The 72,089-nt window shown below is 45.3% G+C and overlaps 1 protein-coding gene across 1 annotated transcript; it reads left to right on the top strand.

Moving 5' to 3' along the window:
• Positions 1-31,259: 31,259 nt before the first annotated feature.
• Positions 31,260-67,378, top strand: LOC129017663 (zinc finger protein 850-like). The gene is made up of 4 exons (XM_054458269.2): positions 31,260-31,494; positions 64,657-64,783; positions 65,400-65,495; positions 66,479-67,378. The coding sequence occupies exons 1-4, from the start codon at positions 31,417-31,419 to the stop codon at positions 66,592-66,594; spliced, it is 417 nt and encodes a 138-aa protein (XP_054314244.2). The 5' UTR covers positions 31,260-31,416; the 3' UTR covers positions 66,595-67,378.
• The last annotated feature ends 4,711 nt before the right edge of the window (positions 67,379-72,089 follow it).

Genomic DNA, 72,089 nt, shown 5'->3' with positions numbered 1-72,089 from the left:
GGTCCCTGTCTGGAGCCCCAGCCAGTCGGCCAGGCAGCATCTCTGGGATGGGTGGCTGGATGCCAGTGCTCTTGTCCTGGCACCCCTCTGTTTCCTGCACTGGCTCGTGGTGGCAGACTTCCAGGCCTCTCCACATTCTCTGTCCTGGTGATGGTGGGATTGTCTGCCCCTCTGAAAGGTGTCCCTGGAGGTTGGGAAATGGCCATGCCCTTTGAACCTCATTTCTGGCCCAGGGTCTGGCTCAGACAGAGTGCACGGGGTATGTGTTGAGGAGGGTGGAGGAGTGGCAGCCCTTTACCTGTGAGCCAGTGCTCTGCAGGTCTGCCCAAGGGCCAACATCCCAGGGCCCAGGCCCTAAGATGAACGCGGCATCCCAGGTCCCAGCATCTTCTGAGAAGACATCATCCCAGTACCAGGGTGCCTGTTGGATAGTGCCTCTGCCCATCTTTCCTGTGTCTCCCAGCAGGTTCATGGTTGCAGTGGCCTGTGCGGGAGGGGTGCAGGTGATGGGGCCAGGGACTTTCGCAGGAAGGAACTAGGACATTGGCCAAAGAGGCTGCTCCCTAACCCCAATTGTGTCCCTAATTTACTGTGTGACCTCCACAAGTCATTCAGCATCTCTGGTCCTGTTTCCCCCACCCCCACCCCCACTATGTGATGGGTACAATAATACCACAGTCCCTGTGACTGTGTTTTATTCAGGAGTCAGCTGTGGGCCTCCCTGACACTCCATCCCCAACAAAGTCCAGCGTCGGGAGTTAGTTGGACCTCCACCCTGATCTTATATTTTCCAGCAGCATTTTGGGAAGGAATATCCTGAAAGGTGAGCCTGCCTGTTATCTCCTCAGAGGATTCAGGAAAAGCCAGCCCTCTCTATCCCCTTTCCCCACCATGATCCTCCAGGTCCGTTCACCTAATCATTAGGCATGAACTAATTGAACACCTGCCAAGACCTAGGTGCGCTTTTACATCTAGAGAGAACTAAGACACAGCCATGGTCCTGGGGGTCTCACCCTCTTAGATGGGAGGCCAGCAGGAGAGGACATGTGGGTCGGGTTCAAGAGTGGAGTAGGCAGTTGCAAGTGGCTAGTGCCCACCTGGGCATGGTCTCATGGGCCCTTGCCAGGAATGTGCATGCCATCCTGTGGCCATTGTAAGGCTTTTAGCAGAGAAGGGAGTGGGATTGAGAAAAAAAAATCCCCATGGCCAGGGCTGCAAGAATGGCTAAAGTCCTTGGTGGTACCATGGGCACGTGGCAATGACTGGAGGTTTTGAGAAGTAGAGTAGGCAGGGTCTGGTGGTCAAGGGGCATCTAAGGGAAATCAGATCAAGTTCTAGCTTCCCAGTTTGCACTCATGGGCAGACAGTGGTGCTATTTACTGAGGGGAGATGACTTGAGGAAGAGTAGGATGGAGGAAACACCGGGCCTGCCTGAAGGTAGATGCCAGACAAAGGGAGGAAAAGAGAAGCCTGAGAGGAAGCAGCAGGCACAGATCAAGGAGGAGAAGCACAAGAGTGCTGGCCCAAAGGTCAAGAAGTGTCCAGAAGGAAGGGGGCTACAGAAAGGTCAAGTTAGATTAAGGCCATAGTACACCTATCCAATGTGGCCACCAGAAGGCCAGCTGGTCAAGGGTGTTGCTGAAGGCAGAGGACAGTGGGTCAGGAGTGAAGGTGAGGATGCGGATCGAGAGTGTAGACAACAGGCAGAAGGGAGAGAGATGGTGTGGATAGACGGGATGTAGGGTCATAGATGGAAATATCCCCAAGTTTAGGTGGATGGGCAGGAGATCATTGCTGAGAAGGGATCTCATAAGAAAGGAGAGGTGGAGCAGAACAGAGGGGGCAACGATGTGAGGGTGGCAGTGACACAGGGTCATTGGGGAGTGTGTGGGGACACCTGTCTGTTGGGCATTGGCTCATGGCTTAGGGCAGGCTACTGGGCAAGCCCACAGACCCCTAGAAGAGAGGAGCTCCTGCCATGTATGGCGCAGTCTTGTCATTCACCATGCACTCTAATTTCACATATTGAGTACTTGGTATGTATCGGTCACTGTGTTGGACACAGGGGACATAAAATATGATAAGACACAGTCCCAAAGGAGCCAAGAGTACTGTGGCCTCTTACTGAAAGGCTTGAACCCAGGGTTAAGCTTCTAACAAGTTGGAAGGCAGACACAGGCACCTCCATTTGCCTTGAGTACAAACAGATGTTCAGAGAGGTTTAGTGACTGGCCGAAGGTCACGCTGCCAGGAAATGGCTGTGTCCAGGACAGTTCCAGGTCTCCTGCCCAAAAAACCCACCCAGGCCACCAGGTTCAGTTTCAGCCAGGTGGCCTTCAGGGTTGACCACGCTGTTCGACTCGGCAAGAAGAATGCAAGCCAAAGGCAAGCACGTGCTCATTCTTCTGAGCATCCTCTGTGTGCCCAGCCCTGTTGTGGGCATGGGAAGCAGGGCAGGAGACAGGAATTCCAAATTGTGACCTTGCCATCTGCAGCTGAGGGTGTAGTTGGAGAATTTGATGTCCCAGGAGAGGGATGTCTCCTGTTCCCTGGCTGCCTAGGAGAGGGCAGAAAGCAAGCCCTCTTGAAGGACAGAGAGGGTGGCAAGGGGAAGTTAAGCAGGGACAACTCTTCCCCTCCCTCAAAGGAGGCCACTCAGGAATCCCAGGGAAGCCAGGCAAAAGCCTGTGGAATAAAGGGGCCTCTGAGCCTCCTCCCCACTGCTGTGGTTCTGACTCGGGGATTTCAGGGTGCAGTCATCATTCCCACCTCAAAAGGAGAAAGCCCATGCCGGTGGAGCCTGGCTGCTGCAACTTCTTGTACAAGCAGCTCCGGAGGCCCCACATCTGAGCTGGCAGCCCGGACGGGAAGGAGCTGGGAGCCATTGTTCCTCCTCCTCTTGTGGGAACTGTGAGTGAGCCCTCACCCATGAAGGACCAGGAGAGGGCCGCAGCAGTTTCCTCACTCTCTCCCCTCCCTCCTGAACTTCCACCTGGACCTCCCCTTCCCCCATCCTATAACCCATCCGGTGACCCCTCCTCTCTGGATCCAGGCCCTGCACCCACTTCCTAGGTCAAACTCCAAGGGCAGCCCAAAGTCGCTGTGATTGAGAGAAAGAAACTGGCTTCAGGACAGACCCATCTGTTCTACTCCAGGGCCAGCTGGGGGCCTTTGGAAAGGGAAGCTGGTATCAGCAGGAAGCTGAAGCCAAGTTGAGGGGACTCCAGCGAGTCCCCTTGCCTGTACTTCCTCCTACAGCAACTCCCCCACCCCCAAGCTGGAGAAGCCACCCTGGGGTTGTTCAGCTGGATTACGCCTGGCCCAACCTTTCCCTCCCCAGACTCACCTGCTGACCCAGAAGCCCCGCTGCCTGTCTAGTGTCTGATCTCTGAGAGAGCAGGTTCTTGGGTCTCCCTCCATCTTCACTTCACATTCCTGTCCACCAAGAGCTCTCCCCATCCACCCCTCCCTTCCCTTCAGGTCCCATGGTCCTCTGGGGACCTCCCTGAAGGCTACACCTGTTACTCACCTCTTAGTCCCTGGCTCCCTGCAGCCTGCAGGGGCCTGAGATGGACCAGGACAAGCTCATCTGCCCTGTCGCATCTTTCCCCAGCCACAGCAGTTGCCGTCATTCTAGATGGATTTTCTCTCCCCTTCCTAGAGCTGACTGTGTCCAGTAGAGGGAGGGTGGGCATTAGTATGGAATGCCAGCCTAGATGGATGGTCAGTGCCAGGCTCTGGGACATAGGAAAGTCCTTGGTCATGACCAGGAGTAGCTGATCATCAGGAATGCAGTTGGGGCTCCATGCCCGAATGCTAGGGAGACTCATAGCTGGATCTGGGCCACGGAGTGAGGGGACAGTGGCTGTTGGTTTATATTGAGGGGAAGATGGGGCTGACAGGACTAAGGCCCTGGGGCTGAAGGGCATAGGAGCTCTTGCTAAAATTTAGGAGGCTCTGTTTGAAGGAATCTAGTGTTGATAGAATTTCCAGAGCTGCTGCCTGGGCCAGGTAAGACCCACGGGACCCTTCTCTCCAGCTTAGGCTCCCAATGGGTGCCCAACCTGTTTCCTCACCTTCTCCTAGCTAGAGGTCCCCTATGAGGCATGAAGGTGGTGGGGCAGAGGCCCCTGTCAAGGCCTTCATGTCTGCCTGGGGGCTGGACCACCTGGCTGGAGAAAGGAAGCCGAGGTAGCAGAAGGGCCTGCCTGAAGATCCTCTGAGCCTTCCTCCTCCTTTTCTACTCCTTGGCCCAGGTGGTTGTATAAATTACTATTCACCCCTATAAAAATTGTTTAACTCCATCACAAATATTTGGATAATGGGGGAAATCTCAATCTAATTACTGTTAGCATTTTGGTTTCTTTTCATTTATTCTCCTTCCTATGTGTGTGTCTTGGGGAGTTCCCACAGGGGCGTTACAGAGTACTGATGATTGTGCATTCTGCTTTTTCACTTACCGTATTCACCTAGTCAGCCAGTGTCAGCTGCTGTACCAGGCACTAGGAACCAATAAAAAAGTGTGATTCCTACACTCAAGTAGCTTATTGTCCAGGACAGAATGGCCATCAAATCCAGTTAGGATGTGGTATGCAGATATGATATCATATGATTATGATATGATATGGTACATCTTCAAGGAGCTGTGTCAGGGACATGATGGAGAAGCCACTCTCCCAGGATCTTGTCAGCAAGAGGGAAATCCAGGAGTGCTTCCCAGAGGAGGAAGATGTTGACAGGTGAATTCTAAAGGTTTCTACGGTTCCTTCTCATGAAACCCTCTGGACCTGGTGCTTTTTTCAGTGGCAGGTTTTTTTCTCATCAGTGGTAATTAAGTTTCTACTCATTGTCTAGTTCATTAGGGGCACTTTATATTTTACTAGGAAAGCATTCATTTTCTCCAAATGTGTAAAGTCTCCACTTTTAAAATTTATTATGAATTTCTTTATGGCCAAACAAATGATTTTTCTCAGATTTTCATAGATATAGAAAAAATGTATATTTTCTATTTAAGGGATATAAGGTCCCATATATACCAAATCAAGTTTTTGGTTATTCAAACTTTCACTTCTTTTGTATCCTTTGAGGGAGGAGGCTTTTACTCTAGTTCTAACAGAGATTTAGCCTTCCACTCAAATTTTCTCTATAAATCTCTTCTTTTACTAGCTTTTGCTTTTTATATTTACTATGATGCTGTGGGGAGCATGCAGATTTTGAGTGTTCTCTGTAATTTTCTCTATAAATCTCATCTTTTACTAGATTTTGCTTTTTGTATTTACCGTGATGCTGTTGGGAGCATGCAGATTTCGAGTGTTCTCTCATTACAAATTGTGCCTATCATTACACGGTGTCCCTCTTTATCCCATTTCAGTGCTTAACCTTAAATTCCACCCCTCTATTATTATTATGGCCACTCTTTATTTTACTTTAGCTTTTGCGCTTTCCTGGTGTATCTTGGCATTCTTTTATTTTCCACCATTATCATTGTTTAAGTGTTTTTCTTGTATATATACATCACTGGGTTTTTTTGTTGGTGATGGTGTTGACTGAGACAATGTCTTGTTCTGTTGCCCTGGCTGGAGTGCAGTGGCACCATCACAGCTTACTTCAGCATTGGCCTTCTAGTTTGAGGTGATCCCCCCACCTCAGCCTCTACAGTAGCTGGGACTACAGGCATGCACCGTTACACCCAGCTAATTTTTTGTATTTTTTTTTTCTTTTGGAGAGATGGGGATCTCACCATATCGCCCAGTTATCACTGTATTTTTAAACCCAAGCTGACCTTTGTCTTTCAATGGGAATTCATCTGTTCACATTTCATTAAACAATTGATCTACTGTAGTTGATTTTATTTCTTTTGGCTTATTTTACATTTATTGGTTTACCTTGTGGGTTTTTTCCTCTGGTTATTGATCACTCTAGTTATTAATTTCCTTTTTCTTCCCTTGTTACTCTTTCCATTTCATTATTGGCATCTACCCCTTCTCTGGAGTTCCTAATCAAACACATATTCTTTAGCATGTGATTCCATGGGGATTTTTTTTTCTCAGCACTGTCATCTGGAGCTCCAACCTGTTGGTCTATAGACTCAGGTCTTTCTTTCTGCTTCAGTAAATCTATGTGTTGTTTGATTTGATTGTCATTTTTGTTGTTGTTATTGTTGTTTATTTTCTCTCTTCCCCTTTCTCCTTTCTTCTCTCTCCCTTTTTCCTTTTTCTTTCCCTTCTCTTCTCTCTCTTCTCCTCGTTCTCTTCCCTTCTTCTCTCTTCTCTCCCTCCCCTCTCCTCCCCTTTTCTTCCTTCTCTCATCTTCTTTTCTTTTCTTTCACAGGATCTCAGTCTGTCACCCACGCTGGAGTGCAGTAGTGCAATCATAGCTCATTGCAGCCTCAACCTCCCAGACTCAAGCATTTCTCCCAACTCAGCCTCCTCAGTAGCTGGGACTACAGGTGCATGCAAGAACACTTGGCTAATTTTTGTATTTTTTGTAGAGACAGGGTCTCACTATGTTACTCAGGTTGGTCTCAAACTCCTGGGGTCAAGCGATCCACCCATCTCAGCCTCCCAAAATGTTGGGATTACAGGCATGGGTTACCATGCCCAGCTCATTTAATCTTAGTTTTTGTGTTAATCATTTAACCTTCATCATTCCTCAAATCTCTCTTTAAAAATACCTTATAAAGATGTAAATCACTATAACTCTTATGTCTCTTCAACTTTTTTATATAAAGTGACAACTCCAAATACATTTTTCCATTTAATGTTATTTAATAAAAACCATTCTATTTTTTATGCTAGTATCTCCATTTGGCCATAAAACAATATATCTAGAAACAAAGTGTGAGCTTCAAAGAAACAATGATCTACTGTTTCTATCAACTTTTTACTATCCATAATCCCTTTGCTTCCTATCTACCTCAAACAAATTGAAGTTAATTATCAACTTGAAATTTCTAGAGCTTATGCAACTTCAATTCATTTGTCTTTCCCTTGATATATTCAACTCTACTGCCAAAATTACAACCTTCATTAAATGCAACTGTCTGTGTGTCTAATCCTTGCCAGCACCCATGCAGCTGAACATGCCCAAAAGAAAAATATAGCAATGATTTTCAACATTTTATATCCAGGCTAGAACTCTCCTCTGAGTTTCAGATTTATATATTTAAATGCTTACTTAACATCTCCAATTAACTACTTAATGGAAATCCCAAAATTAATATATCCATAACTGTCAAATTCTTCACCTACATCATCTCTCATTTTACAAAAATTCCATTTTTTCCTAATGAATATTTACCGTATTCATCATTTTGCTCAAATGTTTCCTCAAAGTGGTGCCTACCTTAATCGTATTACTAAAAGTTTTTCTAAGCACTTCATTTTTCTGCCCTGCTTTGTTTTCCTCCTTAGAACCATCTGATGCACTGTATGTTTTACTAATACACAGTTTGTTTCTCTTACATGCTAGAATATAAATTATATAAAACCAGCAATTTTTTCCATCATGTTTACTTTCCAACGCCGTACCAAGATCAGTACCTGACACTGAAACAAAGGTAGATTATTCAATTTTTTTAAATGTGTTCTGTGGATTACTAGAACTGCAAAACTCACTTCAATAAGTCTATGACAGTTAAAAAATACATTCATGACACCTTATCTTCTTGGGGAATTACAGTGATTACTAGTCTTTAAAAGTAAGAAGACATAAACTTCAGTTTGAAACCAGGACTCATCATACCACAGTTAGAGTTGGACGACTTTGTGTGTTCAGGGACTACAGAGAGGTCAGGGGTGTTGGCCTCAGCCTCTTGGACAAGGGAAGCGGGCACCTTATGAGCTCAGGACCCCTGTCCCTAGCCTGGATGATGGCAGAGTCTGGCTCAGCCAGGTCCCTGGCCTGCACAAAGCCAGTGGCACCAGGTGAACATGCCCAGCTCAGTGATTGCCTGGAGCAGGTGTGGGGCAGCCAGACCCAGTGGGTGTGGGCTTGGGAGCCTAGCCACAGAGGATGAGCAGGACGGGCACAGTCAGACAGCCCTTAGAAGGCCTCCACCCCTGAGCTGCAGGAAGAGATCCCCTCATCCAGCTGCTCCCCAGGGGCCCACTCTGGATCAACAGGAAAATGTAGCCCCTGATGTGGTTGTGCATAACTGGACAGATGGGAGACACACAGCTGAAGGCCATGTTGATAACCGCCTGCTGGTATCCCAGTTTGACATCCCAGTACCACATATCGCTGAAATGCCAGGTCACCACATCACCAATGGTCAAGTCGATATGAACTGTTGATTGTTGACGAGTCCCAGGATCTTTTCTGCTCTTGAGCCTGACCATGAGGTAGTAGATGCCAAAGTCAGGCAAGGATTGCCAGGCCTGATGGAGGCACAACTGGGCCTGGTCGGCAAGAGTCAGGCCACATTCTGGGGGCTTCCAGGATCCATGGGATGAGCTGCTTGGCCTTGAACTTTTGTGGAAGTGCAGGGTTGGGGTGTGGAGGGAGTACCAAGACCACAGAGGCTGAGGCCCCTGACAACTGCGCGACTGCCCTGGGAGTGGTTGCCGAACCCGGTGCCTGTCTGCTGGAAGGCCTGCATCTCGCTGGCGGCTGTTCTCTGCAAGGTGCAGCCCCTCCTGGGAAGCCAGTGGCAGCCGCTGCAGCATGCACCCGGCTGCTCCTGCCCCGCAGGTGGGGGTCGCTTGCCTAGGGTGAGTTGGATGCAGAACTTGCAGCCAGAGATGCTAACACCAGAAATGCCCTCACAGCCCTTGAGGTTGAGCTGCCGAGGGTGTGGGGTGGGTGTCCACTGGGGCGTGGCCTGGCTCTCATGGCAGGATTGCATGTCTTGCTTGAACAGCTCCCAGTGCTGGCCTCAGCCCTTCAGGGTCAGCTTCTGGGGCTGGGAGATTTGGGGACACTCCTTGACTTCTGTGACAGTGGCCAGGCTTCCAGCCCGTCTGTGGGTACCTAGCCCTCCAGCTTCTCCTCCAGGCTGCTGAGGGCTGCGTCCAGGCCATCCAGCCGGGTATCCACAGCTGGCTTGCCCATCTCCCCTCTCTGAGACAGCCTGTTTCCATAGGACTGCAGGGATGAGACACCATCAACCCCTCCTAGATGCAGCCCACCCCTCCAGCAGCAGATCTCACTGAGCAGCTCGCACAGCGGGATCCAAGCCGCAGAAATCTTGGGGCTGAAAGCACAGCCAGAGGCGCCTGGCCCTGGCGTCCCGTTAAATGAGGCACGGCAGGTACCAGAGCCCGCTGTGCAGCAGGGATTCGTCCAACGGGTGTTGGGCCCTGGAGGGCGAGGGAGGGTCGGGCGGCGTCGGTCACTGGCTCGGCAGGTGGTCGCAGGCCTTGGTTGGCCACTGTCCCAGAAGTGAGCCAGCCTCCCCGGAAGAGCACTGGAGCGAAGCTCCCCGCTGTTACCACCTTGGTCAGGTTGCACACCTCCTCGTCCGGTTCCTTCTAGTCTCAGGAGCTGGAGTGGGGCTGGAGGCAAGTGAGCCCCACCTGCGGGGCAGGAGCAGCTGAGTGCATGCTGCAGGGGCTGCCACTGGCTTCCCAGGAGGGGCTGAACAGTGCAGGGAACAGCCATCAGCGAGGTGCAGGCCACCCTTGGCCTTTCAGGAGACAGGCGCGGGACTCGGGCAACCACCCCCAGGGCCTTGGCGCCTCCGTCAGGGGCCTCAGCTTCTGTGGCCTTGGTGCTCAGGAACTGGAGTGGGGCCAGCTCAGGGACACCGGACACTGTGGAGGCTGTAGGTGGCGGCTGCGGCCCAGAAGCACTGACGAAAGCGCCTTGACAGATCAAGTCAAAATGTTACTGAGGGCCGGGCGCGGTGGCTCATGCCTGTAATCCCAGCACTTTGGGAGGCCGAGGCGGGCGGATCACGAGGTCAGGAGATCGAGACCATCCTGGCTAACACGGTGAAACCCAGTCTTCACTAAAAATACCAAAAAAATTAGCTGGGCGCCATGGCGGGCGCCTGTAGTCCCAGCTACTCGGGAGGCTGAGGCAGGAGAATGGCGTGAACCCGGGAGGCAGAGCTTGCAGTGAGCCGAGATTATGCCACTGCAGTCCGGCCTGGGCGAAAGAGCAAGACTCCGTCTCAAAAAAAAAAAAAGGTGTTATTGAGAAGGCCAGTTCATTCTCTAGGATGCCAGTGGCAAACAAACATGAGGACGACCAGGGAGACGAGGATTTTGAGTGCTTACTTTATAAAGTGTCTATAATATCTGCAGCAGAAGAACTTAATGGCAAGTTGGTCAGAAGATAAGCCTGGAAATCTTAAATGTCCTATACTCATTTTTAATTATATTGTATGTTACATACTCTTTGGGGCAAGAATGATGGAGATTATGTGAAGTGGAATAAGGGCTTTCCCTCTCTGTTTGCTTCAGACCACTTCTTTGTTACCATTATCACAATTGGTACAGTTAGCTGGGTGTTGTGCTAAACACATTAAAGACATGTTATTGAATACCCATTTTAACCATATGGGATAGATTTTATTAACAGGGTGTGAATATGGTTCAAACAATTTACCCAGAGTATGTAATGGATTAGCCAATACTAGTCTGTTTTCCTCCCAAGCCCTCTTGACTATTATTATATATTCTTCCCATGAGAGACCAGAAGATGCCTAAAGAAAGGAATCGAGGGAGCAGAAGACGTTTTGTGAGGAGGAGATATTTGAATGGTACTTGAGTATAAGTTGATACACGGTTGTGTGCTATGACATCTATCCACAAATAACCCAGTTTACCCCATAAAACCTTCAACCAACTTTCATATCTCAATTTTCCTTTGAAGTATTCCTCTGAGTGTTAAAGAGAAGTACGAAAATTTGCTCCACAGTAAACTGCAGAGATAAACAGAGATGGCTATGAAAATACTACAACTATTATTAAGGAAGATGGCTATTTGCCTTTTAGTATAAATTGAGTCAATGAGATGCATGAATATTATTTCCAATATCAGTGAATATTTGCCTAAGACATAATTTATTATTATTTTCATTTTTAATTTGTAGATACCATTGTACATATCGTGTACAATATATTTTAAAGTATATATATTGTGGAATGATTAAATCTAGCTAATGAACATATGCATTGCCTTACATACCATTTTTGTGGTGAGAATACAACAATTTTAAATATTTGTCCAATTCACATTTGGAAAATACAGTTAAAATAAGTTTAAAATGCCTATAATTCACAGTGCAGTCATAAAAATTAAACCGATGAAACACACTAAAGTCATTTAAATGTATCCTTACTTATTGTTCTTGATCATATAGTAAAACATCATCAAAATATAGTCTCTATTGTTTTAGAATTTGATTTTTTAGATCTGGTCATAATTATGCTGTATAGATAAAACTGTGTGGTCTAAACGGATTTGAAGTCAGAAACTTGCACTGCCAAAACAACACTGTGTGTTATCAGCTCTGCCTCAATTTGCAAATCACATAAGCTTTCTGAACTCCATTTTATTCATTTGGGAAATGAGATCAATACACTAAATATTTCAGTTAATGCAAAGTAGAATACAAAAAGAACCATACTCTAGTTCCATTCCACGTGAGCACTTCATCTATTTCCCTCCAGAAATCACCTGTACACCATAGGAAAGTAAATTCATACCCACCTAGTTAACAGTGTGAGAATGTAAGTTTAAAGCATGTTTGACTAAGGAAACTTAATCATAATAAAATGGTTTAATTTCCCTGAGCATGAAATATTCTCCACAAGAAATGGCATGCTATGTTTAATTGGTTCTGGGAATGATTATCCGATATTAGTCACTTTCATATTGGTGTCCCCTAGAGTGGAAAATAAATAAGTCAGTGATTGCACTTCTGCATGTCCATCTTCTGCCAAGACATTTTGCTGATGTGCAGTGTCTGCAGCTTCCCATTTCTTGGCTAAGTTCAAGCTTTGTTAGTTTAGTGCTTAGGAAAGCCTCATGTTCTTACAGAAATTCTTTTGCTCTCATTACTTTTTGCGATGTTATGGACAATAATTTGCTTTGGGAGCATGACAATTGATTCCAACAGTTGCCAATGTGGGGGAGGGGAGTGTCAAAAGGTGGGCTTTTTCAATGTCAATTTTAACCCAGCAGCAATTTCTGCAGTTGCAAATCTATTTTCTTTCTGGTCACTTAAGTTCTGTCAAATTAAATTGGTGTTCAAAACTCATAGCACAGTTTTGCTTTTCTATTACTACATCTGCAATTTGATTAGTGTGATAAATTTTCATATATGAATGAATATCACTTAAAGGTGATGAACATTTATAGGTAACTTTTTCAGCCATAGAGGTTAGTAATTTTAACGTGTAAACCATCTGAATTCATACTGCAACCATATTTTTGTAACATAAGAAAATGTAGATTAAATAAGTTTTATTAGTGTTTTAAATGTAATAAAATTATTTTCGGCTGGCTGCAGTGGCTCACGCCTGTAATCCCAACACTTTGAGATGCCAAGGTGGGTGGATCACCTGAGGTCACTAATTCAAAACCAGCCTGGCCAACATGGCAAAATGCCGTCTCTACTAAAAATACAAAATTAGCCATGCATGGTGGTGCATGCCTGTAATCCCAGCTACCCGGGAGGCTGAGGCAGGAGAATAGCTTGAACCCGGGAGGCAGAGGTTGCAGTCAGCCAAGATCGTGCCATTGCACTCCAGCCTCTTCAACAAGAATGAAACTCCTTTATGAAAGTATTTTCTTAAAATATTAAAATATAATTTAATGTATCATTAACACCATATGCCCATTAAAATGTTGTGTTAAATAACTATAATATTACTGAGAATAATTTATGTTTCAGACATTTCACTTACATCATTTAAATCAGACTTCCTAATAACCCACGTATAAACCTTGGTATGAAGTAACTGATCCTGAGAGATGTAAATTATCTTCCCAAATTCATGCATTTATTAAGTTTATCATCTGAGTTTTCTGACACTATACGTAACATTTTTTTCTCCATACCACGTTGGTTCCTTGCATTCCAAAGCTCTTGAAGAACACTGAAAGAAGTCAATGGCCTTCATCTGCATTTCAACCAACAATGCTACAATCACCCTTGTTCACAGTCCTGTCTTCATACAAAAAGAAATGTTTCCATTAGTTTCCAGCATCATCTCACATAGTTATCATTTTGGTTTAGAACACTAATCCACTCTCAGAATTTCTCAAAAATACATTAAGTTGCTAACAATAGTCAGCACATTGCACAATAGATCTCTTGAATTTTACTCCTTCTCTCTGACTATAGTTGTGTATCCTTTGACCAACATCTACAAAACTCCATTCCCAACCACGTTAGCTGCTGGCAAAAAAACATTTTGCTCTCTACTTCTTAACTTTTTTAGATTCCGCATACGAATTAGATTATGTGATAATTGTCTTTCTGGCCTAGCTCATAATATTCTGCAGGTTCATCCACGTTTTCACAAATGACAGAATTTCCTTCTTTTCTGTGGCTGAATGTATTTCATTGTATGTATATGCCGCATTTTCTCTATCCATTCCCCCATCGATGGACACAAGTTGATTCCATATCATGACTGCTGTGAATAATACTGCAATAAACATGGGAGTGCAGATATCTGTTCCATATACTGATTTTATATCCTTTGGATAGGTAGATACCCAGCAGTGGGATCACTGGATCATATAGTAGTTCAATTTTAAAATTTCTGGAGAACCATAATACTTAGCGGCCTAAAACTTAATATTTAATACATAGCGGCTGTACTAATTTATTAGGTTAGTGCAAAAGTAATTGAAGTTTTTGCCATTGAATGTAATGGCAAAACTGCAATTACTTTTACACGAAGTGAATATATTCCCACCAATAGTGTACAAGGGTTCCCTGGTCTCCACACCGTGATCAACACGTTTAATTCTTGTATTTTTGATAATAACCATTATAATAGGTGTGAGATGACAGCAGAGTGGAGCTGTAGTTTGCATTTCCATAATAATTGTGATGTTGAACATTTTTTGCATATGCCTACTTGGCCATTTGTATGTCTTCTTTTGAGAAATGTCTGCTCAGATCTTTTGCTTATATTTTAATCAGTTCATTTGCCTTCTTGCTATTGAGTTGTTTGAATTTCTTATATATTTTGGATGTTAATTACCACAAAATTCATAACCATATAAGGTAATACATATGCTAATTAGCTAGATTTAGTCACCTCACAACGTAAATATACCTCAAAATATCATGTTGTACAAAATAAATACATAAAATTTTATCCTTCAATTAAGAAATTAAAATAAAATGAAATTTTCAGCATGATAGACATTCAAATATATGAATCATGTCACCCCAACCTCTCTTTATCATTTTCAGTAGTTACGGGTGAAATCTGAGTCAGGGCTGATGTTCCTAGTTCCCTACTATTATATTCTTAATACACTGCAGTTTCTCAATCACCCTTATTAAAGCAGTTACCAAAATTTAAAAATTAATTTTGAATGTACTATGATCATCTCTGAAAATTATAATTTGAAGAAGTGCTTCTATGAATGGGATAAAATATTTCATTATTTTTTTCAGCATTCCACATTTTTGACTCATTGACTCAGCTAAACCACATAAATCTTCACTTTTTTCTATTTTATATATCATAATGCCTATCTTTCAGCTGTGAAAAATTATCAACTATGTTTGTTTATTAACTTTGGGAATATGAAACTTAGACTGTGATCTTCTAGAAATAAAATTTAGAAGCTTTTTTTCTAACCAAAGCATTCAGACTTGAGCAAATGACAAATGCAGAATATTTTATGTGTTGACAAATATATACATATAATATCAATGTTTTTGTGTTTCAAGTTTTTAAGCAATATTTGCTAGCTGATAAACTTATTTTTTATTTACTAAAAAGGAATAATTTGGAGTGCAGAAATCAAGATACTGTCCTTGCATGACATTAAGATTAATAGATAAATGTTATCACACATACAGGGACATACAACACCACCAGAACTTTACCTAAATGATTGTTTTCCAACTTATGCAATTGTGGCTATTCATAAACATCTTGTTTATTATTGATCTTGTCTATAAACTATCTTTACTAATTAGGAAACATTTTTTTCTCTTTTCTTTTTTTTTTTTTTTTCAGAGAAAAGGTCTGGCTCTGCCACCCAAGCTGGAGGACAGTGGCACCAGCTCCACTCACTGTAACCTTTGCCTCCCAAGTTCAAGTGATTCTTGTCCCTCAGCCTCCCAAGTAGCTGGGACTACAGGCGTGCACCAGCACACGTGTCTAATTTTTGTATTTTTAGTAGAGATAGGGTTTTGTTATATTACCCAGGCTGGTCTTGAACTCCTGGGCTCAAGTGATCAACTATTCCTGGTCTCCCAAAGTGCTGGGATTACAGGCATGAGCCACTGTGCCTGGCCTCTGTTTTCTTTATTGCTTTATTTATCTGGTTTTGAGTTGGGAGATGATATTAAACAAGAGTTATAATTTTCCAAAAATTGAAATAAAAATAATTTTAGGCTAGAGGAAAATGCAAACAATGGCAACATTAGGATCTATTAGCTTATTTGAATTTTGTAATAAATAAAGATTTGATATAACGGGAAATTTCGTATGCTCAATATGTAAGTACATTCTCAATTCTTGAAGGAAATAATAAAACAGTATCAACTTAGAAAGATATTAAAAAAATGCTAAGTTGTCACACAAAAAAAAGAAATTCAGAAAAAAGGAAATTCCAAAGCAGAAGTCCTGGTAGGTTACTATTCCAGACAAATCTCATATGAGAAAGCACTCAAGATAATTGAAACGTTAATTTAATAATTAATTAATAAAAATAATACAGTCCTGGATGTCTTTCCTTTTTTGTGCTTTCTTTAATTTCTTTCCAGCTATATATAAATGTGTCTTGGTAGAAATTTAAGTGCCTGGGAATGAATAGTACTGTCCCCCAGGATAATAAGTTATTAGCAAATTAATACCTTGCTTCTGTTAGTTGTCAACATGTTGCAAGTAAACATTGTTGATAGGCACTGTGGATCTACAAAGGGTAAGATATCATCCTTTCATAAAAGGATAGCTATTAAACCTGACTGTAGGTAAAGTTAAATTGCAACTAAACATATGTAGACATATACCAAGATTTTTAAAATTACACAATATTTCTGACCAATAAAATATAAACTAGAGTCTAAACTGTTTGGCTGAGAATTTCATTGCTAGAGTACACTTACAAGTACTAAATGAATTTCCAAAAATCTAACATTTTGTTCTCAATAAAATAAAATGTGTTTAATAAATATGAAGCAAAAAATGAAATCCTAAACAAAAGCAAACACTGTTGATCAGTCAATTTAACATGGACTATTATTGCTATTATTTTTATTGACCAATAATTTATTTCCTGACTTTTCTTCCCAGATATGGACACTATTGATGGGAGCGGCTGGCCATCTGGAGTGGCAGTTGCCATCATGTCAGTAGCACTTGGGCCGCACGGGCAGTGTTGTCAGGAGCAGCAGCAGGAGCAGCAGCAGGAGCAGCAGTGGCGGTGGTAGGTCCCCATTCCCTGTGTCCCAAGGCATCTGACTGAGCCGCCCCCTAATGGCTGGGCAGGACCCACTCCCAGGTGCAGACCCTCCATGGTGGCCTCAACTTCGCTTCCCACCACATCTGGGAACCCATCAGCGCTGGCAGCCGGGTCTTGCAGGATTGGCCCCAGGAGCATCAGGTTCATTTGTGCGGCATTAGCCAGGGCCCCCATGCCACCTGCACCTCGCCCGTGCACTACTGCAGGGAAAACGCAGAGAGGAGTCACGGCCAGGGCTGCACACTCTATGGAGCCAGTGGGAGCTGGGGACAAGTGGGAGCCCAGCCCCTTCCAAATTGCCAGGGCAGTAACTCCCCAGGCGCAACTGCAGCTGCCCAAGGAGGGTCTGCGACCCAGGCAGTCCTGTGCTCTTGGGAGCCAGGAGAAGGCAGGAGCCCCACCCTCCCAGGTACAGCTGGAGCCTTTCAAGCCATGGCTGCAGACCCAGGCACTCTGCACTCTTGGTGCCTGGGAGGGCCCCCGTGACCCCACAGGCTCAGAAGTGCCTGCGCCCACTGTCTGGGTTCTCCTCGCTGTCAGCACCTGCTCCAATCTTTGAGCAAATTTGAGGTCGAGCACACTATATTGTGCCCAATATAAAATAGATATAAAAATACCTCTTACACTTAAATCCAGGCATTGTCATTTGAATGACTTAAGAATATGCAGCTAAGGTGCTTTTGAAAATACAAGCTAGTGATTATACTGAATTTGTAAATCACGTAGGATAGTGAGTCATTTTAGAATATTAATTATTTCAGTCCGTAAACCTGGATGTCTTTCCTTTTCTGTGTTTTCTTTAATTTCTTTCATTGATGTTTGTAATTTTTGTTGTAGAAATCTTTTACTTCCTCGGTTAAGTTTATTTCTACAATAGCTACATTTTTGTAGCTATTGTAAAAGAAATAGCTTCCTGAATTTTTTTTCAGCTAGTTTACTAGCAACATATAGAAATGCTACTGTTTTTTGTATGTTGATTTTATATCCTTCAACTTTATTAAATTTATTAAATTCATTTATCACTGTAAGAAGTTTTTGGTAGAGTCTTTAGTTTTTTCTGTGTATGAAATCACATTGTCTGCAAACAGGGACAATTTGACTGTCTCCTTTCCAATTCAGACACCCTTTATTTCTTTCTCTAACTGAATTGCCCTGGCTAAGACTTTCAGTATGTGAAATATGAGTGGTGAAAGTGGGCCTCCTTTTCTTGCTCCAGTTTTCATTTTTCACCTTTTCCATATTCAGTATGATCTTAGCTGTGGGTTTGTCTTTATGCCCTTTTGTGTTGAAGCATATGTTTTCTATACTAAATTGTTGAGAGGCTTTTGTCATGTAAGAATGTTTAATTTTGCCAAATGCTTTCATTGTGTTTATTGATTTAATCGTATGGTTTTCAATATATATCCAAAGGAAAGAAAATCAATATATCAAAGGGTTACCTGCACCCCCATGTTTATTACAGCACTATTCACAATAGCCAAGATATAGAATCAACATAAGTGTCCATCAACAGATGAATGAATAAAGAAAATGTAACATACCTATATAATGGAATACTATTGAGTTATAATAAAGAACAAAATCCTGTCATTTGTGGCAACATGAATGCAACTGGAGGGCATTAGCTTAGGTGAAATAAGCCTGGCATAGAAAAATAAACACCACAGGCCAGGAGCAGGGACTCATGCCTGTAAACCCAGCACTTTGGGAGGCCAAGACAGGCGGATCACGAGGTCAGGAGATCGAGACCATCCTGGCTAACACAGTGAAACCCCGTCTCTACAACAAATACAAAAAAAAATTAGCCGGGCGAGGTGGCAGGCACCTGTAGTCCCAGCTACTCGGGAGGCTCAGGCAGGAGAATGGCTTGAACCCGGGAGGCGGAGCTTGCAGTGAGCCAAGATAGCGCCACTGCAGTCTGGCCTGGGAGAAAGAGCAAGACTCCGTCTCAAAAAAAAAAAAAAAAAAAAAGAGAGAAATAAACAGCACATAACTACATGTTCTCACGTATGGAAGCTTAGATAGTAGAGTATTGGTTACCATATACAGGAAAGAGAAAGGGGAGTATAAGAAAAATTTGGTTAACACATACAAAATTACAGCTGGAGAGAAGGAACAAGTTATAGTTCTCTACCGCACTGCAGGGTGACTGTAGTTAAAGGGAATTTATTGTGTGTTTTCAAATAACCAGAAGAAAAGATTTTTAATATTCTCCTGCAAAGAAATAATAAATGATTTAGGTAATGGATATTCTAATGACTCTGACTTGATCATTACACATTGCATAAATATATCAAAATATCACTCTGTAACCCATAAACCTGTACAATTATTACATGCCAATTAAAAATAATTTTAAAAGAGAAAAAATGAAATAAAATTAAAAGTACAGAATTTAACTACTTTTTCTTGTATGAAACCCAAGTGTCAGTACCAAGAAGAGTGAATTTATTAGTTTTCTAAAATAAAAAAAATCAAAATGACCAAAAAAGAGCAATATCCAAGAAAAACAACTGTTAGTAAGAATACTTAGAAAACTTGGGCACTGTATCACCCTGTTCCTAGATACCAATTTATAGATGACCACTTAAATAGAAGTTTATTCCAGTTAATTCATTTATAATCCCAGAGTTCAAAATTACATTTTGCCTACAATAAATGAGATAACACATTTAAATTGTATGGTACTCTGCCTAACACACGTTAATAACTCAACACATGTTAGCAATAAGCTTTTAGTATAGTAGTCATAGTACTAATTTCTCACATTGCAATTTCCTTCATTCAGAGACATGAATACAACTTTCCTCATGACTCCTTTTTCGTCAGGATAGCTCTTCAAATTATTCTATTTCTTTCATTCAGTATATTAGCTGTGTATACCGATACTACATTCTTTTTTTTTTTCTGAGATGGAATCTCATTCTGTCACCCAGGCTGGAGTGCAGTGGCATGATCTTGGTTCACTGCAACCTCCAACTCCCAGGTTCAAGCAATTCTCCTGCCTCAGCTCCCCAGGCAGCTAGGACTACAGGTGCACACCACCACGCCTCACTAATTTTTGTATTTTTAGTAGGGTCGGGGTTTCACCATGTTGTCCAGGCTGGTCTCAAACTCCTGATCTCAGGTGATCGACCCACCTTGGCCTCCCAAAGTACTGGGATTACAGGCATAAGCCACTGCGCCCAGCCTGATATTGCATTCTTGGATTTTGAACACTGAATATCTTTTTGAAAGATTACACCTCTTTACCAATTTGTGCTTTGGAAATTATTTTCCCTCAAGTGTTCTAAGAGTGTAATGAAGAATGAGGATCACGTTTTATCACTTTTTTCCTTAAAGATTTCAGACATGCTGAGGCCGAGCTTGGTGACTCACGCCTGTAATTCCAGCACTTTGGGAGGCCGAGGTGGGTAGATCACGAGATCAGGGGATCGAGACCATCCTAGCTAACACGGTGAAACCCCATCTCTACCAAAAACACAAAAAAAGTAGCCAGGTGTGGTGGCGGGCACCTGTAATCCAGCTATGTGGGAGGCTGAGGCAGGAGAATGTCTGAACCCAGGAGGCAGAACTTGCAGTGAGCTGAGATCGCGCCACTGCACTCCAGCCTGGGTGACAGAGCATGACTCCGTCTCAAAAAAAAAAAAAAAAAAAAAAAGATTTCAGACATGCTGAAACTGAATGAAGTATTATTTGCTACCAGATAGATTAGTTCTTTCTAGTTGTAGGAGTGAATACATCTTTAATGGTATATTTTGGGTTATTGCCTTATTTTTGATGCAGTATTCTGTAAATAATTTTTTAAACCTGGCAAAATTCAGTGAGCATAGATTCATCAACTTTGGTGTTATATTGTGTTTGCTTTTAAAAACTGCTTTTGAGGCCTGGCATGGTGGCTCTTGCCTGTAATCCCAGCACTTTGGGAGGCCAAGGTGGGTGGATTACCTGAGGTCAGGAGTTCGAGACTAGCCTGGCCAACATGGCAAAACCCCATTTCTACTAAAAACAAAATTAGCCAGGCATGTTGGTGCATGCTTGTAGTCCTAGCTACTCAGGAGGCTGAGGCAAGAGAATCGCCTGAATCAGGGAGGCAAAGGTTGCTGTGAGCCAAGATCACACCATTGCACTCCATCCTAGGTGATAAGAGCGAAACTCTGTCTCAAAAAAAAAAAACCAAAAAAAAAAACTGCTTTTGAATAGAGTTGTAAATACATTTTTTTAAGAAAAAAGAAATTATCAAGTGCATAAGTTTATAACACAAAATCAAATAAAATTCAAGGCACAAGTTAGTACTAAAAAAATTATGTTGAATATTCCCTAATACAACATGCTTTTTCCCTTCATGAACAGTTTGTGTTTTACTGAGAAGACACCTTATTTATGGCAGAAGTTAGACTACAGATGAATATGTACTTTAAACACTCTCAGTAGCTTTCTTAATTTTACATATGCTGCTTTATGCTTCTGTTTACTTTCATTTTTCCAGTGTCCATATTCTAGTAAATTTGAATATTTTAATTCAAGTTCATTGAATTTAATATTTAATATTGCTTGTATAATTTAGTGTTTGTAAGACTCAAAAAGGTTTATGAAAAAAGAAAAAGATCAACATGTTGCTAATCATTTAAAGATTATTTTAAAATCTTTGACCTTTATGTGTTAATGAATAAAATGTTAGTAGTTATTAGTATAAAATAATTTATGTCTTTTGGACTTAGCATCCAGCATTTCTTTTTAAATAAATAAATAATTATTCTCCTGCAATATATTATGTTTATCTGGGTTTTGAAAAATGATGTTTCCTAATATGAGAAAGCCATTTACATATTTAAATCTACAAAGGCAAATGAAATGGTACTAAATTATTTACATAATAACATTTAGATGGTGGCCCTTATAACATTCTGTGTATACTTCATACAGAGTTGGGGATATGCAATCCTAGAATATTTCTGAGAGCAAACCCTTCAGCTTGATGAACAAAACAAGACTTTTAAATCAAATTAAACTTTTAAATTACCCAGGTTATGGGGCCTTTTAATTCAATGGAGATGGAGCATAATGAATTATTCCCTTTTCATTGGGTAATAAGATCTCATTCTTAACTTTTAATACTCAAAATATCCTTTAATTTTTAATTTGTGATTAACCATATCATTATCCCTAGATATTTTAGCTTCTATCTTGAAGTCTATAATAATTTTGAAACAGGAGAAAGTATTTTTTATTACCATATGTGTTAAACATCATGGTTTTCAAATTTAACTGCAAATGTATCTTTTTCATTGCTTCCTGATGATGCCCTTTACCCTATCCATATTGTCACTACCAAGTGGTAATTACTTTTCAGGTTCGCATATTTGTTTTTTTGGAAAATCTTCTCTGTACCTTATAAAGAATATGATTGTAGGCATTCAAATACCAGTGAAATACACATAATTAGCCTGTGGCCTAACTCATTTCTTTAAGAAACTACACCAATTTTACCCACATACTGATATTTTTATTGCCGCATTATTTCTGGAGAAAATAAATACTGCTAACATCATGTTGGTAAGAGAGTAAAAAAGTCTTTTCTCGAAAAGTGCTCATTGCAGTATTAACATATAGTGTCAATTTTTTTATAAATTCCTCATACACATTTTATTCTTAGAGAAATAAAAATGCTAAAAGTGAAATGACTTTGTTTACTCTCCATATTATAAGCCACCCATCTTGGTAATTTAGGGTCTTTATAGTTAGGGTAAGTTGTGTCATACCGAGGTAACAAAACAAAAAGTATTTTGTCTCTTTTGGGCCTTTTCTTATTCAGTTATACTGTCAGTTTGGCTTTTTTTGTAGATCAACTTATTGATCTCAGTATTCTGAAATAACATGTTTACTATCTTTTGATCAGCATTTAAAATATTAGATTTATTGTTACTCTTCTGCCTTTATTGGGCTGGAAGAATAATTGTTTCTCTCACTCCACAAAAGCCAAGTTGCAGAGAAAAACACATAGACATTCAATTGCAAAGCAAAGAAACTTGACTATTTTCTGCAATTTTAAAGTGTACATTGAATGAATTAAACCATCTTTTTATTTTCTTTTTTGCTCACTTGCAAATATTAACATCAAGCGTATTATTGTAATGTTATCTAGGTAAAAATCTCAACAAGTTTTCATAATTACCATTTTTAAATATATAAATAGGGGACCTAACTTTAATTTTTAATGTTCGAGGCCATGTCTGTTATTTCACTCTTTAAACACAGTTCGTAATGCAGACACTTAGTAAATACTCAAAAATTATGTGCTGAATAAAAAAGGTTAAATATGTAATATGTACAAAATCTACTGGAAAAAATGCACCAACAATTTTATTTGGTATACCAGTTTATTGTAGAATCTTTATTGCCTTTAAATAATAATATACTTTTCCAGTGTCTACAATGACTTGTAATATTTGTACACATATAAAATAATATTTCCAAAAATGTAATCCAGCAAGGAAATATACTTTCTAAATTCTAGATTTATAATTTAGGGGTTAAATTATAAAATCATTAAATAAAATACAAATGACATATAGTCAAAGATCCCCTTGGAAAAAAATTAAGGGTCCTCTAAAGTGATGTATTCATATATATAATTTTACAATCACCCTCAGTTTGCTGTTCCTCTGGCATTAGAACAGATTGTTGTTGTTTATTTGCTTTAACATCAAAGGTAAATGTTTTTGTTCCTTTAAGGACATATGTAAAAATAAATGCATATGGTTTACAATAGAATCATATTTAGTGATAAGCACATAGGACATGAGACCATCCAAAATAAATGCAGAACCAAATCTCTCATGCATATGCACTCAACCACATATGTTTATTGATAAAATGCTAAGTGGAAAAACCTGAATTATGTAAATTTATCTCTCTCCTTTGCCTTTTTAAATATACACACAATCAATCAAACTCTTTGTGATTTAGTAATGAATAAGTAATACTCCATTGCATATGTAATGAAATGTGTGGCATAAAATCAATATTAGGTATAAAAAATCTATGGCAATAAGGTTAGAAGGAATGTGCCATAGCACCGATTATCTCATAGCCAAAAATATAGGTATTTTTAGTCTCTGATTTTTTTCATTGTCTACATTTTCTATGAATAACACAGATAACTTTTGTAACATTTTATTCTAAATCTTTTAACATGAAAGATACATTTAAAAATACTCATTCCATATACACGCTGATTTATAAAATATTTATTATGATTTCTCATGGAGTTTAGGAATATTCAAAATCTACTAAAAGTTATCATGTTTTATGATAGCTCTCACTTGCTTTAAAAAAAAAAACAGTCTTGACAATTTACAAGTATGCAGTGGGCATCCACCTGGGGCCTAGATATCCTCTTGGGGACTGATGTCAACCTGGAGCCTGATGTCCACCTGGGACTGGCTATCCACCTGCGGCCAGATATCCACCTATGGCTGAATTTCCATTTGGGACCTGAAGTCTACCTCTGGCCAGGGTGTCCATCTGGGGCGTGATGTCCACCGGACACCTAGGTATCAACTTGGGGCTTGATGTCTACCTGTCCTCAGACTGTGGCCCCTGGGGATAGGGACCACGTGGACATTTTCAGTACCGTATGCTGGGCCCACCAGGGCACCTGGCACACAGGACTAATGCTAAGGGCAGAGTTGCTGTGTGAATAAATGGGAGGATGTCAAATGCCTCTTCCTGTTTCTGGCCACCTCATAATGTGGAGATCATTCATAAGAACAGGAACTGCGTGACCTCAGCATGACTCTCCCCTGGCTCCAGATGCATGAGAACAGCTCAGTGGGCACCAGGAACACAGAACACTGTCCTCCCACCCACCCCGTAGCGAGCGTCAGCACTGCAGCCTCAGGCAGGAGCATCACAGAACAAAACAGGGACCTGCATTTAGGATTCCTCAAGTCAGTGGCTCTCTAGGGTCCCAGGAGGCAAAGGAGCAGGATCTGCAGGCTCCAATGGCAGTAAGAAGGACCTCAGCAGTCTCTTTTGTCCCTTCTTTGCCTCCAGTTCCTGGGATGTGCAGTTCACTCTCGAGGCGTCCTCACCACAGCCAGGGCAGCAATTTCCCCCAACTTCCAAATGAGGTTTGATCGTGTTCCGGGACTTTTGACACAGGGTCCAGTGCCTGGGCACATTCTGTCCTATCCCAAATCCTCATCCACCCGAACCACCAAGCCTCTCTCTGCTCTGAAGGACCCCCAGAGTGAATAGCTTTTTTCAAGTGTCTCAGCAAACACGGGGTCATTTGTAAAAAAGCCAAGGTCAACAAGCACTATCAGAGCATGTGGAGCCCTATGGTTTCATGCTCTAAGCACCTCACATTATATACAGGAGAAAACGGAGGCTTCATCTCCTGCAGCCCCTGTCTACACTAGGGCAGGTGGGATGGTCGTAATTCCAGGTGCCCACAGAGGTGGACTGCAGGACCCCAGTTCTGTCCTTTCAAGGCTGTGCTGGGCATGGCCCTGGCCCAGGCAGAACCCTGGGAAGCTTGCGGATTCTCCTGCCCATGCTCTAGGCCCTTGTCTGAGCCTTTCTCTAAACTCAGCACATTGAATAGGGCTTGCTGGCTTCTCCTGCCCATGCTCTAGGCCCTTGTCTGAGCCTTTCTCTAAACTCAGCACATTGAATAGGGCTTGCTGGCTTCTCCTGCCCATGCTCTAGGCCCTTGTCTGAGCCTTTCTCTAAACTCAGCACATTGAATAGGGCTTGCTGGCTACACGTAGGTCAAGAGTGTAACCCCCATATCTCTAATTCCTCACAGAGTTCTCGCTATATTCTCCCACCCACCCTGTTCTCAGACCTCCAGACTCAGAGAATAGATAGGCTACTGCCTGGTAACTCTATCTGGATGTCTAAGAGCAAACCCTACATAGCAAATTGTGCCAACACTATATATCCACCACCCACAAACCCATGCCGATCATAATGCCCATATGGAAACTAAATACTTGGACTGGTCCCATATGCAGAAAAAGGCAAATTATAAACAAAAGATTGTTATTAGGTTGGCGTGAAAATTATTGCTGTTTTTGACATTACTTTTAATGGCAAAAACTGCAATAACTTTTACACCAACCTAATAGGAGTGTGTGAAATGAACAGGTCTAGTTTGTCGTGCTTTTCTGTTTTCCATTTGTTCATATTTGTTGCTTTCTGTGTATCTTTGAGAGTTTGGAGGAATTTGTGAAAGGAACCAGGATAAACATTTTTTCTTGCTATTTGAAGGCCACATTTTTTATGTATGTTACATCTCTAGTAATAGCTTTTTCAAAATTCTGTTTCATCTGCATACCTTATGTTCTTAATTAGTATTGCTACTAATATCAAAAGTTATTTTCTTATTTTAATATTTTGTCTTCTGTTATTTCTTAGTTTATGTTACTTAAATTTGTTATGATTTTTGTTTACTTGTATGCTTTTTCTAGGTTTTCAGATGGATGATTTAGTTGTTTTATTAGATTTTCAGTTTTTTCTAAAAAATGTACTTAAAGTTAGAAATATACCTCCAATTTCTGTTTTAAATGCATTCTCAAAAACTTACATATCTAAAGGTATTTATCATTATACTACATTGTTTTCATAATTCACCTATTGTTTTCTCTCTAACTTCAAGATTGCTTAATAATGGTCTTAGTGATTTCCAAATATCTGAAAATTTTAATTATTGCTGGCTTTGAGGAATACAATATGATATTGATGATTTAGAATACATTGATTACTCATTTGTTGTCTAATTCATGACCTACATTTGAAAACATGATGAAATACAAATGTACATTTGTATACTTTTAAATAAAGTTATTGACCATGTTATTTACATCCTTTTCAGCTTTTTTACTTTTGATTTTCAATATTATTGTGCTGGCTTACCAAAGAACTAGTTAAAATTAATTTTCTACCTATTTCCCTATCCCACTTGTTTAAATTAAAATTTCAAAATTATACTTTTAATTATACTTACGTTACAGATTTTCATATTTTTTAATCAATGTTTCTTTACCACTGTTCCTTATAAAGTCGTTTTTGGTGCCCTTTAAGTGGTGATGAATAGAAATAATAAAGCAACTGAAGCAAGGTGATAAGAAAAAATGAGAAGACAGAAACAAATCAATGTGTCCATTTATGTAAATTTAACTGTGTAAGAGCAATAACAAAAAAAAACCCAGAAAGTTATTTTTCAAAACTATTCATAGAAAGTGAGATTACACACACAGAGAGAGAGACAGGCCCGAGGTGAAGACCAGGCTCCTCATAGAACTCTGGCCCCAGGTGGACACTGAACTCCAGGTGTACATTAGGCCCCCAGTTAATGCTCAGGCCCCAGGAAGGTAATCAGGCTTATGAAGGGTATATGGCTCCAGGTGGATACCCAGGATCCAGGTAGAAATCAGGGACAAGTGGGCACCAGGCCTCAGAGGGATACCTACGACCTTAGTGACCTCAGGCCCCAGTTGGACAGTAGGGCCACAGGTGAACTCCAGTCTTCAGGTGGACATCAGGCCCCAGGGGAAATACAGGTCTTAGGTCTACTCCTAAGACACAGGTGGACACAGGTCTTAGGTTTACCCCTAGGACCCAGGTGGACAACAGGCCCTGGGTGGCCACGGGCCCCAAGTATCCAGTTTCCTAAGAGCTAGGGTGGGCAGCCCCACTGGGCACTGTGGCCAGGCCTGCCATGTCTTCTTGTTCAGCTGCCACATTCTGGTGGGGTGGGCGGGAGGTGTCAAGAGACCACAATCTAAGTTCTTATTACCTGATTTTATTTCACCTCCACTGAGTGCTCACTCTCCTCTCACCTAACAGATTTACTCTCATCTGCAGGTGGTTTAAACGCAAAGGTTTACTGAAGATTTAAAGAGTGTTATCACAGTTGGGATGATTTAAACTAACAGTACACGTTGCATTTTAAGAAAATAATTAATCCCCAGAGGAGGTGTGGGTTATGGAGCCACGACAAATTTTCAACATTGCTTCCCTTACTTGTTGTTTCCAAATAAAAGATTTTTGATTCCCCACTGATGTTGGATGAGAATGCTGAGTGTGCAAGCAAAATATCATATTTTAACTAAGGGCCCAATAGTGTCTTAAATATGCAGAGCTGAGTCTGCAGGTGGAGAGTGACAGGTTTGTTCAAAACGTGGTATAGAGCGGCCTTGGGTCTCACCTGCCGGCCCTTCCATCGTGTGCCCTCCCAGCGAGGCGCCCAAGCCCCGCCTTAGGGCACACCCCTTCACAGGGCCACATAGGCCCCAGTCCTCACCTATGCGGTCATCTCCAAATGGCACAGCAAGACCTTCTGTCCAGGCCCAGGCCAGGGTCCCAGTATCTCCAGGGGGGCCTGGCATCCAGGCATCTGTTGAGAACTGGCCCAATGTTGGGGTCTGAGCTAGCCTGTGGGACCTGGACATGTGGGGCAGCTGCACGAGGACTCATGCCTGGCTTTATGTGTAGCACCAGGAAAGGCACTTTAATCGTATTCATTTGTTGCTCACAAAACCTCTGAGGTGGGTGCCTTCCCCATGTCACAGATGGGAATGACAAGAAATAATAAGGTTAAAGAGCATGCTGATGGTTGAAACCTGGTCAGGAACTGAGAACTGGAGTCTGTAGACCCCTACCTGTGACCTCTGTGGCCGGAGGACCCTCTCTCACCGGGTTTGTGTTTGCAGCATGTCCTGTCCTTCCCTAAGGGCCTCAGGTTCTGAGGCATGGTGAGGGCTGCTGGAGCCCATCACTGAGCTGTAGAAGGAAATACTAACGCTGGCCATGCCACCTTCCAGGCAGACACAGCTAGGGTTGAAAATTGAGATGGGGCAGGGCTGCCAGGAACAGAGGGAGGCAGGTGGAGAATAACTCACCAGTGAGGGGTTTCACTGCTACAGCTTTCCAGGGCCATTTCCACTTTCTGGGTGGCATTTTGGGGCAGCTCACACAGCACACCCACATAGCCAGTCCCCAGGGTCACAGTCCCCAGATGTTGGTCATCTTGGTGACAGGCCCTGTGCTTCTCCAGGAGCCTTTGTGTATTGGCCCTTCCCAGGTAAACGTGATATGTCCTGGTTGTCCTCAGTCCAGGGCACTGCCAGCATTTTCCTTTCTTGTCAGGGTCAAAGCTTTGTTGATCATCTCCAGGATACGATGGCCAGCTGGCCCTTGGAGAGCCAGTCACTCCAGGTGACACGGTTTGGTACTGGACGTCCGCCGTCCCCTCTCCCACGCCACCCCATACTGGTCCCCGTATCCAGCCGCCACCGCTGCTACAGAAAGAACAGCCCCACTGCCTCCGCGCAGCTGCCATTGTTTAAAGGGACCTCAGCCTGACTTCCAGGAGCTACGCAAGACTCGGCCCAGTAAATGCGCATGCGCGAGGAGCGAGCTGCTGCTCCCCATCACAGCGATTCCCAGGGTTGTGGTAGAAACCACTCCCTGAGGCTTGGCAAAGCAGGAGCCCTCCGTGGCAGGGCTTCGGTGTCGGGGCTCCGAGGCTCCGGCCTGACTTCTCCACGGGGTCCACAGGAACGTCTCCGGATGCCAGGACTTGAAATGGGCCAACCAGGATGGCGAAACCACAGGCAGAGTCCGGGGAAACAGAGCGGCATCCCATCCTCAGGCCTGCCCGGACGGTGTTCGGGTGAGTCTCCCCAAAAGTCGTGCCCCCGTAATCTGGATGACAGGTCTGCCTGTGTGTCCGTGGGCTGCTCTCTCACCCGAGGGTCGTTCGCGTGGAGAGCAGAACCCCGCAGCCTCAGGGGTTGCCTGAGGGCTGAGGTAGGGGTGTTTCCGTGACACCGCTGTATGACTGTGCGCGCGTGTGTGCGTGTGTGTGTGTGTCCCATTCTCTCCTCTCTCTCTGTCACTATTTCTTTCCGTGTCTCTGTCAGTTTGTGTGTGTGTGTGTGTGTGCCCTTGTGCGTGTGTGTGTTTGGACGAATGTGCTCTGTGCGCCAGAAAGCGATTTCTTGCATGTCGGCCGGTCTTTGGTGAGCCTCTTACTGCATCTCTGCCTGGGTCATGTGGCCGGTTGTCATTCATTTTCCTGGCGGTTCCACTTTGGGTTTGTGAAGGCCTCTACAACGTAAGGAGATGCGTCGGTCCTGGAGCAATTGAAATATCATCCCCATCCTGAGTGGCCTCTTTTCTAGGATCAAGATGACCACACTCCAGCCAAGGATAAAAGCCCCACAGGAGCTCACTGCCCTGCAGGAGAGGAGCAGAACCACATCCAAGAAGATGGCTGTATCTTTTCACCGCTCTTTTCTGAGAAATGAAGCCACACCACGATACAGTCTTGAAGAAGAAGCCGGGAATGGGAGATGGCAACAATCTCTGTCATGGTGGCCTCTCTGGACAAGTTACCCGTTTGGCACCCCTCCCCTTATGCCCGTGGCAGTGGCACAGTGCTGTATCCTGCCTGGGCTCTGGCCCCTGCTCTGTCCTCCTTCTTACTCTGTCTCCCTTGTTTCTGAGGGGCCTAGATGCTCCTAGGTCTGGCTGAATGTCTTCAACAAAGATCACTTCCCAGTCCATCATGGAGTCAGTTGGTGGACATCCGTTTCATGATTGTGTCTCTCTCCAAACCTGTTTCTGCTTGATTGGGCAGGTTTGATGATCCTGGAGCTCTTAGCTTCCATATGTGTCTCAGACAGGGAAGCTACCTTGGTCTCCATGTTTCACCTCATGGGTGGGTGGATTGCCTAGAAGCAATGGTAAACGACCATGGCTGGCCTTGTCCTCTATGACAGCTGCGATGTCGCATTTCCTCTGCATCTCCTGTCTCATTCTTGAGGGACGTCCTCTCCTCTGCTCCTGGGTAGACTGACTCCCTGAATCTTTTGGCCCCCTCCTGGATCCCAGGTGTTCTTTGATTTTGCTTGGCATTGATGGAAAGGTCACTTGTACCCCCCTTCATCTGGGCACGTGCCTGGACACCATTGCTTGTTTCGCTATCGCCCCATATGCCCTCAGTGACACACATCCACACCATCTGCTCTGGGATACGCCACTGCCATGCGTGGTCGCCTTGGTTCCACCTCGGAATAGCCCCGTCCCTGTTTGCATGTGTCATGGAAAGTGGTATCAGCTTGCAGGAGCCCCTGGGCTTAGAAGCGGGGCAGGCCACTGCTCTTTCAAAGGAGGAGGGAGGCAGAGGGCTCATGGGTCAGTGAATTTTCAGCTGACACTACAGTCTTGAGGCCCATGGGAACATTCTGTGCTGCAGCGAGGCCCTGCCTGGTCAGCGGATGTGGTGAGCCCATCCTTTCTCACCCAGAGGGGTCCAAGATCGGATCCGAAGAGGAGTCCTGAGACTCCAGCAGGATCCCTAGAGCTCTCTCTTCACTAGTGGAAGTCGGCTCAAGGAGGTCCTGAAGACAGGACTCCTGAGGGTTTGGCCCTAGGTCACCCGCAGACCCCTCTCCCACGATGCCCCCTACTGGATCCCGGATCCAGCCGCCGCCGAGGTTACACCAGGAGCGCGCCTGCCGCCGCGCAGCCTCCATTGTTTCAAGCGGACGCAGCCTGACTGCCAGGAGCCCAGCGCGAGTCGGCCCCGCCAATGCGCATGCGCGAGGCACCAGCGGCTTCTGCCTTCAGTGATTCCCACGGTTGTCTTAGAAACCAGTCCCCCAGGCTTGGCAAAGCAGGAGCCCTCCGTGGCAGTGCTTGGGTGTCGGGGCTCCGAGGCTGCGGCCTGACCTCTCCACGCGGTCGACAGGAACATCTCCGGATGCCAGGAGTCGCAAAGGGCCCACCATGATGACGAAACCACAGGCAGAGACCGGGGGAACCAGCGCGGCATCCCAGCCTCAGGCCTGCCAGGACGGTGTTCGGGTGAGTCTCCCCAAAAGTCCTGTCCCCGTGATCTCGAGGACAGGTCGGCCTGCGTGTCGCTAGGCTCCTTTGTCATCCAAGGGTCGTTCTCGCAGAGGGCAGAACCCCGCAGCCTCAGGAGTTGCGTGGGGGTGTATGCTTCTGTGCCACTGCTGTATGACTGTGTGTGTGTGTACATGTGTGTGTGTGTGTGCGTGTCTCCCATTCTCTCTTCTCTCTGTCTCTCACTCTCTGTGGGCTTCTTTCTCTCTCTCTGTCATTGTGTGTGTGTGTGTTCCCGTCTGCGAGTGACTTTGGAAGAATGTGCCCTGTGCGCCAAAAAGCGACTTCTTGATTTTTGGCCTGTCTTTCATGAGCCTCTTTTTACGTCTCTGCCTGGGTCATGTGGCCGGTTGTCAATCGTTTTCGCCGTGGTTCCACTTTGGGTCTGTGAAGGCCTTGACCACATGAGGAGATGCGTCGGTCCCGGAGCAATTGAAATCTCATCCCCATCCTGAGCGGCCTCTTTTCTAGGATCAAGACGACCACACTGCAGCCAAGGACAAAATCCCCACAGGAGCTCATTGTTCTGCAGGAGAGGAGCGGACCCACGTCAGAGAAGATGGTTGTATCTTTTCACAGCTCTTCTCTGAGAAATGAAGCCACACCACGATACAGTCTGGAAGAGGAAGCCGTTAAAGGGAGATGGCAACAATCCCTGTCACTGGAACTCTGGCCTCTCTGGACAAGCCACCCTAGTGGCACCCCTCCCCTTATGCCCGTGGCGGTGGCACGGTGCTGTATCCTGCCGGGGCTCTGGCCTCTGCTCTGGCCTCCCTCTTGCTCTGTCTCCCCTGTTTCTCAGGGGCCTGGATGCCTCTCGCTCTGGCTGAATGTCTTCAACAAAGATGACTTCCCAGTCCGTCAGGGAGACACTTCCTGGAGACCTGTGTCGTGATTGTTTCTCTCTGCAAGCCTGTTTCTGCTTGACTGGGCAGGTCTGATGACCCTGGAGCTCTTGGCTTCCATATGTGTCTCAGACAAGGAAGCTTCCTTGCTCTGCATGTTTCCCTTCATGGGTGGGTGGATTGCCTAGAATGAGCGCTAGGCGACCATGACTGGCCTTGCCTTCTAGGACAGGTGGTGTCGCATTTCCTCTGCACTTCCTGTCTCATACTTGAGGGACATTCTCTCCTCTGCTCCTGGGTGGAAGGACTCCCTGGATCTTTTGGCCATATCGAACGTCACGGAGCCAAAACGACTGGGCTGGGGCTGGGGTTGGGGCTGGGGCTGGGTGCAGGGGAGGTTGCATCAGGGCTACCTGGACGGTGGAGGGTTGGGGGTGGGGTGAATGTTGCAGAAACCTCTTTGCTCCTCTGGCAGATGTTTCAAAATGTGGCTTGGACTCAGGCACAGGCCACCTCCTGGTTCCCAGGTGTTCTTTGATTTTCCTTGGCATTGATGGAAGGGTCACTTTTTCACCCCTTCCATCGGGCACATGCCTGGACACCACTGTTTGTTTCACCGTCGCCCCAGATGACTCTGGTGACACACATTCACACCACCTGCACTGAGATACGCCAGTGCCACGCGTGGTCGCATTGTCTCCACCTCGGATTCCCCCCGTCCGTGCTTGCACGGGTTCTGTAAAATGGTGTCGGCTTGCAGAAGCCCCAGGGCTTTTAGATGCGGGGCAGGCCACTGCTCTTTCAAAGGAGGAGGGAGCCAGAGGGCTCACGGATCAGTGAATTTTCAGCTGACACCACGCCTTGAGGACCATGGGGTCATTCTGTGCTGCAGCGAGGCCCTGCCTGCCTCACCAGATGTGGTGAGCCCATCCTTTCTCACCCGGAGGGGTCCATAATCGGATCTGAAGGATCCCCAGCAGGCGCCCTGAAGCTCCCCCTCCTTTCTCACCGGGTGGGTCCAAGATCGGACCTGAAGAGGAGTCCTGAGACCCCAGCAGGTGCCCTTGAGCTCCCTCTCCACCGGTGGAAGTTGGCTGAAGGAAGTCCTGAAGACAGGACTCCTGAGGGTTTGGCGCTATTCACTTGCGGCCTCCTCTCTCACGCCGCCGCCTACTGGATCCCGGATCCATCGGTGGCTGAGGCTGCAGCAGGAGCGCCCCTGCAGCCGCACAGCCGCCATTGTTTCAAGGGGACGCAGCCTGATCCCCAGGAGCGGAGCCCCAGTCGGCCCCGCCAATGAGCATGTGTGAAGCACCAGCTGCTTCTGCTATCACAGTGATTCCCACGGTTGTCAGAAACCAGTCCCCAAGGCTTGGCAAAGCAGGAGACCTCCATGGCAGTGCTTGGGTGTTGGGGCTCCGAGGCTCCAGCCTGACCTCTCCACGGGGTCGACAGGAATGTCTCCGGATGCCAGGAGTCGCAAAGGGCCGACCAGGATGAAGAAACCTTCGGCGGAGTCCAGGGGAAACACCGTGACAGACTAGCCTCAGGCCTGCCCGGATGGTGTTCGGGTGAGTCTCCCCAAAAGTTGTGCCCCCATGATCTCTAGGACAAGTCGGACTGCGTGTCCTTGGGCTACTCTCTCACCCAACAGTCGTTCTCGTTGAGAGCAGAACCCCACAGCCTCAGGGACTGCCTGTGGGCTGAGGAGGGGGTGTTTCTGTGCCACTGCTCTGACTGTGTATGTGTCTGTGTGTTCGTGTGGGGGGGTGACTCCCATTCTCTCCTCTCTCGCTGTCTGTCACTCGGTCAGTTTCTTTCCCTCTCTCTGTCGGTTTGTATGTGTGTGTGTGTGTGCCCTTGTGCGTGTGTGTCTTTGGACAAATGTGCCCTGTGTGCCGGAAAGCGATTTCTTCCATGTTGGCCGGTCTTTGGTGAACCTCTTTCTGTGTCTCTGCCTGGTTCATGTGACCAGTTGTCAATCATTTTCCTGGCCCTTCCACTTTGGGTTTGTGAAGGCCTGGACACATGAGGAGATGCGTTTGTCCCGGAGCAATTGGACTATCATCCCCACCCTTAGCAGCTTCTTTTCCAGGATCAAGATGACCACACTCCAGCCTAGGACAAAGGCCCCACAGGGGCTCACTGTCCTGCAGGAGAGGAGCAGACCCACGTCAGAGAAGATGGCTGTATCTTTTCACGGCTCTTCTCTGAGAAATGAAGCCATACCACGATACAGTCTTGAAGAGGAAGCCGGGAATGGGAGATGGCAGCAATCCCTGTCCCTGTGACGCTGGCCTCTCTGGACAAGTCACCCGTTTGACACCTCTCCCCTTATGTCCATGGCAGTGGCACGGTGCTGTATCCTCCCTGGGCTCTGACCTCTGCTCTGGCCTCCCTGTTACTCTGTCTGCCCTGTTCCTGAGAGGCCTAGATGCCTCTTGATCTGGCTGAATGTCTTCAACAAGCTCATTTCCCTGTCCATCAGGGAGACAGTTGGTGGACATCCATGTCATGATTGTTTCTCTCTCCCAACCTGTTTCTGCTGGATTGGACTGGTTGGATGACCCTGGAGAGCTTGACTTCCATAGGTGTCTCAGACAGGCAAGCTACCTTGGTCTGCATGTTTCACCTCATCAGTGGGTGGATTGCCTAGAATGAGCAGTAGGCCACTGTGACAGGCCTAGTCTTCTAGGACAGGTGGTGTCGCATTTCCTCTGCACTTCCAGTCTCATTCTCGAGAAACATTCTCTCCTCTGCTCCTGGGTGGACTCACTCCCTGAATGTTTTGGCCCCCTCCTGGATCGAAGTGTTCTTTGATTTTCCTTGGCATTGGTGGAAAGGTCACTTGTGCCCCCCTTCCACCTGGCACATGCCTGAACACCATCTTGTGTTTCGCCATTGCCCCATATGCCTTCAGTGACAAACATTCACACCATCTGCTCTGGGATACGGCAGTCCCACACGTGTTGGCATTGGCTCCACTTTGGAGTTGCCCTTGTCTCTGTTTGCATGTGTCCTGGAAAGAGTTATCAGCTTGCAAGGGCCCCAGAGCTTTTACAAGTGGGGCAGGCGACTGCTCTTTCAAAGGAAGAGGGAGGAAGAGGGTTCATGGATCAGTGATTTTTCTGCTGACACCACGCCTTGAGGCCCATGCGATCATTCTGTCCTGCAATGAGGCCCTTCCTTTCTCAGCAGATGTGGTGAGCCTAACCTTCTTCACCCGGGGGGTCCAAAATGGGATCTGAGGAGGGGTCTGGAGACGCCAGCAGGTGCCCTGAAGCTCTCTCTCCACTGGTGGAAGTCAGCTCAAGGAAGTCTTTAAGACAGGACTCCTCGGGGTTTGGCCCTGGGAACACCGCGGCCCTCTCTCCCCTGCCGCCCCCTACTGGAACCTGCATCCCACCATCGCCGCAGCTGCAGCAGGATTCCCCCTGCCACCGCCAGTCGCCATTGTTTAAAGGGGCCACAGCCTGACTTCCAGGAGTGGAGCGCGAGTCGGCCCAGCAAATGCGTATCCACGAGGCTCTAGCTGATTTTCCCGTCACATTGATTTCCATGGTTGTCTTAGAATCCAGTCCCTGAGGCTTGGCAAAGCAGGAGTTCTCCGTGGCCCTGCTTCATTGTCAGGGCTCTGAGCCTCCAGCCTGACTCGCAAGGGTTTTAATACCCTTCTCATCCTCAGCTGCCTCTTTGCTAGGATCAAGACGACCACATCCCAGCCAAGGACAAAGGCCTCACAGTTGCTCATTGTCCACCCGCAGGAGGGTGCCCACAGACCTTCAAGAAGATGGTTTCCACTCCTCTCACACTTTGCCCTCGTTGACAAATCTAGCCACAGCTAGACACAGGGACGGAGAAGGAAGCCGGCAACGGGATGCGGCAAGCATTTCTGTCACTCAAACGCTAGCCTTCCTGGCCAAGTCACCCGTTTGGCACTTGTTCCCGGATGCCCGTGATGGTGGCATTGTGCCGTATCCTGCCTGGGCGCTGGCCTCTGCTCTCTCCTCCTTATTTCTCTGTCTGCCCAGTTTCTTGGAATCCTAGAGGCTTCTTAGTCTGGCTCAACGTCTTCAACAAAGAACACGTCCCAGTCTATCAGGGAGAAATTTCTTTGGGGTCCGTTTCATGATTCCTTCCCTCTCCAAACCTATTTCTGGATGATTGGGCAGGTGTGATGATCCTGGAGCTCTGGGCTGCCATACCTGTCTTGGACAGGAAGCTCCCTTGGTCTCCATGTCGGAAGTGATGGCTGCGTGGTCCGTCCAGGAAGAGCGGGAGGCGACCCCACCGTGGCTGACCTTTGCCTTCTAGGAAAGGCAGTGTTGCATCCCACCTGTGCTTCCTCTCTCATTCCTAAGGGCCATCCAGTTGCTCTGCTCCTGGGGAAAGTGCCTTCAAGCAGTGAATCTTTTGGCTGCCACTGATGTGAGGGAGCCAAAGGGACTGGGTTTTGCTGGGTTTAGGGGAGGTGGCATCAGGGGTTCCTACCCGGTGGCGGGGTGTCAGTGTGGTGTCGTTTGTCGACACCTCTGGGCCCCTCTGGTAGGCATCCCTGAATGTGGCTTGGACTCGGGCACAGGCCCTGCCTCGCATGTTTTCAGGTGTGCTTGGCTTTTCCTCAGCTTTGTGTGGAAGGTCCCAGTGGCCCACGGAGGCAAGCCTGGACGTCACTATCTGTCTCGGCATCGCCCCATACGGCCTCAGAGACACACGCTCACTCCATCTGCTCTTGGGAGACATCAGTACCACGTGTGGTCACATTGGCTCCATCTCGGACTCGCCTCTGTCTCTCTTTGCACATGTCGCGGAAAGCAGTTTCGGGATGCCAGAGCCCTGGGCCTTGGAGATAAAGGCAGGCCACTGCTCCACCCAGGAAGGAGGGAGGCAGTGGGCTCATGGGTCGGTGCATTTTCAGCCTAGAGTATGCCTTGCGGCCCTTGGGATCTTTCTGTGCCCCACCGAAACCCTTCCCGCCTCACTACATTGTAACCCCATTCCTGATCACCCTTTCGGATCCATACTCAGATCCGAAGAAGAGTCTGGAATGCCCAGCCGGCACCCTGAAGCTCCTCCACCACTAGGAACTGAAACAGAAGACCGATCAAGAAGGTCCTGAGATGACAGGACTCCTATGGGTCCAACCATGGGTCTCCTGCAGGTTCCCTCCTAGTACTCTTCCCACCCGCCATCTCGGACTGCGCCGCCGCCCCAGTCCCCGAAGCCCGTCGTGTCGCCGCCATTTTTTAAAGGGTCCGCAGCCTGACTCTAGGGAGCAAGGGGGGAGTCGGCCTCGCCAGTGCGCATGCGGGAGGCCCAAGCCACGGCTTTGGTAACAGTGACCGCCACTGTTGCCCAGAAGTGGGTCCCTGAGACTTGGTGAAGTGGGAGCCCTGTGTGATAGTGCGTCAGAGTGGGGGCTGAGATCAGTCCTGGCCAGGGTGTTAACAGGATGGTCTCCGGAGACCGGTATTCTCGGAGGGTCAAAAACCAGGAAGAAACCTCAGGAGCAAGAAACCTCAGGCAGATCACAGGGGAGGCAGCGCGAGATCCCAGCCTCAGGCCAGGATTTGCCGAGGGTCGATGAGGCCCCTCTCCCAATCTTCACCTCACCAGCCACCACCCCAGTCCCCGCAGCCGCCTCTCCACCATCATTTATTTTATTATTATTTTTTTTAACAGTCGAAGTCTCGCTCTGTCACCCAGTCTGGAGTGTAGTGGTGGGATCTCAGCTCACTGCAAACTCTGCCGCTTGGGTTCAAATGATTCTCTTGCCTCCACCTCCCGAGTACCTGGGATTAGAGGATTATTCAGAATCGGGGCTAAGACCAGTCCTGGCCAGGGCATCAGCAGGATGGTCTCTGCAGGCCGGGATTCACGGAGGGTCGTCCAAGAGGAAGAAACCGCGGGCAGAGGGCCGAAGAAGCAGCGCGGGATCCCAGCCTCACGCCTGCACAGACGGTGTGCCAGTGAGTCTCTTCAAAAAAGGAGAGGCTTGCTTGTGTGCCCGTGGGCTGCTCTCTCACTGGTGGGTCGTAGTTGCGGAGAGCAGAACCCGGAAAATTCAGGGACTGCCTGGGGGTGGGTGTTACCGTGCCACTGCCCTATGTCTTTGTGCGTTTGTGTGCGTGCTAAGTCTCTCTCTTATTTCTATCTCTCTCCTTTCTCGCTCTTTCGCTCTGTGTCCGTCTGTGTGTGCCTGTGTGTGTGTTGGGACACATGTGCCCTGTGCGCCAGAGGGCAGTATCTTGTACGTCGGCCTTTCTTCTGGTCAGCCTGTCTCCGCGTCTCTGCCTGGGTCATGTGGCCGGTTGTCAGTCATTTTTCTGGTGGCTCCAGTTTGGGTTTGTGAAGGTCTGGTGAGGTGGGGAGCTGCGTCTATCTCATAAGTATCTAAATCACCTCCCCACCCTGAGAGCCCTCTTTTCTAGGATTAAGGTCTCCACCCCCCAGCCAAGGATAAAAGCCTCACCAGTGAGGTCATTGTCTACCTGCAGGAGCTGTGTAGAGCGACCTGAAAAAAGATGGTTCTCATTCGTCTCTCTCTTTCATCTCATTGAGAAATCTAGCCACAGGGTAACACAGGTTTTGAGAGGATGGGAACGGGACATGGCAAGGATCTGTGAGTGTGCAGGCTGTGTTTCACATATCATTAAACATAGTCCAGTGAGGGTTCTGCAGATAGCTGGCGTTTAAGTTTGTTTTATTGAATCAAGGAAAATAAAAAATGCTGAGAAAAAATGACACAACTTGCCTGCCAGCCCATCTGAATGTTACAAATTTAATAGTAATTTTAATTTATCTTCTCATGTAAAGGTCCTTGGCAGTGATACCTGATTTCCTAAGATAGCCTTGCTTTATTTCGTATGATTAAGATATCATGCATATCAGAGTATCTGGAAATTCTTCCCAATGCCCTTGACATACGTGATTAATCACATTCCCAAAATAACATACCAAAACAAACAACAGAAAATTATTTGTTACTTGGTTCCTTCAAATTTGTTTATCTAATTTGTGGTTCCTTCATGCACGAAACATTTCATGTGTGTCTGGCACTCTTCTGGTCACAAATTTCATCTTAAATAACCTAAGTATTGAAATGCTTGTGCCCTTTGATTAATTTTTACTAAATAAATACTTTGATAAAAAGCTACATTGAGGCTGGGTGCAGTGGCTCACACCTCTAGTCCCAGCTCTTTGGGAGGCTGAGGCCAGCAGATCATGAGATCAGGAGATCAAGACCATTCTGGCCAAGATGGTGAAACCCTGTCTCTTCAGAAATACAAAGAATTAGCCAGGAGAGGCCAGGCGCTGGCTCATGCCTGTAACCCCACACTTTGGGAGGCTGCGGTGGGTGGATCACCTAAAGTCAGGAGTTCAAGACCAGTCTGCCCAACATGGCGAATCCCTGTTTCTACTAAAAATACAAAAAATTAGCCAGGTGTGGTGGCAGGTGCCTGTAATTCCCAGCTACCCAGGAAGCTGAGGCAGGAGAATCACTTGAACCCAGGATGCGGAGGTTGCAGTGAGCTTAGATCACGCCACTGCACTCCAGCCTGGGCAAAAAGAGTGAAACTCTGTCTCAATAAAACAGAAAGAAAGAAAAGAAAAGGAAAGAAAGAAAGAAAGAAAGAAAGAAAGAAAGAAAGAAAGAAAGAAAACCTTGTCTAAAAATACAAAAATTAGACCCTGAAGGTCACATCTGAATGAGAAAGACATTGTTTGGCTCAAATTGTCTGACACTAAGGAATAGTGCAGACTGGACAACTGAGGAGACTCACACCTATAATCCCAGCACTTTGGGAGGCCAAGGCAGGTGGATTACCTAAGGTCAGGAGGTCGAGACCAGCCTAGCCAAAATGGCAAAACTCTGTCTCTACTAAGAAGACAAAAATTAGCCAGGCGTGGCGGTGCACATCTGTAATCCCAGCTACTTGGGAGGCTGAGGTGGCAGAATCACTTGAACCTGGAAGGCAGAGGTTGTAGTGAGCTGAGATCATGCCACTGTACTCCAGCCTGGGTGACAGAGTGAGACTCTGTCTCAGAAAAAAAAAAAAAAAGAAAAGGTCACTAATGTATCAAATAAAACAATCATTCATGTATTGCAAATAAATACTCAACCAAGACAAAAAGGCATGTCACATCTTCTGGGAAAAGATTGAAATGATGGTGAGAAGAAAACTGTGACTCTTGAATGTAAGACAGAAAAAAATCAGGGCACGATGTTAAGGAATTGGAAATAATTATCCATATTAAAGGAATACAAGAAACAGAGAGGAGAGAGGGACACGGTAGTCACAGACTGCAGGGGTGTGGGGTAGGTGGGAATCAAGGAGGCAGAGAGAGCAGTGGGAATGTACATAAAATCACCCTCCAGAGCTGTGCTGTCCAATAAGGTTGCTGAACACTTGAAAGATGGCTATTTCAATCTGAGAAATGCTGTAAGTGGAAAACACATTTAAAAAAAATTCTGAATACTCAGTATAAAAGAAAGAATGGGGTGGTGTTGGGGCTCACACCTGTAATCCCAGCATTTTGGAAGGCCCAGGCGGGAGGATTGCTTGATCCGGGAGTTTGAGACCAGTCTGGGCAACACAGAAAGACCTCATCTCTTCAGAAAAAAAAAAATATTAGGCCAAGTGCAATGGCTCACACCTGTAATCCCAGCACTTTGGGAGGCCAAGGTCAGTGGATCACTTGAGCTCTGGAGTTCGAGACCAGCCTGGACAACATGCCAAAACCCTGTCTTAACAGGGTTTTTTGTATTTTAAAAATACAAAAATTAGTCAGGCGTGGTGGCACATGTTTGTGGTCACAGCTACTTGGGCGGCTGAGGTGGGAGGATCATTTGAGCCCTGGAGGTTGAGGCTGCAGTGAGCTGACATTGTGCCACTGCACTCCAGCCTGGGTGACAGAGTAAGACCCTGTCTTAAAAAAAAAAAAATAGCTGGGCATGGTGGTGGTCAGGACCAGCCTGACCAACATGGAAGAACCCCGTTTCTACTAAAAATACAGAAATAGCCAGGTGTGGTGGGCCATGCCTATAATCCCAACTACTCAGGAGGCTGAGGCAGGATAATCCTTTGAACCTGGGAGGCGGAGGTTGGAGAGAGATGAGATCGCACCACTGCACTCCAGCCTGGCAACACAGTGAGACTCTGTCTCAAAAAAAAAAAAAAAAATATATATATATATATATACACACACACACACACACACACACAATTTTGAAGCAAAGTTTCAAAATCAATCACTAAGCACTCCCCGAGGTTTATCCTTACGTAAAGTGCCCCCTCTGCACATGTAGGATTAAATGAACCTTGAAAATATTATGCTAAGTGGAAGAAGCCAGTCACGAAATATCACATGTAATTCCATTTAAATAAAATGTCCAAAATACATGAATGCATAGGACAGAAAGTAGACTAGTGGTGACCCAGAGTTAGGGGAGTTTGGGGAAATGGAGGGATATGGGGTTTACTTTGGGGTAATGAAAATGATCTAAAATTTATTGTGGTGATGTTTGCACAATTGTGCAAATATACTTAAATCATTGAATTTTACACTTTAAATGGGTGGCTTCTGTGATATGTTAATATTTCTCAATAAAACTTCAAGGAAAAGAGTACCTGTGTGCCTCCAGAGTCCACATTTTTACACTTGATGAAGAAATCAAGATATTGTTTCTTCTTCTTCTTTATTTTTATTTTATTTATTTTATTTTTTGAGACAGAGTCTCCCTCTCTTGCCCAGGTTGGAGTGCAGTTGCACGATTTCAGCTCACTGCAACCTCCCAGCTAATTTGTGTATTTCTAGTAGAGACGGTGTTTCGCTGTGTTGGCTAGGCTGGTCTCGAACTTCTGACCTCAAATGAGTGCACCACTTTGGCCTCCCAAAGTGCTGGGATTGCAGGCGTGAGCCACTGCACCTGGCTTAAGATTTAGTTTCCATTGTTTCAGATGCCCTAGGACCATTTTATTCTACTTTAATGTCTGATGCATGATCTCAGTGGAAACTTTACATTAGTTCCCAAAGTATTTTACTCTGTTTAAGATTTTATCAGCTGGGTACAGTGGCTCACACCTCTAACTGCAACATTTTGGGAGGCTAAGATGGGAGGATCAGTTGAGCCCAGGAATTCAAGACCAGTCTCTGCAACATAGTGAGACACCCATCTCTACAAAAAAAAAAAAAAAAATTCTTTAATTAGGTGGGTGTATTTTTGCATGCCTGTGGTCTCAGCCAGTAGGTAGGCTGAGGTGGGAGGATCACTTGAGCCCAGGAGGTCGAGGCTACAGTGGCCATGATTATACCACTGCATTCCAGAAAAAATATTTTTAATTACTTTTTTTTAAGAAAACAAAATATACGCTTAGTGACTTGATACAAATGAATGACTTTTATAATCTACAGAAACCAAAAACTAACAATAATATAAACCCACAGCCATTCTTCTTATGTGAGTCTCTGGTGTCTCTGAGTTGTAAGAATTGTGAATTATGATTAATAACAAATATGCATGACAAGGACTCAATAAGGGATAGGCATTGATAAATTGCAAACCACACTTACTGGACTAAGCTCTTTAAAGTTGTACAAGAAAAAGGAAAGGCATTGAAAAACTGCATTGGCTACCAAAATGCTAAAGTTCACCTAAGTCCATTAATCAGCACACACACACACACACACACACACACACAATGGATGTGTAAAATGGTCAACACAGTCTCCCGTGAATGTATCCTCTTATTAATAGGTCTGTGAGGGTAAGAGATGAGGTTCTATAGATCCTGGAATCAGGGATGGGGAAATTGTGGGGTCCCTGGGGTGAGAGATGAGGGTCTGTAGATTAGTGATGGGTGGTCTTTTGGATAGTGATGAGGTCCATGGAATCAATTCTTGTGGATATGTAGGGTCAGTGATGAGGGAATCTGGTGTCAGTGATGGGATGTGTGTGGAATCAATGAGAGAGTGTGGAATCAATCTGTGAAGGCCAGATTTGTGGTGTCATCTCTCAGGCTGACGCATCCTGATCTGTGTGTCAGTGGTGGAAATTCTATGGGGTCAGAGTGTGACAGTCAGGTCCCTGCCACTCGGTGTTCTGGGTCCGGCCAAGTGCACAGATTCCCTTACCTGACCCTGGCTGGAGAGGTCCTTCTCACGGACTCCTCACGTGAAAGGTGGGTTGGCGGCGGTTTTTTGTTTTTGTTTTGTTTTGTTTTGTGATAGGGCTGGGTGGGTTGTCTTTTTCTTTAGGGTTTGGTTTTGCCTCTTAGAGACCACAGACACATGCAGCTTTTAGGAAGACATTTTTGTCTGGGCGATCGCTAGGTCCTTTGGGCCAAGCCATCTAATGGGAACGAAGCTGACCATTCCCTCAGAGCAGTTCAGATCTAGACGGTCGCTTAAAGGTGTCCACAAGGGGGCCTGCAAGTGGATTGTGGCTTTGAGTGGCAAGTGGGCGGAAAGAAACAACTAAGAAAGACACACGAGCTGTCCTCAGGCTGCATCTGGCACAGCTGGAAAAACAGCCTCCCTAACCCATCAGGCGCCAATGGGAGGTGCCTCTGGGCTGTGTGAGGCTGGCGGAGGCGGGACTTCCAGACCCAGAAAATCTGGGCACAGAAGCCTATTACTACCAGACACTGAGGCGTTGCCGTGGGAACCAAGGGCCTTTCGGGTCAGATCAGAGCCTTTCTCAGACAATTCTTTGGGTAACTGGAGAGCTCCTGTCCAGCGCACGCCCCTATGAATGCTTAGTGTGCCCTCTCGGGCAGAGTCTTCTTTGGTCTGAGAGCCACTTGTTTCTTAAATCCCTGCGCTAATCTTGCAGTCTGCTCCTATGTAGCCCAGGCATTTGCTGCATGCTGATCCTTTCTTTCCTGACAGGCGGGCCGCCTCTCCAGCTTCTGGGAGGACAGTTCAAATTATGGAGGAGGGAGAGGTGCAGGGCAGCAGTGCGGAGGGGAGTACGGAGGAGTTGGGGGAGCAGGGGCTCATTATTCTTTGTAGCTCAGATTCCCAAGCCTGTGACTTTGAGAATCTCTGTCTTCCTTGCAACGTTTCAATCTGAGGCTCTTGGGGAGAGGGCAGAGTTGGAGCCGGGTGGAAGAGTGGAGGGGAGAGGAGTGGGTGGAGGGAACGTGGAGAATGTTTCAGGCGGTGTCTTTATTCCTGGCACCTTACTTTGCCTACTGGAGTTTCCCAGTCTGTTCCAGACACACTCTCTAGACCCTGAGGGGGCCTGAGGAGGCCTGAGGAGGCCTGAGGAAGATTGTTAGTTGCCAGTGTGTGCTCCCCTGGACTCGATTGGAATTGGTCCCACAAACATTTTTTTGAGGGAGTCTCACACTGTCACCCAGGCTGGAGTGCAATGGGGTGATCTCGGCTCACTGCAACATCTGCCTCCTGGGTTCAAGCGATTCTCCTGCCTCAGCCTCCCTAGTAGCTGGGACTTCAGGTGTCCGCCACAACACCTGACTAATTTTTTTCTATTTTTAGTAGGGACAGGGTTTCACAATGTTTGTCAGGCTGGTCTCAAACTCCTGACTTCAGGTGATCCACTGGCCTTGGCCTCGCAAAGTGCTGGGATTACAGGTGGGAACCATCACGCCCCACCAATCCCACAAATTTAGACATTATGATACATTGGAGCCACCACGCCCCACCAAGTACACACATTTAGGCATTATGATATATTGCTACTTTTAGATCACTTGGTTTTTATATTGTGTTTTTCCCCTCCATTTGTTTGTTTGTTTACTTATTTATTGAGACAGAGTCTCACTGTGTCAACCAGCCTGGAGTGCAGTGGCGCGATCTCGGCTCACTGCAACTTCTACCACACAGGTTCAAGCAATTCTCCTGCCTCAGACTTCCGAGTAGCTGGGATTACAGGTGCATGCCATCACCCCCGGCTAATTTTTGTATTTACAGTAGAGACAGGGATTCACCATGTTGGCCAAGGTGGTCTCAAACTTCTGACCCCAGGTGATCCTCCTGCCTCCTCCCAGAGTGCTGGGATTATAGGCATAAGCCACCGTGCCCGGCCTCCCCTCTTTTTCATTCAGGGATTTTAAATATTTTATTTGCTGCATCGGTTGTGTATGATTGCCTTGACGATTTCAGCTTGAATTAAAATTACATATTTTTGCCTGTGTTTATTAATATTTAAACATATTAAAATAATACATGTTCATAATGAAAATGAAACATTACAAATAAATGCACAGGAAAGGCAGTATTCCCCCTCCAGTTCCACTCTTGAAATAACCAGATAAGAAGATGGTGAACATTTTTCCATGATGTTCTCCAAGATTCATATAATTATTTGTGATCATACAATGGCATATACAGGCCAGGTGTGGTGGCTCACACATGTAATCCCAGCACTTTGGGAGACTGAGCCAGGTGGATCATTTGAGGTCGGGATTTCAAGACTAGGCTGTCCAACATGGTGAAACCCCATCGCTAAAAAAAACACAAAAATTATTTGGGCGTGGTGGCAGGCACCTGTATTCCCAGCTACTTGGGAGGCAGAGGCAAGAGAATCACTTGAACCTGGGAGATGAAGGTTACAGGGAGCCAATATCACATTACTTAACTGCCATCTGGGTGAGACAGTGAGATTCCATCTCAATAAATAAATAAATAAAGATAAAGAAAGAAAGAAAGATGAAAGAAACAAAGAAAAAAGAAAGGAAGAGAGAGAGAAAGAGTCAGAGAAAGGAAGCAAGGAAGCAAGAAAGCAAGCAAGCAAGCAAGAAAGAAAGAAAGAAAGAAAAATAGAAAGAGAGAAGTCGTGTGTTCAGGTTGCTAAGATCGATGGTAAGAACAAATCCTCTAATGGTGAAAGTGTAAGAAGGAAAAAGAAATTTCTGTTAGTCTTGTTTGTTGCACCCCAAGCTCTAAAAAGTACAGCTATGTGTGTGATAAGTGCTTAGTTAAGATGAAAAAGGCATTAAATTTGTGCGTGGAAATCGTAAACAGAAATGCACTCTGATTGATAGCAATTGGGTCAATGCTATCCAAGGTTCAGGCATCCACTGCAGGTCTCAGAACATGTCTCCTGCAGATAAGGGAGGGCTACTATATAACGTTTCTTTCTTTTTTTCTTTAACTATAAAGCATTCTCCTTTTTTATATAACAATTTGCCATTGATATCACTTTAGGTATAAAGGTATTAGGATGTCTTTATGGTAGATAAAAAGCTAACTCATTATTTGTAAGAGTTAAAGTATCTTCCATTATATGAGCATTTAAAATGCTAAACTACTTTTCCCACCAAAAAGTGCTTCTGTAAATATTCTTTTAATTATATCTTTATTAATCTTTACTTCTGCTGAAACAAATTGCATGAGGAAACAAATGTACATGTACAAAATGTAACATATGTATATATACTTAATATGTGTATATACAACTTAATATATACACATACATACAATAACATACCCATTTTTTTTGTTTTTTGAGATGGAGTTTTGCTCTGTTGCCCAGGCTGGAGTGCAGTGGTATGATGTTGGCTCACTGCAACCTCCACGTCTTGGATTCAAGTGATTCTCCTGCCTCAGCCTCCTGAGTAGCTGGGAATACAGGCATCCGCCACCAAGTCCAGCTAACTTTGTCTTTTTAGTGGAGACGGGTTTTCCCCATGTTGGCCAGGCTGGTCTCGAACTTCTGACCTCAAGTGGTCCACTGACCTTGCCCTCCCAAGGTGCTGGAATTGCAGATGTGAGCCATCACGCCCAGCCTAACATATACAATTTAATGTACATACAAATATAGGTTGGGTGCAGTGGCTCACTCCTGTAATCCTAGCACTTTGGGGAGCTGAGGTAGGGGATTGTTTGAACCCAAGAGTTTGAAATCAGCCTGGGCCTCATGGTGAAACCCTATCTGTAAGAAAAACACAAAAGTGTGTTGGGTGTGGTGGCACGTGCCTGTGCTCCCAGCTACTCAGGAGACTGAGGTGGGAGGATAGCTGAAGCCCAGCAAGTCGAGGCTGCAGTGAGTTGTGATCATGCCACTGCACTCCAGAGTGGGTGACGGAGTGAGACCCTGTCTTAGACAAAAACAAATCAAACCAAATATAATGTTTATGCACTACACACTTGATTTCTTTCCAAAGGGTTATATAACACTGTACTTTCACCAGCAATATATGCGACTACTCATTTCCTACATACTATCACTTGTGTGCAGTCAAGGAAACTCAGTAGGCCTGAATTGTCGAAACCTGGCATACTCCAAAGAATGGTGTGACTCTATCCTAGCTCCTGGGAAATAACGTCTAAGTCCTTGGAATCTCCTGCCTATCTGGGAGTTAACAATGTGATTTATTGTGAGGAACTTGGACCATGCAGTGTCAGCTTGACCTTGGGAAGGGTGGAGACAGAGAAACTAAGGTCATCCAAATGGGTGCTCTTGTCCGTGTGACCAACCTCCAGTAAAACCCTCAACCCCAAGGCTCAGGTAAGCTTCTGGTTTGGGAGTATTTTCTGTACCTTCTGCCACATATCACTGGGTGAATTAAGCACTGTCCACATGATGCCACTGGGAGAGGATAACTGGAAGCTTGTGCTTGGTTTCTCCTGGACTCTGCCCTAGGCAACTTTTTCTGCTGCTGATTTTAATCTGTAACCTTTTGTTGTAATAAATTATAACTATGAGTATAACAGCTTGACTCAGTTTTATGAGTCCTTCTAATCAATCACTGAACTTTTGGGACCCCAAAACACAATGTTGTTTCTTCTTTAATTGAATTTTCCATGTTATGTAAGAAACCTATGTGCATAACTGAAAATCCCACACTGAGAAAGAGCGTTCCATGCAGTCTACTCCCCCACCGTTTCTCCAATGCTCCCAAGTCTACTTTCTGAATAATCAAATGTTTAAATTTTCTAAACTATTTATAATCTATATATCTGAGCGCTTATCTCTGTTATATAATAGGTAGATCCTCTTCCTTCTGTTTTTTATTTTATTTTTTCTGAGACAGAGTCTTGCTACCTCACCCAGGCTGGAGTGCAGTGCCGCGATCTCAGCTCACTGCAAGCTCCGCCTCCCAGGTTCACTTCCTTCTGCTGCCTCAGCCTCCCCAGCAGCTGGGACTACAGGTGCCCGCCGCCACACCTGGCTAATTTTTTTGTATTTTTAGTAGAGACGGGGTTTCACTGTTTTAGCCAGGATGGTCTCGATCTCCTGACCTCGTGATCCGCCTGCCTCAGCCTCCCAAAGTGCTGGGATTACAGGTGTGAGCCACCACGCCTGGCCCCTCCTTCTTAATATATCAACTTGATATATTACCTGATGGCTTCGTGTTCTGATAGCTGATGACTTGGCTGACACTCACCCCTAACTCCAGTGCCTGAACCACTTTCCTTAGGTGGTGCTCTCGCTATTTTCTTTTTTCTTTTTTTTTTTGAGACAGAGTCGTGCTCTGTCGCCCAGGCTAGAGTGCAGTGGTGCAATCTTGGTTCACTGCAACCTCTGCCTCCCAGGTTCAAGTGATTCCCCTGTCTCAGCCTCATGAGTAGCTGGGATTACAGACATGAGCCACCAAGCCTGGCTAATTTTTGTATTTTTAGTAGAAGCGGGGTTTCACCATCTTGGCCAGTCTGGTCTTGAACTCCTGATCTCATGATCCACCCACTTCACCCTCCCCAAGTGTTGGGATTACAGGCGTGAGCCACCGATTTGGCCACTCTCACTATTTTCAATGGCTCTGTTGGTTACCATTCACAACATTCGACAATTAGACTTATACCTCATTTATTTAGTTATTTTTATTTTTTTCTATTTTTATGTTTAAGGGGTACATGTGCAGGCTTGTTACATGGGTAAATTGCATGTCACTGGTGTTTGGTGTACAAATGAGATCATCACCCAGGTAGTGACCACAGTACCCAATAGTTTTTTGACCCATAGCCTCATGCCACCCTCCCCACTCAAGCAGGCCCCAGTGTCTGTTGATCCCATCTCTGTGTCCCTGTGTACTCATTGTTTAGCTCCCACTTATAAGTGAGACCATGGGGTATTTGGTTACCGGATGCTGCATTAATTCGTTTAGGATAATGGCCTCCAGCTGCATCCATGTTGCTTCAAAGGACATGGTTTCTTTTTCTATGGCTATGTTGTGTTCCATGGTGTATAATTACCACATTTTCGTTATCCAGTCCACTGCTAATGGGAATCGTATATGCAACTTCAAACTATACTACTAGGCTACAGTAACCAAAATAGCATACTAGTGGTACAAAAACAGACACATAGACCAATGGGATAGGTTAGAGAACCCAGAAATAAAGTCACACACCTACAACCATCTGATCTTTGACAAAGTCAACAAAAGCGAGCAATGGGGAAATGACTCCCTATTCAATAAATGATTCTGGGATAACTGGCTACCCACATGCAGAAAACTGAGTCTGGGCCCCCTACCTTTCACCATATACAAAAATTAACTCCAAATGGATTAAAGATTTAAATATAAGATCTCAAACTATAAAAATCCTGGAAGACAATAGTCTAGGAAATAGTCTTCTCAACTTTGGCCTTGGCAAGGAATTTTTGGCTAAGATTCCAAAAAAGCAATCGCAGCAAAAACAAAAATAGACAAGTGGTACTTAATTAAACCAAAAGCTGGAGACCAGGTGGGGCAGATCACAAGGTCAGGAGTTTGAGACCAGCCTGACCAACATGGTGAAATGCTGTCTCTAAGAAAAATACAAAAATTAGGTGGTGGTGGCACACACCCGTAATCCCAGCTATTCAGGAGGCTGAGGCAGGAGAATCGCTTGAACCCATAAGACAGAGGTTGCAATGAGCTGAGATCACACCACTGCACTCCAGCCTGGGTGACAGAGTGAGACTCTGCCTCAAAAAAAAAATTAAAGTAAAATAAAAGCATAAACACAACAAGACAAACTATCAACAGAGCAAAACTACAGAATGGGAGAAGATACTCTCAAACGATGTATCCAACAAAGGCCTAATAATATTCAGAATCTATAAACAACTTAAAGAAATGGAACTTAAACAGAACCCTTACTCTGTAGCAAGTTCTGTATGCATAAGCCTCTCTTTGTTCTTATTTTGGTGGCCTCTGTTTATTTACACAAAGAGAAAGGACTGCTATTCCCATAAATCATGGCTTTGAAAATGGTCACAGTTCACTGGGCATCCTTGCTCATGCCTGTAATCCCAGCATTTTGGGAGGCCGAGGCAGGTGGATCACGAGGTCAGGAAATCGAGGCCATCCTGGCCAACACGGTGAAACCCCATCTCTACCAAAAATACAAAAAAATTAGCCGGGATTGGTGGCATGCACCTATAATCGCAGCTACTCGGGAGGCTGAGGCAGAAGAATCACCTGAATCCGGGAGGCAGAGGATGCAGTGAGCCAAGATCATGCCACTGCACTCCAGCCTGGATGACAGAGTAAGACTCTGTCTCAAAAAACCCAAACTGGTCAGGGTCAGTGGCTCACACCTGTAATCCCAGCACTTTAGGAGGCTGAGGCAGCCTGGCCAAGATGGTGAATCCCCGACTCTACTAAAAAAATACAAAAATTAGCCAGGCACATGGGCAGTCACCTGTGATCTTAGCTACTTGGGAGGCTGAGGCAGAAGAATTGCTTGAACCCAGGAGGCAGAGGTTGCCGTGAGCTGAGATCTCACCACCGCACTCCAGCCTGGGCAATAGAGTGAGAATCTGTCTCAAAAAAAAATAATAATAATAAACATGGAGAAACTCCATCTCTACTAAAAATACAAAATTAGCCAGGCATGGTGGCACATGCCTGTAATCCCAGCTACTTGGGAGGCTGAGGCAAGAGATCACTTGAACCTGGGAGGCAGAGGTTTCAGGGAGGTGGAGGTTGAGGTGAGCCAAGATCATGGCATTGCACTACAGCCTGGGCAACAAGAGTAAAACTCTCTCTAAACAAACAAACAAACAAACAAAACAAAACAAAGAAAAATACACACAACTTATTTCCTGGTTTGTGATAATCTGTGAAATATATTTTGAAATGAATTGGAATTCAAGTCAGTACTATTCACACCCCAAATACTCCTAATATTTGCTTTCCCAGATGATCACCTGGTACTCTTCCTAGGGCTTCGCTTCTCCCTACAGGTCCCCAGTACAAGTATTTGTGATTCTGAGTCAATTCATTGTCTACCTGTGTGACAATGCAATGCTCTTGTTGTAGAGTACCAAGATGAGTCAGGTCCAAACTGCACATTTGTAGAGAACATAGTATATGTGCAATTGAACTTGTATGTGGTTATGATACTGAAAACAATACGAACATAGGCCAGGAGCTTATGCCTGTAATCTTAGCAATTTGGGAGGCCGAGGCATGGAGAACACCTGAGGTCAGGAGTTTGAGACCAGCCTGGCCAACCTGCTGAAACCCCATCTCTACTAAAAGTACAAAAAATTAGCTAGGTGTGGTGGCAGGGACCTGTAATTCTACCTACTCAGGAGGCTGAGGCAGGAGAATTGCTTGAACCCAGGAGGTGGAGGTTGCAGTGAGCCAAGATCACACAACTGCATTCCAGCCTGGGCGACAAGAGTGAAACTGCATCAAGAAAAAAACAAAAAACAAAAAACATTGGCCTTGGGCATTTCTTTAGGTTGGCTCCTGTGTTCTATTTATACTATGCCTTTATCAGGGGTTGGGGTGTGGGACTAATTCCCAACTTTCTGGCACCATAAAGTGTTTTGATTCATCTGGCATTTTCCCTGACCCAGATGTGGAATAAACCATTTATTAAAGATCCTTGGTTTCTTTTATTGAAAAGTATTATTTACAAAGCACCAAAATCTTGGGCTGGGTGAGGTGGCTCAGGTCTGTAATCTCAACACTTTTGGAGGCTGAGGCAGGAGGATCCCTTGAGGCCAAGAGTTTAAGACAAGATTGGGCAACACAGTGAGACCCCCATCTCTATTTTTAAAAACTAAACAAAAACAAAATCACCAAGATCGGGGTGACACGTGTGCTCATTGCTATGGCTGTGTCATTGCTTCTAGGCCCTCTTAGTGGGCAGAACTAGGAAATATATTGTACATATACTAACACACATGCCACATGCCTAATTTGTATATTTATTTAGCCTTACTGGAAGCATTCATTTTTTTTTTCTTTTTTGAGACAGGGTCTCACTCTGTCACCTAGGCTGGAGAGCAGTGGCATAATCTCAGCTCAATGCAACCTCCACCTCCCAGGTTCAAGTGATTCTCCTGCCTCAACCTCCTGAGTAGTTGGGACTACAGGTGCATGCCACCATGCCTGGCTAATTTTTGAATTTTTAGTTGAGACAGGGTTTCACCCTGTTGGCCAGGCTGGTCTGGATCTCCTGACCTCGGCGGATCTGCCCCCCTTGGCCTCCCAAAGTGCTGGAATGATAGGCATGGGCCTCTGTGCCTGGCCAAGCATTCTTAATGGGAGTGATATTGCCCCTAAGAGGGTGAACATTGGTTATTGAAAGTAAAATGAATTATAGTTGTTGCAATGGTTTGTGGCCTTCTACAGTTTTTTTTTTTTGCAGATGGAGGCTCACTCTGTCACCCAGGCTGGAGTGTGGTGTTGCAATCTCTGCTCACTGCAACCTCTGCCTCCTGGGTTCAAGCGATTCTCCTGCCTCAGTCTCCCAAGTAGCTGGGATTACTGGCATACACCACTACACTCAGCTAATTTTTGTATTTTTTGTAGAGATGGAGTTTCACCATGTTGGCCAGGCTGGTCTAGAACTACTGATCTCAAGTGATCTGCCTGCCTCGGCCTCCCAAAGTGCTGGGATTACAGGTATGAGCCACTGTGCCTGGCCTATTGCACAAAATTTTACTCCTTGGTATTTAATTTCTCTCAAATATTATGGGCAGCATTAATCATTTTATGGAAGATAAAAAATCCATGCAAGATCAGGCCATGCACAGTGGTTCACACCTGTAATCCCAGCACTTTGGGAGGCCAAGGAAGGTGGATCACTGAAACTCAGGAGTTCAAGACCAGCCTGGCCAACATAGTAAAACCCTGTGTCAACTAAAAATACAAAACAAATTACCCGGAAGTGGTGGCACCTGCCTGTAATCCCGGCTACATGGGAGGCTGAAGCAGGAAAATCGCTTGAACCCAGGAGGCAGAGGTTGCAGTGAGTGGATCGTGCCACTGCCCTTCATCCTGGGTGACAGAGTGAGCCTCCACCTCAAAAAATAATAATTGCAAGATCAGTGCTACAAAATGATGGCAAATTGATGGCTATACCTGGAAGACTTTTTCTTAATTGAATGCTCTATCCCAAAGTTATATGAGAGGTGGTCTGTGTGTGTCTGTTGGCTGCCTTGTGGATAGTATTTATGATTGATCCTCAGTGCTTTGGGAATTATGTAAAATAGTTTATATTTTATATTGAAAGCATATATTATGAAATATATACTTTATTTCATATTACGAAATACATCCTTTATTTCATATTATGAAATATATCCTTTATTTCATATTATGAAATAATTTGAAATATTACTTTATTATGAAAGTAATTCAACCTAGCATTAATTGTGTTAAGTGTTGAAATGAAAAGAGTTGACTACATCTGAATGAGTGAATATCTGGCCAACTGGTTTTGTTTTTTGTTTGTTTGTTTGTTTTTGTTTTTAGAGATGGAGTCTCACTCTGTTGCCCAGGCTGGAATGCAGTGGCATGATCTTGGCTCACTGTAACCTGCACCTCCTGGGTTCTAGCAAGTCTCCTGTCTCAGCCTCCTGTGTAGCAGGGACTATAGGTACATGCCACCACACCCAGCTTATTTTTTGTATTTTAATAAAGACGGGGTTTCACCCTGTTGCCCAGGCTGGTCTCGAAATCCTGAGTTCAGGCAATCCACCCACCTCAGCCTCCCAAAGGGCTAGGATTACAGGCATGAGCCATGGCGCCTAGCCTAGCTTATGGTTTTATTGAAAAGCCCATTTAACTCAAAACAGCTTGTTTCTTATGAATAATAGCTTTTATTTGTTTGTTTTTTTTTGTTTTTACAAACAGGGCTATGAAATCATCAAGATTTGTGAATCATCAAAAAAAGAAACATCCTGATAAAGTCGAGAAACAGAATATTTAAAAAGTTTAAAATAGAATTTTGAACTGTAACACTGTTACTTCTTATTTAAGAAGGACAAGCCGCAGGGTGAGGTGGCTCACACCTGTAATCCCAACACTTTCGGAGGCCAACGTGGGTGTATCACGTGAGTCCAGGTGTTGGAGACCAGCCTGGGTAATATGGTGAAACCCTGTCTCTACTAAAAACACAAAAACTAGCCGGGCATGGTGTGTGCACCTGTAATTCCAGGTAATCGGGAGGCTGAGGCAGGAGACTCGCTTCAACCTGAGAGGTGGAGGATGCAGTGAGCCGAGATTGCAGCACCATGCTCCAGCCTGGACTATACAGCAACACTGATCTCAAAAAAAAAAAAAAAAAAAAAAAGGATAAGCAAACAAATTACGATGAAATAATTGCCTTATAAAATTGCAGAAATAGGCCAGGCACGGTGACGCACGCCTGTAATCCCAGCAATTTGGGAGGCCGAGGCAGGTGCATCACCTGAGGTTGGGAGTTTGAGACCAGTCTGGCCAACATGCTGAAACCCCGTCTCTACTAAAAATACAAAGTTAGCCGGGCATGGTGGCACACACCTGTAATCCCAGCTACTCGGGAGGCTGAGGCAGGAGAATCACTTGAGACTCGGAGACGGAGCTTGCAGTGAGCTGAGATCATGCCACTGCACTCCAGCCTGGCTAACAGAGTGAGACTCTGTCTCAAAAAAAAAAAAAAGAAAAGATTACCGAAATCATTGTAAAACCCCATAGTGCTTTATACTTGCTGAAACTGTCATAGGACTCACATTAGAGACGGTAACTTCAATAGTGATGTAACACATTGCCACTATTTCACAATCACTCCTATTGAGCAATAATTCAATTCAAAGATGCATTAATGAGATGTCAGGTAATACCAAAGAGTAGCTGATTAATCAAGTAAGTTTCCTATTCACATCAATGAAATCAGTTACTGAGAGTAAGGCCTGACAATAGGATTATGTTTGTTATTTCAATAATGACTGCAAACTAGAAGAAGAGATATTGTTTGTAAAATCTTTAGACGCTGACCCTACCAGAACATCTATTCTTGCTGCTATAAAAACTTGGTTTGGGGCTGGGTGCAGTGGCTCACGCCTGTAATCTCAGCACTATCATTTTCTCATATGAATCCGAAAATGCCGACCTCTGCATCCTAAATCTAAACTAATTTCCCACTCACTTGCTAAGCTTCAGTCACACCAGGCTGCTTTCTGTTTCCGGAACGCTCCAAGTGCTCTCTGATTTTTCAGGGTCTTCAGTGTAACTGTGCCTCCGCTTGGAATACCCTTCCACACTGCTGGCTCCTCACCACCAAAGCTCGAGGGTTCTCTCTCAGACACTCCTATCAATGCTACGGGAAGTATCCCTCAAGTTACTGCTTATACCACCTATTTATTTATTTCATAGTATTTATCACAATATAAAATTACTTCATTTTCCCCTTTTAATTTAAAATCTTTTTTTTTCCTCCAGACTAGAATGTAAACCTCACGTGGGCAGCAGACACGTCTGCTTACTTTTTTTATGAGTCTCGCGCGATCTCGGCTCACTGCAACCTCCACCTCCCAGGTTCAAGCGATTCTCCTGCCCCAGCCTTCCAAGAAGCTGAGATTACAGGCGCCCAGCACCAGGCCCAGCTAATTTTTGTATTTTTAGTAGGGGAGCAGTTGGGCTCTGGACTACATTTCCTGGAGGATCCCGCAGGCCAACACCACGTCTCGCGAGATTTCGGCTTCCTCTTAGCCAGGTGGCAGAATCTTTTGCTGGGCGCAATTAGCTGCTGCCGCGCCTTGGAGTCCGGAGTAACTTGGCCAGGCTGGCCCCGAGCGGAACTAGAGAAAGCTGAGGGTGAGGAATCCCGCTCCGGTCTTTTTGTGTGTGGAGGGCTGAGGAGAGGAGTTTGCGTGTGTGATTGCGATGGTTGCCGTGGGTCTTCGTGGTCTGTGACTGTGGCTGTGTGGTGCTGACTCTGGGTGATCAAGTGGGCGCTTGTGACTGTGCGCGCTCGGAGTGGATGTGTGTGTCCTGGACGAGCCGCGTTGTGTGTGCGCATTGGGAAAACCAGTGACTGTATGGTTGGGGCTGCGTGTCCCAGGGTGGGTGTGTAACTTTGCCTGTGTGCAGTACTGTGTGTGCGTGAGTTTCAGGTCTGTGCAGGTGCAACTTGTGTGGCCCCGTGGTCTGTGTGAGAGAGAAGAGTGTGATTGACTGTGAGGCAGAGGGTAAGTGGATGTGGGGAGGCATGTGTGCGATTGGAACTTTGTGTGTCCCCTTGAGAGAAAAAAACCCTTTAGGGAGTAAGGGCGGGTCCTTGGTAAAACTCCTTTAAACAGAGAAACAGCCTGAAAAATCAGGCTTCAGGCACAGAGAAGGAAAACTAGCAAAGGGGGTTGTCCTAAAGACATTCTTCAGCTGCATTGATAAGGAACCGAGGCCCAACATAGAAATGCCTTTGTCCTTTGCGTGACCAGCGGGCTTCCAGGAAATAGTTTTTTGTGGGCATGTATACGGTGAGCTCTGTTAGATTTTGAAGGGAAGGTGAAGGTTGAAGAGAGAGAGTTGGTGGCTCTATGGAGGGGACCAACTAAATGCCAGAGCCCCCTGCCGCTTACAGGCTGGAGTAATTATAGGCCTGGGCAGGAGGGGTCTGGGCAGTATGGCTTATTGCCTGGGAGAAAGTTGATAAGGATGTTTCTTGGGCCTTTTCCCAGCAGGATGTGATAAGGAAGTCAGGTGGTTGGGGAGGATGTTTCTCGCAACCCAAACCCCAGTGGAATGTTTCTGTCTGACCAGGGTCTGTGAAATGGTGGGGGCTTACAAAACGGTGCAGCTTGGACTAACAGGCTCCGGCGGCCACTTTCCTTTTCTGGACATGCTTTGGACTGTGAGCCGAACCTCTATGAATCATCACTTCAGCCCCTGATTGGTCCTGGGACCAACTTTCACTTAAGCCCCTGATTGGTTCTGGGCCAAGCTTTCACTTCAGCCGCCGATTGATCCCAGGCTAAGGTCCCGGGCCAAACGAAGTAGTGTTTTCTCCAAGACAGCCCACAGACCAGTGAACACATTCTTCCCCTTCCCAGTTCACAAAACCCCCAGATTCAGCCTCCTAGTTGGCAACCCTCTTTCGGGTCCCCTCTCCGCTGGGGAGAGCTTTCTTCTTTTGCTTATTAAACTTCCGTTCCAACCTCATCCTTTGTGTTCTCCTTCCTTAACATTCTTGGCTGTGAGAGAAAGAAAGCAAAGCCAAGAGTCTTTATCCTAACAACTCAATTGCTGGAGAGAAGATTTGTGCATATTCTATGTGGCATCACATGCCATAGCCCTGGGATTGAAAGCCATGCAGTTTAAGGGATGGTGTTAATCTCAGTCCAAATAGGTAATAAGATCTTTCACTTTGCTGTATTTTAGGCGTAGGAATGAGATTGGGGGTTTGATCAATAGTTTGTACCCACAGGACCAGGGATTTGCCCAGTCATCTGTGAGTAAATGCTTGGGCCAGTTTCCATGTCTGTATTGAATTAAATACTCATATGGTTCTGTGATTTTGTCAAATACAGATGTGGTCTTTGTCCCTATTTCCTGGCATATAACTCCTAAAATCTTTGGAATGTGCTACGTGCTTGCTTTTTTTGTTGTTTTTTGTTGTTTTTTTTTTTTTGAAACGGAGTCTTGCTCTGTCACCCAGGCTGGAGTGCAGTGGCACAATCTCCACTCACTGCAACCTCTGCCTCCTGGGTTCAAGCAATTCTTCTGCCTCAGCCTCCTGAGTAGACTACAGACATGTGTCACCACACCCGGCTAATTTTTGTCTTTGTTTTCTTTTTTAGTAGAGATGGGGTTTCAACATATTGGCCAGTCTGGTCTCGAACTCCTGACCTCAAGTGATCTGCCTGCCTCGGGCTCCCAAAGTGTTGGGATTACAGGCGTGAGCCACCGCACCCAGGCTTTGGCTTTTTATATGTTAGTGATTGAGCGATAGCTTCAGGATGTGGGCTGGTCATCAGAAAGACCAAGGCAGGATTAGAGGGTTGGGACTTTCAGCCCCTACCCTCCCACCCCTGGGGAGTGGAGGGGACTGAGGATTGAGTTGATGGCAAGTGGTCAATGGTTTAATCAATCATGCCTATGTAATGAAGCCTCCTTACAAATCCAAAAGGAGTGGATTCGGAGAGCTTCCAGAGAGCTGAACACGAGGTTCCTGGAGGGTCATGCCCAGAGAGGGGATGGAAGCTCTGTGCCCCTTCTCCCATACCTCGCGCTAGGCATCTCTTCATCTATATCCTTTGGAATATCCTTATAATCAAACAGTAAATGTGTTTCCCTGAGGTTTGTGAGCCATTTCATTCTAGCAAATTAATCACACCCAAAGAGGGGGTCGTAGGAACCCCAAATTAAACCCATCAGTCAGAATTTCTAGAGTCTGGGACTTGTGACTGGTGTCTGAAAGGGGGGCAGTTTTGGGGGCTGAGCCCTCAATCTGTGGGGTGACACTATCTCATGGTAGATAGTGTCAGAATTGAATTGGTGGACACCCACGTGGTGTCTGCTGCAGAACTGATTCCTTGCTTGCTGAAAGGGAGAAATCTCCTCATATTTTGAGGCCACAGAAGTCTTCTGGGTTGATTGTTGTGGTTTTGGTGTGAAGCGGAGGAAGAACACAGGTTGAGTTTTTTCCAAATGGGTTCACATTGGGGGTCCTTAACCTCAAATCCATCAACTCCATCACTGAATTTTTATTTATGTATTTATTTTTATTTTTGAGGTAGGGTCTCACTCTGTCTCCCAGGCTGGAGTGCAGTGGCACGATCTCAGCTCATTGCAGCCTTGATCTCCTATGCTCAAGTGATCCTTCTACCTCAGCCTGCCAAATAAGCTGAAACCAGAGGCACACACTAGCACTGTGGCGTAATTAAAAATAATTTTCAGAAGAGAAGAAGACTCACTATGTTGTCTGGGCTGCTGTTGAACTCCTGAGTTCAAGTAATCCTCTCCCTCTGCCTCCAAAGTACTATGATTACAGGCATGAGCTGCCTCACTTGTCACTGATTTTCTTTTTCTTCTTTCTTTCTTTCTTTCTTTTTTTTTTTTTTTTTTTTTTTTTTTTTTTTGACAGAGTCTCACTCTGCCTTGCCCAGGCTGAACTGCAGTGGTGCAATCTCGGCTCACTGCAGCCTCCGCCTCCTGGGTTCAAGTGATTCTCCTGTCTCAGCCTCCTGAATAGTTGGGATTACAGGTGCCCGCCACCACACAGAACCAATATTTGTATTGGCTGTCACACAGCCTAGAGTGCAATGGGGTGGTCACAGCTCACCGATGAATACCACCATGCCTGGCTTATTATTTTATTTTATTTTATTTCATTTTATTTTTGCAGAGACAGTGTTTCCCTATATTTCCCAGGCTTGACTTGAAGTTCTGGGCTCAAGTGATCCTCCTGCCTTGGCATCCCAAAGTGCTGGGATGATAGGCATAAGACACTGGGCTCAGCTAATATTATAGTCTTGATAGTAGAAGTGTCTCAGTGTGCTGGAAAGCTTTGTCTAAATTTTGAATAAATATTAAAAAACATGTTGGTTTTATTTAGCCAATACTGATTTCTTTGCTTCATCATTATTTATTGGCATTATTAGCCTGTTGACTTTCAATTTCCTTACATCCCTTTCACTCCATTTCTTTTATTTTGTCCCCCAAATAGAAATTCTTTTTTTTTTCTTTAGATGGATGCTCGCTCTTGGCTCTTGTGACCCAGGCTGGAGTGCAGTGGTGCAGTCTCAGACCACTGTAACCTTCACCTTCCAGGTTCAGGTGATTCTCCTGCCTCAGCCTCCTGAGTAGCCTAGATTACAGGCATGTGCCACTACACCCCGCTAATTTTTTGTATCCTTTTTTTTTTTTTTTTTGAGATGGAGTTTCGCTCTTGTTGCCTAGGTTGGAGTGCAATGGAATGAACTCTGCTCACTGAAACTTCTGCCTCCCAGGTTCAAGCGATTCTCCTGCCTCAGCCTCCCAAGTAGCTGGGATTAGAGGGTGAGCCACCATACCCAACTAATTTTTGTATTTTTAGTAGAGACAGTGTTTTCCCACGTTGGCCAGGCTGGTCTGGAACTCCTGATCTCAAGTCATCCGCCTGCCTCGGCCTCCCAAAGTGCTGGGATTACAGGCATGAGCCACTGTGACTGGATTTTTTGTATTTTTATATTTATTTATATTTTGATAGAGAGTCTTGCTCTGTTGCCCAGGCTGGAGTGCAGTGGCACAGTCTTGGCTCACTGCAACCTCTGCCTCCCAGGCTGAAGTGATTCTCCTGCCTCTGCCTCCCGAGTACCTGCTATTACAGGCACCTGCCACAATGCCTGGCTACCTTTTGTATTTTAATTAGAGACAGGGTTTCATCATGTTGGCCAGGCTGGTCATGAACTGACCTCAGATGATCTGCCCACCTTGACCTCCCAAAGTGGCCTTGCTTGAGGCCAGGAGTTTGAGACCAGCCTGGCCAACACGGTGAAACCTGCTCTCTACCAAAAATACCAAAAAAAATTAGCCAGGTATGGTGGTGTGTGCCTGTATTCCAAGCTACTTTGATGGCTGAGTCACAAAAATCACTTGAACCCAGGAGGCAGAGGTTGCAGTGAGCTGTGATCACCTCACTGCACTGTAGCCTGGGTAACAGATTGAAAGTTGTCTCAAAAAAAAAAAATTCTTGGCAGGACGTGGTGGCTCACACCTGTAATCCCAGCACTTTTGGAGGCCAAGGTGGGTGGATCACCTGAGGTCAGGAGTTTGAGACCAGCCTGACTAATATGGAGACACTCCGTCTCTCCTAAAAATACAAAATTAGCTGGGTGTGGTGGTGCGTGCCTGTAATCCCAGCTACTCAGGAGGGTGAGGCAGGAGAATCACTTGAACCCAGGAGGCAGAGGTTGCGGTCAGCCAAGATCACACCACTGCACTCCAGCCTGGGCAACAAGAGTGAAACTCCATCTCAAAAAAAGAGAAAAAATCTTTACTTTGGATAAATACTTAGAAATGGAATTTCCACGCCAGCCTTTACATATTATTAATGGATTTAATATGAAAAACCTTTACTTGAGGATGTATAAAGCTTTAAAAGACAGGGTCCCTATTCTTAAGTTATAAATAAAGCAGCATTTGTAAGGTAATATTCAGAAAACATCAGATAATATCCTATAAAGTCCTCCTGTTCATGCTGATGACATTCGATGGCCAGTTAAGGATGACACTTCATTCTGTCCCCTGCAACCACGGTCCTGAAATGTCTAAATGATACTGGCCCTATGAGAACACTGTGGATGTGAAAGCATTTCCTCAAGTTATCTTTTTGGCCTGCTGGTTTTAATCTAATGATGGGATATCCAAAGCCAATCTAACGGAGTGACATGATTGTGCATCTGTTGGGGGGAATCAGAGACAGCCAGAGCAAGGGCAGAGCTCTTGTCTTAAGAGCTGAAGCAAGAAGCAGTGTTGCTAGCAGAGCTATTGCACATCTGTACACGTGGCTCCAATGGCTCTGACCTGTTTTTTTCCCAGTATGAACCTAATACATGAGGCAAGTTAGAAAATCAGAGTTGGCCAGGCATGGTGGCTCGCAGCTGTAATCCTAGTACTTTGGGAGCCAACGTGGGTGGATCACTTGAGGCCACGAGTTCGAGACCAGCCTTGGCAACACAGTGAATCCCCGTCTCCACCAAAAATACAAAAATTAGCTGGGTGTGGTGGCAGGCACCTGTAATCCCAGCTATGGGAGGCTGAGGTGGCAGTGAGCCAAGATCAGGTCACTGCACTTCAGCCTGGGTGACAGAGCAAGACTGTCTCAAGAAAAAAAAAAGGGAAAGGAAAGGAAAGAAAATCACAGCATGTTAGCCACTTGCAGCTAAACACATATGCACAAAAATTATTCAGTAAAACCTAAACAGTTTTGGTGTATCTTGAGATATTTTTTATACCCAAAGGAAGACTATATCTTTTCTCTTTGAACTACTGTTTGGAAAATGCCTTCTATATAACAAATGTTATAGTTTTCTTCTAATTGGGTCTTGAGGTCTCTCAGGAGAATGGCTATAAACTCTACCTCACTCTAATGGGGCTCTAGCGGAGGGGCCTGTGGGTCTTTAGAGTAGCCTTTCACCAGAAATTTCTTTTTCCTGGCCCACAGCCTAATGCGCAAGTATCTGACCCATGACCAGGTGTCTCACAGGAAGCTTGTTTATACTGGCAGATGCCCTTGTAACTTTTGTCTGACCTGTGTGCAGTTTATTCCTATCATGATACGCACTCTTTTTTTTTTTTTTTTTGAGGCGCACTCTCGATCTGTTACCAGGCTGGAGTGCAGTGGCACGACCTTGGCTCACTGCAATCTCCACCATCTGGTTTCAAGCAATTCTCCTGCCTCAGCCTCCCAAGTAGCTGGAACTACAGGCTAACGCCACCATGCCCAGCTAATTTTTGTATTTTTAGTAGAGACAGAGTTTCACCATGTTGGCCAGGATGGTTTTGATCCCTTGACCTCATGATCTGCCCTACTTGGCCTCCCAAAGTTCTGGGATTACAGGCGTGAGCCACAGCACCTGGCTTTTTTTTTTTTTTTTTTTTGAGACAGGATCTTGCTCTGGTGCCTAGGCTGGAGTCCAGTGGCAGGATCACAGCTCACTGCAGCCTTGACCTCCTAGGCTCAAGCAATCCTCCCATCTCAGCCTCCCAAGTAGCTGGGACTAGAGGCATGTCCCACTACATCTGGCTAATTTGTATATGATATATGTTTTTGTAGAGAGAGGGTTTTGCCATGTTGCCCAGGTTGATCTTGAACTCCTGAGCCCAAGCAATTCACCTGCCTTGGCCTCCCAAAGTGCTGTGATTACAGGTGGGGGTTACCACACCCAGCCAATGTACATTTAATTATCAAAGTACTATCTATACTATTTTATGGAAGTATTAATTATCAAAGTGCAATAGAGGTTTTGTTGTTGTTGTTGTTGTTGTTGTTTTTCTTTTGAGACAGAGTTTCACTCTTATTGCCCAGGCTGGAGTGCAGTGGTGCGATCTCGGCTCACTGCAACCTCCACCTCCCAGGTTCAAGCGATTCTCCTGCCTCAGCCTCCCAAGTAGCTGGGATTACAGACATGTGCCACCACACCCAGCTAATTTTATATTTTTAGTAGAGACTAAAATGGTTTCTCCATGTTGGTCAGGCTGGTCTCAAACTCCTGACCTCAGGTCATCCATCCACCTTGGCCTCCCAAAGTTCTGGGTTTACAGGTGTGAGCCACTGTGCCCGGCCAATAGAGGTTTTTAAACATTTTGTAGACATTTTTGAAAGATCCTGCCTTCCTTTAAGAAAAGAGACAAGGCTGGGTGTGGTGGCTCATGCCTGTAATCCCAGCACTTTGGGAGGCCAAAGCAGGTGGATTGCTTGAGCTCGGGAGTTTGAAAGTAGCCTCGCCAAATGGCAAAACCTCGTTTCTACTAAAAATACAAAAAAAAAATTAGCTGGGCATGGTGGCACATGCCTATAGTCAAAGCTAATACAGAGGCTGAGGTGGGAGGATCAACTGAGCCTGGGAGGTTGAGGCTGCAGTGAGCTGTGATTGTGCCACTGCACTCCAGCCTGGGCAACAGAATGAGACCCTGTCTCAAAGTGAAAAAAACCAACAAAAAAAAATGAAACAAGAGAAAAAAAAAACAAGAAAGAAAATGGTAAGGGGGAAGTGCTTATTTATTAAGCTTTTGTTGTAAATAGTAACTTGCATATCAGATGTTTACTGTAATATTCTTGAAGCTCTGCCAGGCCTACAGCTTCCTGTGTGCTTTTCAACTCTATTTCATTTATTTGGGAAATAATATATCAATGTACTTTATTCATTCCCAGCTCTAACCATGGAGTACTGGGAATGTCCCATTCTATGAAGGAGGTTTGCCAGCCACAATAGGAATATTCATGAACATGGAGGTACTTTGTTGAAGTTACACTATTTTTTTTACTCTTCTCCACTCTCAGCCTAGCCGGTCTGCTCACTATATTCTCTTCATCCTTCAGCACCCTTCCATCTCTTCCTTCATCTTAAAAACCTTTCCTTTAATTTCAACAGTGCTGCCTGGGTTTGTCATTTCAGGGGTTGGGCATATTCCAGGATCTGTCTACAGACTTCTCTCAGGAGGAATGGGAGTGCCTGGACGCTGCTCAGAAGGACTTATACAGAGATGTAATGATGGAGAAGTATAGCAGCCTGGTCTCACTAGGTAAGGATGTCTATCCCCAAATAACTCATGAATTTTGGGTGTAGCTTTCACTTGCCTGGGTGACTTTTCACCTGCTGCCTAGAGAATTGTTTTGTGTTTTGTTGATTAATAGATGGGCAGCTCTTTGGGGTCCCTCCGTCTTCTCCATGCTTCAGACCTTTACACCTTCCTCTTGTCCTTTGTGTGTATAAGGGACTAACTTTGAATTCAGGAACAGCACGATTATGTCTTACTTCTTTTCTTTCTTTTCTTTTCTTTTCTTTCTTTCTTTCATTCATTCTTTCTTTCCTTCTTTCTTTCTTTCTTTTTTTGAGATGAAGTCTCACTCTATCTCCCAGGCTGGAGTGCAATGGCGTGATCTTGGTTCACTCCAAACTTCATCTTGGGTTCAAGCAATTCTCATGTGTCAGCCTCCTGAGTAGCTGGGATTACAGGCACCCACCACCATGCCTGGCCAATTTTTGTGTTTTTAGTAGAGACGGGCTTTCACCATGTTGGTCAGGCGGGACTTCAACTCCTGACCTCAAGCAATCCACCTGTTTTGGCCTCCCAAAGTGCTGGGATTACAGGAGTGAGCCACTATGCCTGGCCATCTTACTTCTTTTCTTATAAACAGGTCTCTATATCCCAAAGCCTGATGTGATTTCCTTACTGGAGCAAGGGAAAGAGCCCTGGATGGTTTCAAGGGACGTACCAGGAGGAAGGTGTCCAGGTGAGTAAGGACTGAGCAGATGGGGAAGGCAGTGCTGTTTAGAACCCAGCCCATCAGAGAGGAAGCACCGTAAAGGTATTGGTTGAGGAATCTCTTCCGCAAGGTCCCGTGTAAGAGTTGTGGCCTAAGACACATGGAGAAAAGTCAAGATACCCCCGACACACACACTTTTTTAAAAATTTTTTTAATTTGAGAGAGAGACTTGCTCAGTCACCCAGGCTGGAGAACAGTGATGCGATCTCGGCTCACTGCAACCTCTGGCACCGGGTTGAAGCGATTCTCCTGCCTCAGCCTCTAAAGGAACTGGCATGATAGGTGCCTGCCACTATGCCCAGCTAATTTTTGTATTTTTAGTAGAGACGGGGTTTCACCATGTTGGCTAGGCTGGCCTCGAACTCCTGACCTCAGGTGATCTACCTGCCTTGGCCTCCACAAGTGCTGGTATTACAGGTGTGAGCCACTGTGTCTGGCCAAGAACCCCCTTTTACTTCCACCTCTTCAGTCTTTGCTACCCTCTTGTCATAATTTCTTTCCATTTCAAAGAATAACATTCCCTTCTTCAGAAGCCATCCTGTTTCCTCTATCTTGGAGCTACTTTCATTTTAAAATTTAAACCCGTGTTGTTGCTTTAAAAACAAATCTTTTAAAATATATTAATTTTTCATACTGATCCTTGACTTTTTTTGCCTTGTCTTTTCTTGGCTAGTTTTCCTTTCATGCAGCCATTTCATACATCAATGGATATTCATTCACTATTTATTTATTTATTTATTTTTTGATACAGAGTCTCACTCTGTAGCCCGGGCTGGAGTGCAGTGGCGCGATCTGGTCTCACTGCAAGCCAATAAGAAGCGCTTGGGGATGACCTCCCTACAAGCACAGCAAAACCTTTCCTGCGCATTTCTGGGCTGGAACGCCTACCCGCCCCGCCAAACCAAAACTTTACTAACACCCTTAGTGCCGTTTCCTGCACTTCCTTACAGATTTGTACCAGGTACTGGAGACCCTCCCACCTGGTCCACGCCCACCGCCCCGTGATCACCGAGACCCAACCTTGAGCACCGCCAGTCTTATCAACAAACAGGCTAGTAAATTATAAAAAATAAAATAAAGGAAATGTAGCTGGGCGTGGTGGCATGCGCCTGTAATCCCAGCTACTCCGGAGGCTGATGCAGGAGAATCGCTTGAACCCAGGAAGTGAAGGTTGCAGTGAGCCGAGATCGCACCCCTGCACTCCAGCCTGGATGGCAAGAGCGAAACTCCTTCTTGAAATAATAAATAAAATAAAGGAAATGGGGCCGGGTGTGGTGGCTCACGCCTGTAATTCCAGCAATTTTGGTGGCTGAGGCGGGCGGGTCACTTGAGGTCAGAAGTTTGAGGCCAGTCTGGCGAACATGGTGAAAACCCGTCTCTACTAAAAATAAACAATTAGCCAGGCATGGTGGCGGGCGCCTGTAATCCCAGCTATTTGTGAGGCAGAGGCTCAAGAATCGCTTGAATCCCGGAGGCAGAGGTTGCAGTGAGCCGAGCTCGTGCCACTGCCCTCCAGCCTGGGCGATAGAGCGAGACTCCATCTTAAAATAAAATAGGCCAACCGAGGGTGCTCATGCCTGTAATCACAGCACTTTGGACGTCGAGGCGGGTGGATTGCCTGAGCTCAGGAGTTCAAGACCATCCTGGCCTACATGGTGAAACCCCATGTCTACTAAAAATGCAAAAATTAGCCAGGCATGGTGGTGCATGCCTATAATCCTAGCTACTTGGGAGGCTGAGGCAGGAGAACCGTTTCAACCCAGGAGGTGGAAGTTGCAGTGAGCCGAGACCACCACATTGCACTCCAGCTTGGGCAAGAGGACTGAAACTCCATCTCAAAAAAAAAAAAACAAACAAATAAATAAATATAAAAGAAATAGACAAAGCAAACCTTAATACATGAACTCAAACAAATGCTTTCATTGCCAGGCTCCATCTTTGCAAAACTGAACCTAGGACAATGTGCACGTTTCTAACTAGTAATTCTGGAGGACAGATCAGGGAGGCAGCGTGAACTTTCTTTTCTGCAATTTAATTGACTGGTCAGTAAAGTGAGTGTTTGCAGGCATTTTCAATGTTCTGTAATGGGCTTCAGTTCCTATGGCAGTGTGGCAGGCCAGATTTCCCATAGCAACCAGAACAGTTTCTACTAACCCTTTACTATAATTTTGATGAATGCATAATTTAACGTTAAAGAAATGGAGAAACTGGTGCCTGAGTATCAGGAATGGAATGTGAAAACAAACCCATTGATACCCCGCCTGGGTTTTCTCAGACCATAAAGTCTGATCGAATAATGATAGCATTCTTACACATTCAACTCGGCCTGTCTTAAGACTCAGAAACTTTCCAAGACTCTAAAGAAATCTTTCCAGATGCTAGACCCAAGTTAAAGATTAGATGTTGATTGAATGAAACACTCCTGCTTGTAGGTGCAATCCCACATGGAGCTTAAGATGTATATAAGCACTAGAAAAAAAACACTTGTAACTTTGAGTTGATCTGGTGAGTTACCCGGTACTTCTCCCTGTAAGTGGCTGCAGAAATAAACTTCCTTCTTTCCCAGTCTGTCTGTGTCTTGTTATTGAACCATTGCGATGGACCTGCCCAGCAAAGTCCTCTTTTGTGTGGTTATCTGGGACTCCTTTTGGAGGGAACACTTAAAATTTTCCATTTCAAAGCATTCTGTTGGCACTCTTCCACTGTTTTTCTCTGCCTACCCTGGGACCTGTGTTCTCCTGGACTTGAATCTCCAGCCACAGAGCCTAGAAGCCCATTCCTACACATTCTGTGACTGTTCCCCAAGCACAGGGAGAATTTGCGGAAAATAAGCCTAAAAATCTGGCCATTCTTTGCAATAAAACCCCACATTACAAACTGCTGAAAACAGGATTCTAGCCTGAATAGGTTTTTCCTCTATTTGAAACCAATCATTTCCCTTTACAGTTTTGGAGGGAAGTTTCAAAATCAATCAGTAAGCACCCCCCACCCCATGTTTATCCTTATGTAAAGTGCCCCCTCTGCACATGCAAGATTGAATAAACCTTGAAAATATTATGCTAAGTGAAAGAAGCCAGTCACAAAGGACCACATGTTATGTAATTCCATTTAAATAAAATGTCCAAAATAGGCAAATACATAGAAACAGAAAGTAGATTAGTGGTGGCCCAGGGTTAGGGGAGTTGGGGGGAAATGGAGGGATATGGTGTTTACTTCAGGGTAATGAAAATGATCTAAAATTTATTGTGGTGATGTTTGCATAACAGTGCAAATATACTGAAAACCATTGAATTTTACACTTTAAATCAGTGGCTTCTGTGGTATGTTATCAATATTTCTCAATAAAACTTCAAAAAAAATAGTGCCTATGTGTCTTTTTGTGTATTATTCCTCCAGAGTCCAGTCCATATTTTTTACAATTGATGAAGCAATTAAGATTTTGTTTCTTCTTCTTCTTTTTTTTTTTTTTTTGAGACAGAATCTCCCTCTGTTGCCCACACTGGAGTGCATTGGCACAATCTTGGCTCAGTGCAACCTCCAGGCTAATTTTTGTATTTTTAGTAGAGACAGTGTTTCACCATGGTGGCTAGACTCGTCTCAAACTTCTGACCTCAAGTGAGTCCCCCACCTTGGTCTCAAAATTCCTGGGATTACAGGCGTGAGCCACTGCACACAGCCCAGGATTTAGTTTCTGTTGTTTTGATGCCCTAGGGCCATCTTATTCTACCTTAATTTCTGATGAATCATCTCAGTGGAAATTTTACATTAGGTCCCAAAGTATTTTCCTCTGTTTAAGATTTTATCAGCTGAGTACAGTGGCTCACATCTGTAATCTCAACACTTTGGGAGGCCAAGGTGGGAGGATCAGTTGAGCCCAGGAGTTCAAGACCAGTCTCTGCAACATAGTGTGACACACATATCTACAAAAAAAATTTTAATTAGGTGGGCATATTGGTGCATGCCTGTGGTCTCAGCTACTATGTAGGCTGAGGAGGGAGGATCACTTCAGCCCAGGATGTTGAGGCTACAGTGGCCATGATTATACCACTGCACTCCAGCCTGGGTGACAGAGTGATAACCCTGTGTTAAAAAAAAAAATTAATTGGAATTTTTTTTTTAGAAAACAAAGTATACACTTAGCCACTTGATACAAATGAATGAATTTGATAATCTACAGAAACCAAAACAAATAAATAAATAAAAATCCAAAGCCTTTCTTCTTATGTGAATCTCTGGTGTCTCTGAATTATAAGAATTGTGAATTATGATGAATAACAAATATCCATGACAAGGACTCAATAAGGGATAGCCATTAATAAACTGCAATGCACACTTACTGGAGTAAGGCCTTTAAAGATGTACAAGAAAAAGAAAGAAAAGGCATTGAAAAATTGCATTGCCTACCAAAATGCTAAAGTTCACCTAAGTCCATTAATCAGCACACACACACACACACACACACGCAATGGGTGTGTAAAATGGTCAATGCAGTCTCCTATGAATGTATCCTTTTATTAATAGGTCTGTGGGGGCAAGAGATGAGGTTCTATAGATCCTGGAATCAGGGATGGGGAATCTGTGGGGTCCCTGGGGTGAGAGGTGACAATCTGTAGATTAGTGATGGGTGGTCTTTGGGATAGTGATGAGGTCCATGGAATCAATTCTTGTGGATATGTAGGGTCAGTGATGAGGGAATCTGGTGTCAGTGATGGGATGTGTGTGGAATCAGTCTGTGAAAGCCAGATTTGTGGTGTCATCTCTCAGGCTGACACATCCTGATCTGTGTGTCAGTGGTGAAAATTCTATGGGGTCAGAGTGTGACTGTCAGGTCCCTGACACTGTGTGTTCTGGGTCTGGCCAAGTGCACAGATTCCCTTGCCTGGTCCTGGCTGGAGAGGCCCTTCTCAAGGACTCCTCACATGAAAGGTGGGTTGGTGGTGGGTTTTGTTTTTGTTTTGTTTTGTGGTGGAGGTGGGGGTGGGCTGGCTTTTTCTTTAGGATGTAGTTTTGCCTCTTAGAGACCACAGACGCATGCAGCTTTTAGGAAGAATTTTTGTCTGGGTAGTCACTAGGTCCTGTGGGCCAAGCCATCTAATGGGAGTAAAGCTGACCATTCCCTCAGTGCAGTTCAGATCTAGACGGTCGTTTTAAGTTGTCCTCAAGGTGGCGTGCAAGTGGGTTGTGGCTTTGAGTGGCAGGTGTGTGGGAAGAAACAACTAAGAAGACCCGGGAGCGTTCCTCAGCTGGATCTGTCACAGCTGGAAGAACAGCCTCCCTAACCCATCAGGCGCCAATGGGAGGTACCTCTGGACTCTGAGAGGCTGGTGGAGGCGGCACCTCCAGACATAGAGATTCTGGGCACAGAAGCCTGTTATTGCCATATGCTGAGGCGTTGCCATGGGATTCAAGGGCGTTTTGGGTCAGATCAGAGCCTTTCTCAGATAATTATTTCGGTAACTGGGGGAGCTCCTGTCCAGCACACGCCCCTATGAAGGCCTAATGTGCCCTCTCCCGCAAACTCTTCTTTGGTCTGAGAACCACTTGTTTCTTACATCCCTGTGCTAATCTCACCATCTGCTCCTACATACCCCAGGCATTTGCCACATGCTGGTCCTCTCTTTCCTGACAGGTGGGCCATCTCTCCAGCTTCTGTGAGGACAGCTCAAATTATGGAGGAGGGGACAGGTGCAGGGCAGCAGTGCTGAGGGGAGTACCGGGTGGTTGGGGGAGCAGGGGCTCATTTTTCTTTGTAGCTCAGATTCCTAAGCCTGTGACTTTGAGTATCGGTGTCTTCCTTGCAATGTTTCAATCTGAGGTTCTTGGGGAGAGTGCAGAATTGGAGCCCGATGGAATTCTGGTGGGGAGAGGGGTGGGTGCAAGGAACATGGAGAATGTGTCAGGTGGTGTCTATTCCTGGCCCCTTACTTTGCCTGCTGGAGTTTCCCAGTCTGTTCCAGAGGCACTCTCTCGACCCTGAAGGGACCTGAGGGGGGATGTTGGTCGCCAGTTTGTGCTCCCCTGGACTCGACTGGAATTGGTCCCACAAAGTGTTATTTACTTATTTATTTATTTTGGAGGGAGTCTCGCTCTGTCACCCAGGCTGGAGGGCAGTGGAGCAATCTTAGCTCACTGCAACCTCTGATTCCCAGGTTCAAGTGATTCTCCTGCTTCAGCCTCCCTAGTAGCTGGGACTACAGGTGTCCACCGCCACACCTTGCTAAATTTTGTATTTTTAGTAGAGACAGGGTTTCACAATGTTGGTCAGGCTGGTCTCAAACTCCTGACCAGGTGATCGACCCACCTTGGCCTTTCAAAGTGCTGAGATTACAGGTGGGAGCCATCACACCCCACCAATCCCACAAATTTAGGCATTATGGTACATTGCTTCTTTCGAATCACTTATTTTTTACTTGTGTTTTCCCCCTCCTTTTATTGATTGATTGACACAGAGTCTCGCTGTGTCACCCAGGCTGAACTGCAGTGGCACAATCTCGGTTCATTGCAACCTCTGCCTCCCGGGTTCAAGCGATTCTCCTGCCTCAACCTTCCAAGTAGCTGGGA

The sequence above is a fragment of the Pongo pygmaeus genome, chromosome 19 (assembly GCF_028885625.2).
Source record: "Pongo pygmaeus isolate AG05252 chromosome 19, NHGRI_mPonPyg2-v2.0_pri, whole genome shotgun sequence".
NCBI lineage: Eukaryota > Metazoa > Chordata > Mammalia > Primates > Hominidae > Pongo > Pongo pygmaeus.
Note: the sequence above shows the minus strand (reverse complement) of the source record. Positions and strands in the feature narration are given on the sequence as shown.

What these genes read in the sequence shown, in the direction of transcription:
- LOC129017663 (XM_054458269.2), top strand. Translation starts at nt 31,417, where the DNA reads ATGATGACGAAACCACAGGCAGAGACCGGGGGAACCAGCGCGGCATCC. An exon ending in CCTGCCAGGACGGTGTTCGG is followed by an intron (nt 31,495 to 64,656) that starts GTGAGTCTCCCC and finishes TTGTCATTTCAG; the next exon opens with GGGTTGGGCATATTCCAGGA. An exon ending in ACCAGGAGGAAGGTGTCCAG is followed by an intron (nt 65,496 to 66,478) that starts GTGAGTAAGGAC and finishes ACTTCCTTACAG; the next exon opens with ATTTGTACCAGGTACTGGAG.